Source organism: Microcebus murinus, chromosome X (assembly GCF_040939455.1).
Source record: "Microcebus murinus isolate Inina chromosome X, M.murinus_Inina_mat1.0, whole genome shotgun sequence".
NCBI classification, from domain to species: domain Eukaryota; kingdom Metazoa; phylum Chordata; class Mammalia; order Primates; family Cheirogaleidae; genus Microcebus; species Microcebus murinus.
In genome coordinates, this window is record NC_134136.1 from 62,560,663 (window position 1) to 62,621,540 (window position 60,878).

At 43.2% G+C, this 60,878-nt stretch overlaps 6 long non-coding RNA genes and 1 pseudogene across 6 annotated transcripts; 3 read left to right on the forward strand and 4 right to left on the reverse strand.

Moving 5' to 3' along the window:
• Window positions 1-10,739: 10,739 nt before the first annotated feature.
• On the reverse strand, window positions 10,740-12,050 carry LOC142865918 (uncharacterized). Its single transcript, XR_012916010.1, has 2 exons — window positions 11,869-12,050; window positions 10,740-11,109 (listed from the first exon to the last, which is right to left on the reverse strand). It is a non-coding gene; the product is annotated as an uncharacterized LOC142865918 (long non-coding RNA).
• A 34-nt stretch (window positions 12,051-12,084) lies between these two features.
• On the forward strand, window positions 12,085-14,078 carry LOC142865878 (uncharacterized). The gene is made up of 3 exons (XR_012915967.1): window positions 12,085-12,225; window positions 12,972-13,024; window positions 13,722-14,078. It is a non-coding gene; the product is annotated as an uncharacterized LOC142865878 (long non-coding RNA).
• A 21,296-nt stretch (window positions 14,079-35,374) lies between these two features.
• LOC142865921 (uncharacterized) lies at window positions 35,375-36,694 on the reverse strand. Its single transcript, XR_012916012.1, has 2 exons — window positions 36,513-36,694; window positions 35,375-35,744 (listed from the first exon to the last, which is right to left on the reverse strand). It is a non-coding gene; the product is annotated as an uncharacterized LOC142865921 (long non-coding RNA).
• A 34-nt stretch (window positions 36,695-36,728) lies between these two features.
• On the forward strand, window positions 36,729-38,726 carry LOC142865884 (uncharacterized). The gene is made up of 3 exons (XR_012915983.1): window positions 36,729-36,869; window positions 37,616-37,668; window positions 38,370-38,726. It is a non-coding gene; the product is annotated as an uncharacterized LOC142865884 (long non-coding RNA).
• Window positions 38,727-40,464: 1,738 nt separating this feature from the next.
• On the reverse strand, window positions 40,465-41,770 carry LOC142865804 (zinc finger protein 449-like; annotated as a pseudogene).
• Window positions 41,771-55,456: 13,686 nt separating this feature from the next.
• LOC142865870 (uncharacterized) lies at window positions 55,457-56,776 on the reverse strand. Its single transcript, XR_012915957.1, has 2 exons — window positions 56,595-56,776; window positions 55,457-55,826 (listed from the first exon to the last, which is right to left on the reverse strand). It is a non-coding gene; the product is annotated as an uncharacterized LOC142865870 (long non-coding RNA).
• A 29-nt stretch (window positions 56,777-56,805) lies between these two features.
• Window positions 56,806-58,808, forward strand: LOC142865867 (uncharacterized). Its single transcript, XR_012915954.1, has 3 exons — window positions 56,806-56,951; window positions 57,697-57,749; window positions 58,452-58,808. It is a non-coding gene; the product is annotated as an uncharacterized LOC142865867 (long non-coding RNA).
• Window positions 58,809-60,878: the final 2,070 nt, after the last annotated feature.

A 60,878-nucleotide genomic window follows, 5' to 3' on the forward strand; every position in this document is an offset into this window, starting at 1 on the left:
ACCGGTTTAGGGTATGGCCTGATCCATTAATCATTTCTTTGCTCAAATAAACTTTGGTGAATTTAATTTGTCTAAAGTTTTTCTTTTAACAACAGAGAATGTAAGGTGCTTATGTAAGGACTACACTTTATAATTTTGTATATCTACTCCTCTCTCCTTGTTCAATAATATCTTGAATACTACTTTGCAGACACCTACTCAGTGCTTGGCGAATATGAAAATAAGCATGTTATGGATTTCAAGTCCAATGGTGACTAAATACACAACAGGACTAAGAACCCCATGAATTTGTTTATCTTAAACATATATTGTAGTATAGTCATCCAAAATACAGTATATAGCATAGCATTTTAAAAGGTTTTACTGGCCGGGCGCGGTGGCTCAAGCCTGTAATCCTAGCTCTCTGGGAGGCTGAGGCGGGCGGATTGCTCGAGGTCAGGAGTTCGAAACCAGCCTGAGCAAGAGCGAGACCTCGTCTCTACTATAAATAGAAAGAAATTAATTGGCCAACTAATATATACAAAAAAAAAAAATTAACTGGGCATGGTGGCGAATGCCTGTAGTCCCAGCTACTTGGGAGGCTGAGGCAGGAGGATTGCTTGAGCCCAGGAGTTTGAGGTTGCTGTGAGCTAGGCTGACGCCATGGCACTCATTCTAGCCTGGGCAACAAAGCGAGACTCTGTCTCAAAATAAATAAATAAATAAAAATAAAAGGTTTTACTTATAGAGGTATGGCTTTGAATGAACATTATTAGTTTTTGAAGGAGATAGAAAAAACTGAAATATGTTGGGCAAAATTGAGTAAATATAGAAAACCACTATCTTCAGTCAGGGGTTATAAGGGATTACAATTGTAAAGGGTTAGATCAGCAAGAAATAGTGTAGAAGAGGAGGAATAACACAATGAAGGAAGCTGGTTTATATAGTATGTTATTAAAATGCTAATTCTGTCATTTCTTATTATATCATTTATTTTTCAAGACAAGTATCCAGCAACTGGCATTAAAGGAAATGAATATCCTATCATAATCTATTTAATCCATTGTTCAGTGGCTAGCATGGAGTGAAAAATATCTTTTTGTCTCTATAGCTTTGTGTCTGTGCATAGCTTTAGGACTTTCATTACATTGAAACTCAGACAGAGTAAATTATACAATCATTGAGAGCTAGGGTACAGAGTGCTTCACTACTTTTATTTTTTTCTTTGTAATGGAATGGATAGCACAAACTATTCAGAGATTATATATATATAATATATATAATATATATATATTATAACATCACTTTCCTAACTCTTGAAGATAAATGAAATATTTTATTCTATAATAATGTCATATTCATGTTTACTTAATTAATGAAGACTATGAACACTTCCTTTTACCAAATGCAGGCAGCAGGCTGGTGTTACCCCTCAGGCTGTAATTTGAAGACCTCTGTTTAAGTCACACCTGCAGGTTTAGTCAGTTGCCCTCAAGAGCATTTGACATTCCAGGACTGGTAATGCCCATTCCATTCAGATGCCCCTTCCTCCAGAGGGGCTACTGGAAGTGTTTCAGCTATATTTATATCTGATTAACAACATATTTTTAGTAATTTGCATTAGAATGAGTTATCATGAGTGAAATTATTAGCTTTTTATCATAAGAAACATTAGAAATCAACAGTGACTTAAAATTAGTGGTATTCAGAGTCAAATGTTATCCCCTTTTTAGCTTCTGTATATCCTAAGGGAGGTCAGAGACACTTTGAGGAAACTATACAGTGCATGTATACCAACTAGTATGAAAATAAATCAATATTTTAACAAACCTTGCAGTCGTGCTAGTGCTTAATAGCTAAGGATCAGCCCTGTCTAAAAGGATTTCATCTGATCTCACAAAATAGTTGAATTGTTTTGTGTCCACTTGATAATAAATGTTTGCCTTACACATTTGGCAAATGTTTGCCTTGCACATTTGTCTTTATGTGTGACAAGATTTGGTCTGAGAATTGCTTTCACTTTGACCGGCTATATAGAGGTTGTTGGGAAGTAGATACACTCCACCTAATTTTAACCATTAGCAGCTACTATTCTATTGTTCTGCCTCAGCAATCTGGTATAGCTTAATTCACAACACAGTTTGATCTCAACTAACAAGTCTTCAATAAAATATTTGCTGAGTTTCTACTATGTGCCAGGCATTGCTAGGGACACGATGGCTGAAAAAAAGCAGATATTGTCCATGCCCTTACATTTTTATTGGGAGAGAGATGGAATAAAAAGTAGGCAATTAAAATGTATAAAAAATTCTTGTAAGATAACCATAATAATAATAACCATAATAATAATAATAGCTAATGTAAAGCTTTCTATGTGTTGGACATTGTCCTAAGCACATGACATATATCAACAGAGAGATTCTTGAAACTCTTTAAGTACTACAACCCTAAAGTGGTGGATTAACATTTGAACCTTGGCAGTTTAAGGCCAGAGTCAATGCTCTTAACTGCTGCACTTCATGGAGTGTGGTGGAGTAACTTTGGGATAGGGGGTGGGGGTTACTTAGGTAGGATGGTCAGGGAGGGTGGGTCTTAGCAGGGATCATTTAAGCTGAAGCCTGAAGAATGGGAAGGAATCAACCATTCAAAAAGCCAGGCGTTAAAAGGAGAGCACTTTAACACCCTAAAAAGGGAATGACTTTCTCTGTTCCTGGAACTGAAAGAAGGCTGGTATGGCTGAAATACAGGAGGAGGACAGGGTTAGGAGTTTGGCTTTTGTTCAAAGGCAATGGAAAACCATAGCAGGGTTTTAAATTGGAAAGTTACATAACAGATTTAATGTTTAAAATATCATGCTGTTTGCTTTGTAGGAATGGATAATGGAGGAAAAGAGGACAAGAATGTAAAAAGAGAGACTAGCCAGTTGAAGATAAGAAAGAAAAAATGGTGGCTTAGGCCAGGGTAAATGCTGTTAGAAAAAGAAATTGCCATAGCCCACTTAAGAGAGAGTTCAGTAGCTCCCACACAATGTTCCCTAACTTAACATTTTATGAAATCTACTTGAAACTGAAGATAAATAATTTTATTTTTCATAATAATGCCATACATTATCCTGAACTAAATTGCACACTTTTTTACCTTGGGTTTACACCTCTGTGTGGAAACCTAGAGATTGAAAAGGGACTCAATTTTAATATGAAGAAATTTTTCTTTCTTATCCAACTGAAGTATATACACAATCTTATTTAAAATGTTACAAAAATAATAGAGCTAATATAATGACAAGTTTAAAAATGATTATCAAGGATAATACATTATGTAGATTGTCTTTGGAAAACTAAATTTTAGACAATTTATACATAGACTAGATAATTTATTCTAAAATATATTTTGCCTATTCAAATATAATCAGTATGAATAGACACATTTTCTTTACCTATCACCACAATATTATCAGTGCTATTATTAAAAAGTATTAAAAGTGTGTTATAATTTATGCCTTAGATAATTAAATTTATGTTTATATTTAATAAAATTATACTTTTCAAAATTATACTTTTCAAATGGGAGTGACTTTTTAAAAATTCTCCCAAATATGTCAATATCAAGCAAGCAAATAGCTGTAGATTAAAACCATCACACTCAATGGTAATATTAAGCACTGGAACAATATAATTGGGCTTATTTTTAAGAAACATAGCTCTGTCATGGTGTGGGCTGGGTTCAGCCAGAGTAGAGGCCACAAGACCATATGGAAAGAAAGTGGAGAGTAGGGAATTATATAAGTATGAACTAGTGGAAGTTGGAATAGAAGGGAGATGATGTTAAAGAGGGAAAAAAGGAGGAATTAGGGCTTGCTAATTAATATCTGATACTCTCTGTGTAAAACTTTATTCCAACAATCAGAGCAGATGCAAACTGGAGAAATGGATAGTGATTGCTAAGGATAGGGGTGTCTTTTCAGGGTAATGAAAATGCCCTGGAACTCGATAATGGTGATGGTTGCACAACTCTGTGAATACATTAAAAATCCCTTATTCGTACACTTTAAATGGGTGAACTTTATGGTATGTGAATTATATCTCAAACTGCTTTTTAAGAAATCACCTGAGGATGCATAGAATCATAACACTTAGAAGTAGAGAACACTTTGTAGATAATCTAATCCAACTATTTTTTATAAACATGGAAAAATGGATGAATCCATTATCTATCGTGTAAAAAAAACACTGGCTTAAAAGTACAACAATTGTTCATTTTATTCATGAATCTCCAAATATCAGTGGGTGCAGATTGTCTGTGCTTCACATGGCATCTTCTGGAGCTGTGTGGCTGGGGGCTTTACTGTAGATGGTTCATTTAAAAGGTGGCATATTGCTGGTATCACCTGGGAATTCAGATGGTGCTGCGCTCTGAGGGACTGAGTCCCCTTCCACTTAGGCCTCTTTACAGGCTGCCTGAGTGTCTTCATTGCATGGTGGCTGGCTTTTAAAACTGAGCAAAGAGAATCTGGTGGAAGATGTACTGCCTTTTATGATCTAGTCTTAAAAGTCACATCATGTCACTTCCGCCATAGTCACAAGCCCACGTGATTCAAGGAGAAGGAACATAGAGCCTGTCTTTCATTGGGAGTAGTTATCAGAGTCAAATTGTCAGAAAAATAAGAGGGGTAGAAAGTAATGTTGCTATCACCATTCTATATTCTGTCTCTATTATTTCGACAAGGTACTTCAAGTAAGTGGAATCGTGGGGTATTTGTCTTTTTGTGGCTGGACTATTTCATTTAGCACAATGTCTTCAAGGTCCATCCATATTGTAGCATGTGACAGGATTTCCTTCCTTTTTAATGCTGGATAATATTCCATTGTATGTATATACCATATTTTGTTTATCCATTCATTCACTTTTGGTGGACCTTGGGTTGCTTCCACCTCTTGGCTATTGTGGATAATGCTATTATGAATGTGGGTGTGCAAATATCTTTGAGAACTTGCTTTCAATTATTTTAGATATATACCCAGAAGTGGGATTGCTGGATCATATGGTAATTCCATGTTTAATTTTTTTAGAAATCTCCATACTCTTTTCCATAGTGGCTTCACCATTTTACATTCTTACCAACAGTGCACAAGGGTTCCAATTGCTCCATATGCTCACCAACACTTGTCATTTTCTTTGTTTTTTGTTTTGAAAGTAGCCATCCTAATGAGTATGAGATGATTATCTCATTGTGGTTTTGACTTGCATTTCTCTAATGATTAGTGATGTCAAGGATCTTTTCATATATTTCTTGGCCATTTGTATGTTGCCTTTGGAGAAATGCCTATTCAAGTCCTCTGCCCATTTTTAAACTGGATTCTTCTATCTTGTTTTTATCTGATAAAGCTGTTTAACTATTAAATATTGCAATGCAATAGACATCATATTTCCGAGCATCAGCAAGGAATTTGTCAAGTTTCCCACACCAGCTATTGTTGACCAGATAGAGATATGTAATTTGGTGAATTACTTACTGATCAAATTCTCATACATGAAAAATACCAATTAGCAAATCAATTTCAATGCAGAAAGAAATTTTTATTGACACATCAAAAGTGTCTATCCAAGGCCCTATCCTAATTACCACTTTTTGATGAAATAACTGATATTGAATAAATATTATCCATATGTACCAGGATCCACAGTCATTTCTAAACCCAATATAATGCATTGAATCCAGAAACATGCAAAAATAATAAATGCATATTTTTGTACTAAGGTCTATGAAACCAAATTCGTAGAGAGAGAAAAGCCTTGGTAGCAATACTTATGAAGAAGAAGAAAAACTTCTCAGGAGTTTCAGCAATAATAAATACAAGGTGGAATAACCAGTAATAAGTGGTTCCCCAAAACAATCACCCCAGGGCTCTTGATACTTAAAGTGTAGTCCCTGGAACAGCTATATCAATATCACCTGGGAACTTGTCAGAAATGCAAAATTTTGGGTCCCACTTCAAACCTACAGAATCAGATTCTGCATTTTTTTTTGAGACAGAGTCTCGCTTTCTTGCCTAGGCTAGAGTGAGTGCCGTGGCGTCAGCCTAGCTCACAGCAACCTCAAACTCCTGGGCTTAAGCAATCCTACTGCCTCAGCCTCCCGAGTTGCTGGGACTACAGGCACGAGCCACCATGCCCGGCTAATTTTTTTTATATATATATATATATATATATATTAGATGGCCAATTAATTTCTTTCTATTTTTTTATAGTAGAGACGGGGTCTCGCTCAGGCTGGTTTTGAACTCCTGACCTTGAGCAATCCGCCCGCCTCGGCCTCCCAGAGTGCTAGGATTACAAGCGTGAGCCACCGCGCCCGGCCCAGATTCTGCATTTTAAGAAGATGCTTAGGTGATTAGTGTATACATTAAAGTATGGAAAGCACAGCCTCAGACTGTTACCTGAGGCCAAGTGAAGCACTAGATCACACTTCAAATATAGGAGCACCACACATTAAAGAGAATTACACCAGAAGAGTGGACAAACTCAAACCTCTAGATGTATCAAGAATATTCAGTCCAAGCCAAGATGGGCAACTAGAGACATTGTTTGTAGGATCATCCCATCTAGAAGGTAGACTATTAGACTGAGGAAAGCGGAGAGCAGTTGCAGTTCAGGTGTGGATTGCAGGGAGAGACAACAGAGATGCCTGGGGATCCAACGGAGAAAAACTGTGAAGCTGAACAAGAAGTTAGAGAGGAGAAGACAGTGGCATGGTCCAAACCCAGAGAGGCTCAGATCCCAGTGAAAGGGTAAGGGGAAGGGGCTTCCTCTCCTCTACATAGGTACCTTCAGTGAAGATCAGGACATAAAACATACTAGAAGTGCTTCCACCCTCCAGGAGCCCAGGCACAATGGCTAAATAGGAATAATGGGGTAAACCAGCAATCCATAGGAGTTCATATGTTCAAAAGAGACACTCCACTCGAGAGTGCCATGAGATGCTGGAGTCCTGGCTTTCTTACACTTAGACACTTCCTCCTGTACACCTCCTCCAATCATGGCATCAGAGAGAATAATTTTAGCTCTGGGGATGGCTGGTAGCCATAGCCCCTCTCCCCCATTGCAACCGCAAGAATACTCCGAACTGAGAAGCATATGAATGGCTGCTTCTCCACAGTGGGTGTGCATTCCTGCCCAAGCCCACCACTGAGAGTGGGGAGGCCACAATTTGCAAGCTTCCTGCCCACAGGCATTTCGTGGGATTGTGTGTTGGTTGCTTAGACAGGCAGACTGGACCCGGTGCCCACTGGACATTAGAGTGCTACAGGGAAACACAGGGGAGAGATCTTGGTCCTGCACTTAGGTAGCAAGGAAGCCCTTGTGGACATATCCAATGGGAGAGTATGGAGGGGGCTCTGAGGAACAAGGATCTGTGAGCATGCCCATTACTTACCCCTGCTGGAGAAGCATCATATTGGATAGGGGTGCAGCTCTCAGAGTGAATTAGCCTAACCCCTTGTTCCCATGACAACCAAATGCGTAGGGTGGGCAGCTGAATGAGAGCAGTGGCCACTCCCCCACTCATTACAATAGGGAGTGCTGCCTAAGCCAAGAAACTCGTGAGTGGCCACTTCTCTCAGGTGGGAGCATGCCCCTGGCAGAGGCCAGTGCAGATAGAGAAGCCTACCTCTCTCCCCTCAGATCTTGTGGTGGAACAGGCATGAACAATTGGGGATAACCTCACTTGCCAGTGTCCAGCAGAGATGCATGCTAGTGGGTCAGACACATGGACTGAGGGGTAGTTCGAGAGCTGGCATTGGGTGGTGAGGGAACTCATGCAGATTGATCTGGTGGGAAAGTGCTGTGGAGGTCCCGGCAGCAAATAGGGAGGGTGCTCACCCAACAGAGAAACTGTGCTAGTGGACAAGAGAGGAAAGCCTGGCCTGGGGCCTTAGCTTTCAAGTGATTAGGCCCCTCCTTAGGGCACAGCCCACCTGGCTTGGAGAGACTGCCCTGAACTTCTACCAGTAGCTCCCTCTAGTGGCCGGATAAGCAAACTCTGAGCCCCAGTGAAGCTTTGCAAAGCCTCTCCAGCTCTCACAGTGTAACCATGATTTGTCTTTCTTCTCACCCTATGCCAGATCAAATCACATAATCTTTTATTTTCCCTATAAATGCCTGATTCTATTAAATAAAGCTAAACAACCAATCACCCCAAAACTTCTTTTGTTTCAGATTTCATTGATTTAAGTAGCGTCTAAGAGTCAATCTCTTAGGCCCAAAAATAATAATTTTGAACTTCTACTGATCACTCCTTAACCCAGTTTTGTAAAGAAAAGAAGATATATTTGGATCTGGAAGAGGAAAGTTGGCAAATACGGTTAGTGGTGGATTTTGTGTGCCCAGCCAAGTTCTGCAGAAGGTGTTCTGAACGGCCACCACCTGAGCACAATCCCAGAGACATTAATTCATCTCCAGCCAATATGACAGGACATGCATCTGAGAACCCAGAGGCAAATGGCAAGCAGATGCGTGTAGGGGAAGGAGTGAGAGCGAGAGTGATGACAGAACTAGTGCCAGGATGATGCAAAATTCCTTGCAGTGGAGATACACCATTGTAAATATTAATACACCAAAAAATAAACCAAGCTATGTCCTGGATGGACCTGGAGGACACTGTGGAAGTGAAAATGAAATAAGCCAGACACAGAAAAGCAAATACTACATGATCTCACTTACTTGTAGAAATTTAAAAAGTTGAATTTGTAAAAGCAGAGAATAGAATGGTGGTTACCAGGGGCTAGGGAGGAGTGAGTGTTGGGGAGATGTTGGTCAAAAGATACAAAATTTCAGTTAGACAGGAGGAAATCATTCAAGAGATCTGTTGTTCAACACGGTGACAATAGCTAATATCAATATATTGTGTTCTTGAAAACTGCTAGGACAGTAGATTTGAAGTGATCTAACCACAAGAAAATGGTAAGTATGTGAGGTAATGCATATGCTAATTAGTTTCATTTAGCCATTTCACAAATGGTATATGTATTTCAAAACATCATGTTGTACATGATAAGTATATGTAATTTTTGTCAATGAACGAATTAATTCATCTTAAAAATCATGTAGTGTACACCCACCTCTCACTCTCCCTGGCTCCCTTATTGCTGTCAGTTGCTGAGTGCACTCTTCAGATCTCAGCTTTCTTCACAGTTCTTGGCTTGCTCCTATTCTCAGGTCCTTCACTCTCCTCAGCCATTTCATCTACTGCTGGCCTGAAATTCCATGTGTGGCCTTGATGGCTCTGAGACTCACAGGGCCTCAGAGGCCTGGCCATGAACTCCCATGCTGTCACCAGACATGTGCCCTGCCCATGGGGAAAGTCTCCCCACCCAGCTAGTTCCCACAGGGCTGCAACAGCTGCACGATCCCTGGTCCTCAAGCAAAGAGGCTTCAGGCCTCTGCCTGCACCAACCCACCCAAGCACACCAGTCACATCCCAGCATGGGAACAAGGGAGCAGGAACTTCACCCTCTGGTCAGTAAAAAGCCTCCCTCCCACAGCCCTTGCTGCTTCCCTTTGCTCCTGAGCACAGCCCCCTGTGGCCTTGCATGTCCTGCCCTGCCCTCTTCCCCAGACCGCCACTCACTCCATGTGAGTAATGAGCTGCCGCCCATCCCATCTGCCCGCTGCTGGGTGATACGTGCTCAGCCCTCTTATGTCATTTGGGGTGGGGGATCCCTCCTTCACCAATGGGGTGAATGGCAGGTGATGAGAACATGCTGTGACTCCCACTTTGTCCTTTGTGCAGGGATGCTGAGGTCAATACTTCCAGCACTCTTCTGTCCAGGGTCACTGGCTTTGAGTGAGGTTAAGGGAAGTCGCTGGTGGTTCAGGAGACTAGGAAGGAAGGGCACTGGGTCCCTTCAACTCATTTACCTGGAGAAGCATTTCTGGAATTCTGCAAACCAGAGGCACTATTTTAATACCTCTTTAGCCCATCCATGCACTCATTATGTGTCAAGCATGAATTCATCACGGATGGCTTCTTAAATTTTTCAGAACAGTGGCCATATATTGAAGATCTGATTTATATTCCTCCTTATTACTTGTGCTACGAGAGCCACATTTCTTGGAATTATGAACAACTTCTCCAACACCATGCTTTTGTCAAAACATCAGTTTTGGCCAAGAACTCTTTATGGCAACCAAGGTTTGAATATGAGCTCGGGTCTGTGTAACCTCCAAGCCTTAACTTCACCCAGGAACATCTGCCCTCACACAGTGCTTGGGTGGCCTGTTGGAAACTCAGTTGTAGCACGATGTGGAGACTGAAGCATGCAAGGTTGGAGGGCTGTCCTACAGGATATAGCTCAAGTTCTGGACCCCCACACCATGAAGACAGAAAGTACCTAAAAAGGAAGGAGCCCCGTACCTGACATCTTCAATGTTAAAAGATATCCTAAACCTCAACCCAGCTCAGGGTCAGTTCTTAAACTAGGACTTTTCACTAGGATGAACGGTCAGCTTTTAGAGGAAACACAATGCATGACTCTCCATCATGGGAAGGGAGAAGAGCCTTTGGTTCTCGGAAGGCCAAGTACAACATAACTATCACTTTTAGGCGTTTTTCAGATTAATGGTGGAGGAGATGTGATGTGCTGCATGATCTCACCATCGCCCCAGTGTCTGAGAGCCCCTGCATGGAATGGTGGGATGAGCAGAGTACCTGCCAGAGTAACCCAAGAAGGCCATGTCACAAACACACAGCAGACAGAAAGGAGTGCAATTACAGATTCTATTTTAATGGCTGAAATATGGGAGGAGGGGTTTGTTCTAATTTAATTTATTATCAAAATCCTGGGCAGGAATAAGCATCAAAGTCTCAGGACCCCTTAGTAAATGCCAACTCCACCCTGGTGTCGCTTATGAGAGCATCCACACCCACTGTGCCAGGTCCACGTCATGTCTGGGCCTCCCCAGTTGTCGACTGATGAGAAAGTACAGCACGTTTTTGGAGACCTGGCTGCGTGTGGAGGATTTGCCTGACTTCTTGATGCTCAGAGCAGGTTCCTTGGGAGTGACTTTAGAAGGTTCTTGCTCCATGACTGGTCGACTCCACACAACCTCAGGAAGACAGCACAACCAAAAATCCTGAAAAACATGATGATGAAATCCAGATAAGTGGACACAGGGGTGTAATCCTCACTGCCTATGCCACCCTTTGACTCACACACACATACACACACAGAGACACAGACACACACAAACACACTTGCTACCAGCAGTAAGTCATACACATGGGTCTGGGTCTATAATCTTGATTCTGCTTCACTGGCACAATACCTGTTTCAATTGCTGAATGTGTAGATACTCGCTAAATTTATTGACCGATTGACTAACTAACAAACTGAGTGATGGACCCCTCACACTGTTCGGTAACTGCCTGTTCCCTGGGCCGTATTCCCCTCCATTAGAAGTTTGGTACAGGCAGGACCTCGTGTGCCTTGCTCCCTGCATCTGCCTAGAACTGAGTTAGGGGAGACCATGACAAGCATTTCAAGAAGGAAGGGATCTGACATCAGGAACAAGGGGTCTGACTAATCTGTTTAAGGTCTGAAGGTGCAATGGTCAAAGCCATGGGCGCCATGGAGACATCAGGACAGTGCAGGAAGCTGTGCCAAGGCCAGATCTGTCCTGAGTCCCCAGAACTGCAGGCTGACACAGGAAGAAGGAATCAGAATCAGGTCAAGACTCCCTGCCCCTGCAGGCCTATGCTGTTACACACCTCTCTGAAGAGCATCTCTGTATTAGTTGGAACAATTGACAGTCACATATCCCCCGATTATCTAAAAGGGCGGGAGTTTATCAGGTAGATTAGATAGGTAATGGCAGAAAAACATGCTATATTACCTTGGTATGTCAGGATATTGTACCTCTCAGAGCGCTCAGGTCTCTACCAGAGAGAAATCTGGACCAGAGGGTGAGCAGTGAGAAGAATAACTCCTCTCCTCACCTTGCTCTCTTGCCCCGAGTCCCAGGGCCTGATTGGTTAGCAGCCAGAGGAGTCATGGTGACAACGGTGACTCACAATTGCCCTTGGAACCTTGGGATCACACAGTCACTTGCCAGTTGCAAATACTGGTCATATCACCTTGGTTACTTGCGGTTCAGGCCTGAAGACGGTGAGTGGGCGTTGCTGGGAGGAGCAACAGCTGTTACCCACCCATGGGCACCAACCCCACAGCCACTTCTGGGAAGAACACTCAGGTATCTTGGCCTCAGAGCTTCTCCCTGACTTGTGCCAAACCCCTTCATTAACATTTCCCCTGTGTGAGGAGCTCACAGTACCCATCCCATCCCAACAGGTGCCTTGGCCAATGCTCAGCAATTTTGGCCTCAAGTTCCAATCAGGAGCTTAGTCCCAGCTGGAATTTTCTACTGACTTCTTAATCTCTGCATGGAGCCTTGGTCATGACTCTGCAATTAATACTTTTATAATCTGCAATTCATGTAAATGGGGTGTTCATTTGCAGAGATTTGGGGTGTGAGTAGTCATCCTACGATCCCAGTCTCTGAGCTAAACAACTAAGTTGTTAACATTCAAGGTGGCCCACGTCGGCATTGTGTAGGGGTAGGACATGAAGTTTTCCAGGCTGTCAGATGTATAGTGGTGGGGACACGGCTCTGTATTCTTTATAGTGCTGTTCTCCTGAGGAACTGACAGGGCCATTATATGAGGAGATGTGGCTTCCCCACACTGGCTGCCTCACTCAGTCTCGCGTGACACCAGTCAGAATTGAGGCACGGCTGCCCGTAACGGGGGCCGAGGTCTCACTCTGCCTTTCTGCAGTGACAGGGGAGGGTCAGTCATCTAGGTTTCCTCCTACCCCACATGGAGCCGGGTTAAGACACTGAGGCCATGTCCAGTGTCCTAAACAAATTGGGGTTGGGGGCAGGAACATATCGGTGTATTTTATTGACAAAAGAGTGTGGAAAATTGTCTTTCTTTTCAGGGATTGCCTTCCTGGAAACCCAAGCTGATCACATAGGAAATAGGTCAGGAAAGGTTGGTTGAAATAAGTTAAATGTATAAAAATTGTATATCCTTCTACTGACCAGGTTACATAATACAAATAAATGTCCCATTCACATTGGTCACCAATATTCTGAAACACCTACAAATATATAAATCAAATGTAAGGAAATACACAATCACTTTTATATTAGCTTCTAGTTTGAAAACTGAAATCATACTAAAAGTACTAATTCTTTGTGGAACAGATCAGTTTTTGAAATGGTATCCATTTTCCTCTAAATCAATCTGTAATTTCAGTGCCATTTCAGTATAAATCAGAACACAATTTTGAGTGTGTGTGGAACTGGAAGGCCAGAGAGAATTATATTGAGGATCCCCTGTGACAGCTTACCTGAGAGGGGGAGCTTGCCACAGAGGACACCAAAACTCACCGCACAGGACCAGCCACTGACACAGGAATGGATCACCATGTCAGGGGACCAGGAGACACTCTAGGAATATACTCCCTTATGTGTGGGAACCAAAGATATGGTGACGCTGACATTCGAATCAGATATTGCTCACAGCAGACTCTTATGACTGAGTGTGAGTGTGTACGTGTGTGACTGTGAGTGTTTGGTCGGTACAAGTGTGGAGGGGCTTCTTGGGCTGCTTGGTGTTGCTCGGTCAGGTGATGCTGACTCCATCGAGTCTCACAGGCTGTCTCTGCTGTTCTGTCTTTCTGAAGCCACCCGGGAGTCACGCAGTCATGCCGAGAGGACACTCTAAGTCCGGTCCCCGCACATCCACGGCGAGCATCAGGAGGAAGGCAGATGAGTACTTCAAGCCCCACCTGGCCAATCAAACGGTGCTGGGCATGCTGCTCGGTAGGCAGCTGGGGAGGCACAGCCACGAAGCTGACCTGATGGACTGGCTGTGGACGCTGACGCAGGCAGCACCACGGTGGAGCTGGCCTTTGCCCAAACACCATGCAGTTTGCCCACATCTGTCCCCTGTGGATTATGAGAAATCCAGGAAAATGGTGTGGATCAACAAATCCTTCCCCTGACGGCACCATTAAAATGCACGCTCTGTTTCACTTCTTTCTGTTAGCTGTGGTGTTTTTCTTGTGGCTTCTTTAGCTCTGTCCCATCTCCATGCTACCCAAAGGCCAGAAGCGCATGAACTCTGGCTGCCCACCCTTGAGAGGGTGTTCCCTAACCCTGCAGAGCCTGGGGGTGTTGGGGTCACGGGGCCTGTTTACAGAAGTTGGAAGGTCTGCTGAGCGTGCAAGTGGAAGTGCCCGACACCCCCAAAGCACAGGGGGATGAGGCTTCAAGGAGGCCACTGGCAGGTCTTGCTTGGTGCCTCCTGAAGTCTGGGGTTGGCACAAGAAAGGAGTGGGAATCACAAACAAATTTAAAATGGGAGTGGCAGGGAGCTGGAGGCGTTCTCTCAGGAGATCTGCATGGAGGCCAAATGTCAGGGAATGCAGGGGCTCGAGGCCCAGTGATGAGTTCCACAAACAGTGGTGGCAGCCCCAGGCGAGGAAGTAAAAGTCAGGACTAAACAGCTGCTAACCTCCATCCAGGTAGGGAGCCATTTCCTCACCCTGACCCTGTGTCCCTCCCCATGTTCAGCAGACATGGGGGACAAGAGGTTTCACAAGGGGAGGGGCCAGGTGCTATCTGAGTGCTCATGAAAGGGTCTTACCTCACCTCACTGCCCATTCCTGTCTCCCTTTCCAATCCTGAGCTGAAGGATGTGAGATGCTTGGACATTGTAGATTACACTGGGGATTACTATTTTGGACAGGACAGAGAAATTACTGAACACTGACCAGGTGGAATACCATGGTCACCAAAGGTATTTTATTATCTGATCATAATCAAAAATTGTAGTGCTGACCCTGGGTTGATAATGGGGAGAAGAGAAGAAAGAACCCACCAGAATGGACGTGGCTTGGGCATTGAGAGGGATTACGGGACAAAATTATTTGGTGTTGACCTCTGCTTGTTCTACACAACAGTCATTGAGACGTGGAATGATCAATCCCAAATTCAGAATATTGCTTACTTGTCTTTCTTGTCTCTCGCTTGGGGGACGGGGTTGTCAATAAAGGGACGGGGTACCTTCCTGTGTCACCCGTGGGTATCAGGATCCCTCTAGCTGACACAGTAAAAAGGTCAAAACTGGATGCCCTTCTTCCAACCTTTGCCTAGAGCTGTGCTGTTCAATATGGTGGACACTGGTCACATGTGGCCATTTAAATGTATGGATAACTTAATTGAAAAACAATTACTTAACATCATGCTGGATTAAAATTTAGTTTCTCTGTCTCATCTTCTACATTGCAAGTGTCCAGTGGCTACATAAAGTTACTGGCTATCATACTGAAGAATATTACAATGATCACTTGACCAGTCTGAATTTCTGGCTGCCCCACTCCCAGTGAGTGATTCTATGCATAGATGCAAGCATCTGAGGACTTCATGATGTCTTCTGGTGCGATCAAGTCCAAACATGTATATGTTGAAATTCATATCAGGTTATAATAAATTGCTCTTAATTTCTTTTCTTTCATATCTATCCTAGACTCCACGTGACTCAAGGCTGACAAACTTTTTCTATAAAGAGCCAGATAGTAAATATTTTAGATTTTGTGGACCACATTCCATCTGCTTCCTGTTCTTATTCTTCTGTTTTTTTAAATGATACTTGGACAAAGCAGAAATCATGAGGTATAATAAAATAGGCCACGGCCATATTAGGGCGGCAGGCAATAGAACACTATATTGTTCCTTTTGTTTGTTGCGCAAAGATAGATTATGTTATCTTTGAATTTCATTTAAGAATGGTACTAGGGACATTATACACTATTTGTTGTAGAAGGTCAATTGCATCTGATAGGGGTAGAGGCAACTGGCCCATGCACTGTTTCCAGCAGAGTAGAAAAATGAAAGGGACTGTAAGGAAATCCTAGGGCTGGGGAACCACACAGAAACAAAATCTCTAGTCTAGCCCTAGCTTCCTTGGATACTTCCTTTGGGTCAGTTACAAAGATCCCGAACTCTTTTCTCAGCTGTTGCTCTGGTATCTCAAGTTTTCTTTGTTTGTCTTCCATTGGTGACACAAGTCCTACTTTATTGTCTGTCAATGTTCCCTCACCCAGGTCTCTATCTCCATGCGCAGGATGGTTAGGAATGGCTCCAATACCAGCAGCTCCAGGATTTGTTCCCTAAAGCGCACCTTTGGCTTCAGCCATTGACAGTAAAGCTCCCAGAGTTTGTTGAAAATCTCACGTGGTCTGGTGCTTCTCTATACTTGAACTGCCTAAGGCGCTGATGGAAGACTTCACAACCAGTATCATATCTTGAAACACAGAGGACTGATTTATTCAAGGAGTCCTGGATTGCACAACCTAGATCCTCAGTGATCAACCCCTTCTGGCAGTTTACAGTTTATCTGGGGCCTGAAGTCTCAGGTTCTAATTTGTTTCACTGTAATCATCGGGCAAGAGGGAGTCACCTATAACCGAGGACAGGAAAACATGAGAAAGGAGATCATCAGTGGTGGCAAGAGTAAATGCTTACCACCCTTAACTGACTTACTTATACCAAAGTCTCGAAGAAGCAGTTCATAATCTGTTTTACTGTTAGAGAATCTAATGAAAAGTATGTTGTTACCTACCATGAGTTCTTAGCCTCTGGATGCAATGGAAATTGACAAGAGGCCAAGCAACTTTTCCCAGACAAGGCTTTATTGGGGCTTATGCTGGAGCACAAGGCAGTCAGCATAGGAGAAAAAATTCCTGCCTGGTTCCCTGAAGGGAGTCAAGGGAGAGTTTTAAATAGGCTTGGGTGGCAAAATGGTGATGTGTATGTGTGTAGAGGTGGAGATTTTCTTGCTCTATGTAGTTCTGCTGCATGCTTTTTCATGCCTATGCCTCATTAGCAAGTTGAATCTCTACCACTGAGCATGATTTTTAGCATTAAAAATGAGATTACAATCAGGAAAAAGTCAAGGTAATGTCCACATGGGGATCTATTCTGGCTTGAGGCAGTTAGATCTGGATAGGTCTGGTTTCTTTGCAGCCAGGTGTCTCACCAGCTTCTGTGGGTTTCTTGTTTTAGTGGTCTTGAAAAACATTACTCACAGATAGTTTATTTGGCCCTTCCTTACATAGGTATGGGCTGAATTCCAGAAGTTAGGAAAATATTTGTTTTAGCTCTTTTGCAGTTAATCAGGCGGTGCTATGTTGACTTCCATGTTGAGGGATGAGGGGTCCGAGTCCTGTCCCTGTGCTGTCTCATTCCCCCCTGAGAGATTTTAGGCTCCTTATTCTTAAGGAGAAGGGCCAAAGGTCTCATCTTCCAGAGCTGCTTCCTACTGAATAGGCTTGTCATCCGTATCCTTTGGGAGGTGGAAAAAATCTCTCTCTGATTGAGCTAATGATTTATAGCGACTCAGGATTTTAACACATGGTATAGGTTGGATTCCCTGTGTCACCATCAGTTTGACATAGAACTGTTGGAGCCTGGAAGTCACAAACTATAGTAAGAGATTAAAAATCAGGGATCAAAAACTAATAATAATAGGATGACTACTACTGCCCTCAGTAATGGTAGGAAATAAGTAACTGAAGGCAGGTAACTTTTTTTTTTTTCCGGCATATTATGGGGGTACAGATTTTAAGGTTTCAATAAATGCCCTTTCCCCCTCCCCCCACAAGTCTGAGTCTCCAGCATGACCATCCCTCAGATGGTGCGCATATCACTCGTTATATATGTATATACCCGCCCCCCCTCCCCAATACCCTATTACTGTAGTACCTATGTGTCCACTTAGGTGCTACTCAGTTAATACCAGTTTGCTGGAGAATATATCTGGTGCTTGTTTTTCCATTCTTGGGATACTTCACTTAGGAGTATGGGTTCCAGCTCTAACCAGGAAAATATAAGATGTGCTATATCACCATTGTTTCTTAGAGCTGAATAGTACTCCATGGTATACATATACCACATTTTATTAATCCATTCTTGGATTGATGGGCACTTGGGCTGTTTCCACAGCCTTGCGATTATGAATTGTGCTGCTATAAACATTCGAGTGCAGGTGTCTTTTTTGTAGAGTGTCATTGGATCTTTTGGGTAGATGCCCAGCAATGGGATTGCTGGATCAAATGGTAGATTCACTTGTATCGCTTTAAGGTATCTCCATATTGCTTTCCACAGAGGTTGAACTAGTTTGCAGTCCCACCAGCAGTGTAGGAGTGTTCCTCTCTCTCCACATCCACGCCAGCATTTGTTATTTGGAGACTTTTTGATAAAGGCCATTCTCACTGGAGTTAAGTGATATCCCATTGTAGTTTTGATTTGCATTTCCCTGATGATTAGAGATGTTGAGCATTTTGTCATATGTTTGTTGGCCATTCTTCTGTGTTCTTTAGAAAAGTTTCTGTTCAAGTCCTTTGCCCACTTTTTAATAGGGTTATTTGTTTTTTTCTTGCTGATTTTCGTGAGTTCTAAGTATATTCTAGTTATCAGCCCTTTATCGGATACATAGGATGCAAAAATTTTCTCCCATTCTGTAGGTTGTCTGTTTACTTTTATGACTGTTTCTTTGGCTGTGCAGAAGCTTTGTAGTTTCATCATGTCCCATTTATTTATTTTTGTTGCTGCTTTGATTCGAAGGCAGGTAACTTTTAAAAAATCTGTCCATTGGTGTTTACATATATGTAGCAGAAAGCATTTTTCAAAGCACAAACCCTCCCGTTTGGTCAATAAATAATCTAGGCTATTTGGTTATTTAGTGTAAATTTGGCTAAGGAATCTAAGGATTTTTGGAGAAGTTGGAAATCATGTCCAGTTCACCTGGCTAGTATTGTAAGGAAGCAGTAAGGTTGTGGACAGTTGTGGTATTATAGATAATTCCCCTGCCAGCCTGAGGAGCAAGCCAAGGAGAGCAACCACCCCTGCTACTATTAATCCCATTCCTCTTTTTGTATGGTGATGGCTTAAAGGCTGGATTTCATTCAAAAAGACTTGAACAGTGTTCTTTTCAGGTTTTACATATCTTAGTGTCCAGACCCCCTTAACTTTGGTACAGTCAAGACATTGTAAGTCTGTCCGATCCTTTTTTGTTTGTTTGTTTGAAGGTTTCTGGGAACCATCATTTTGAGGGGTAAGCAACTTAGTCTATCATCAGGTTAGGGATTAGAGTAAGTGGCCCCTGTGTGGACAAAACAGTTAACAGGCTTCCCTCCTATGTCTTATATTAGCCAGGGCTTTTGGGGGGAAACCTGAATCGGGTACTGGGGCTGCATCCTGAGTGGTGTAATACCATTATCTGTAGTTTTAGAGTTGCACCTTAATCTTTGCTTGGCATGGCCTTAGATTCTGTTTATAATTTGGTATCTTATTATCACAAAGAGTCTGTTCTATCAGTCATATGATCTCTGTAACATTAATGTTAAACTCCAAAAGCAAGGGGGTTATAATGAGGCATGTCTGACCTCTCTTCTCTTTATGGGCTAGGGACTCTGTTTTAAGTTTTTCTGGGGATTCCTTGGTCAAGATGAGGTCTCTTCAGTCATCAGTGGGTAGATGTGTAAACCTTAGGATTTTATTTTAGTGCACAATTCCACCGTTTTCACCAAGATTTGCCAGAGCTAGCACTGATGGCCAAACATTTATTTTGTCCCATCATTGCTGGAGTGAAGTAGCAACCTGCCCTGGATCCACCCAGGCGCTCAGTGGGACTCCTGTGGCCAAGAGCCTGAGAGCCAAAAAGCTTATAGCCAATTTAACATTCTAGGCCAGATGGGAATGGAGGTGAATAGATATTCATCAACTCTTTAACATATTTTAGACAACAGAAGAGCAAAACCAAAATGTCAAAGGCAAGGTTACAAAATTAACTTAGCTATAAGCCTAGACAAATTTTAATTCTGGTTGCAGACTTATAGCAATGTTATTATACAAATCATAAGCATTTTGATAAAACTTTTTGAGTCTAAGCATTTAGAGATAAATCATGCCTACTTCTGATAATGACAGGAAAAGGACGCTTACAGGTAGCTAAACGTTCAAATTATCTGTAACAAGCTTTTATTTATTTAAATAAAAGAGAAATTATTCAGTGAGTCTTAATGTCTCTGTCCCTTGCCCCACAAAAGCACTTTATTTTGATTGTTGTCTCTTCCTGAGTGTGAAAACAAAGTTTTGGTTACCTTGAGTTTGGTGGTAGACTCCTTGGAGTCAAGGCCCTGTAAGTTAAAAGCCCTGGGTTTAGTTAATAATATTTGATATCGCTTTGATTTCATGTTGAGGATGTCTGTCAAAAATCTCAAAAGGCTCAAAACACCTGATCAAACAGAATTACAGGGCATTGTAAGATAATAGCAATTCACTTAGCCAAGTGTGATAATCAGAAGACTTGAAAGGCAATACAGAAAGTTACACAGATGCAAAAGCCTTAAATTTTTAACTCTCAGGGATTTTTACACAGTAATCAAAAACCTGATAAGGACAACAGAGGAATTATCTTGATAAAACATAAAATCTTTGTTTCTTAGCCAGTTACCAAAAGGTAAAGAAAAATCTTCTGTACTGTGATTGATTTTTTTTCTTATGGGAAACCCATTTAGACGACATCTTGGAAATCAAACTTGATGAAAAGGGCTCTTGACTTAATTAGACACAGAAAGAGTGTTCAGGACTGTGAGTATACACTATGTTAAAGAGGGATGTGAATATGAAAAATTAGTAAGTAGAGGAGCCAATGACTCTTAGTATCAGCATGAAAAGTGTTCTGACCATGTTGAACCATTCAGACATACCAAGAAAAGTCGAGTATAGAAGTAAGATATACTGGAGGAAAACATTGCTTTTCTAAGCCTTTAAGATAAAACATTTTAGTGTCAGGCCATAACAACAGACTTAGAACCAGAGAGGAGAATGTTACAGGAGCTAATGAAAAAGGTTGAATGATAGAGTTATTATCTCAGGCCTTCTCAAGGGGAGAAAAAGCTGAAAGCAACAAGACACAGCAAAAGTTGAACATCTACGATATAAAACCAGGAAGTTTCAAAGAAGCAGATTATAGAGTTACAATGAAAATGTTTGCAATTTGATTAAGAGCAAATCAATACTTTAAGAACATTTTGTTGTTTTAAGCAAAAAGTGTTTTCATTGTAGCCAACTTTATCACATACAAAATTCCTTCATAAATTTCTTTTCACAAACCTGATCACAACTTATTCAAATCATCTATGTAAAAAATTTGGAGTTTCTGCTTTGTCTTAAATTTTCCCTTTCCTAAATAATCAGTCATTTTATTTTAGGACAAAACTGTGCTGTACAAGATTCCTTTTCATACAAAATTATTCTCTTTTCTTTCTAACCGTCCTTATTAAAAATACATCTTCATATTTATAACTTACTTTACATCTTTCTCCTGTTTACTATTAATAGTTACTGTGCCCATCAATTCATGAGTGGATTAATAAAATGTGGTATATGTATACCATGGAGTACTACTCAGCTTTAGGAAACAATGGTGATATAGCACATTCCTGGATAGAGCTGGAACGGATTCTACTAAGTGAAGTATCTCAAGAATGGAAAAACGAGCACCACATGTACTCACCAGCAAATTGGTATTAACAGATCAACACCTAAGTGGATATATAGGAATAACATTTATTGGCTGTTGGGCAGGTGGGAGGGGGGAGGAGGGGATGGGTATTCGAGGAGGGAGGAGGGGCATGTGCACTATACATAACCTTAACAGTTGTACCCCCATAATTCGCTAAAATAAAAAAAATCCAAAAAAATATAGTTACTTTTTATCTTTTTTATGAATAACATTTAAATAACCTTTCAATTAGACAAAATTATCCTGTTTCTCAATAAGAACCCATTTTATGTGTCTCTTATAATTTTTTCGATTAAAAAAACATTCTTTGATGCATTTTATGTATAGAATGACATCTATTGACCAGAATTCTTATTCCTTATAGCCCAAATTTGAGTGAAAACCTACGAAGCAGGGACTCTTTAATTGTCTGTCACATATAAGTATTTTATAGACAAGAATAATTTCTATAATTTTTAAAAACATTTCTTTATAACCTAATTTTTTGTTAATTGGAAATAACCCAGACATTTAATGAGTGTTATTTAATTTTATTTTTATTATTTTTATTTATTTTTATTTCGGCATATTATGGGGGTACAGATTTTAAGGTTTCAATAAATGCCCATTTCCCCCCCTCCCCCCACAAGTCTGAGTCTCCAGCATGAACATCTCCCAGATGGTGCACATCTCACTCATTATATATGTATATACCCGCCCCCCTCCCCCCTGCCCAATACCCTATTACTGCAGTACCTATGTGACCACTTAGGTTCTGTTCAGTTAATACCAATTTGCTGGTGAGTATATGTGGTGCTTGTTTTTCCATTCTTGGGAAACTTCACTTAATAGTATGAGTTCCAGCTCTAACCAGGAAAATATAAGATGTGCTATATCACCATTGTTTCTTAGAGCTGAATAGTACTCCATGGTATACATATACAACATTTTACTAATCCATTCTTGGATTGATGGGCACTTGGGCTGTTTCCACAGCCATGTAATTATGAATTGTGCTGCTATAAACATTTGAGTGCAAGTGTCCTTTTTGTAGAGTGTCATTGGATCTTTTGGGTAGATGCCCAGCAATGGGATTGCTGGATCAAATGGTAGATTCACTTGTATTGCTTTCAGGTATCTCCATATTGCTTTCCACAGAGGTTGAACTAATTTGCAGTCCCACCAGCAGTGTAGGAGTGTTCCCCTCTCTCCGCAACCACGCCAACATTTATTGTTTGGAGATTTTTTGATAAAGGCCATTCTCACTGGGGTTAAGTGATATCTCATTGTGGTTTTGATTTGCATTTCCCTGATGATTAGAGATGTTGAGCATTTTTTCTTATGTTTGTTGGCCATTCTTCTGTGTTCTTTAGAAAAGTTTCTGTTCAAGTCCTTTGCCCACATTTTAATGGGGTTATTTGATTTTTTCTTCCTGATTTTCGTGAGTTCTAAGTATATTCTAGTTATCAGTCCCTTATCGGATGCATAGGATGCAAAAATTTTCTCCCATTCTGTAGGTTGTCTGTTTACTTTCATGACTATTTCTTTGGCTGTGGAGAAGCTTTTTAGTTTGATCATGTCCCATTTATTTATTTTTGTTGCTGCTGTGATTGCCTTTGGGGACTTCTTCATAAACTCGTTGCCTAGGCCGATGTATAGGAGAGTGTTTCCAAATTTTTCCTCTAGAAGTCTAATAGTTTCATACCTTAGGTTTAAGTCTGTTATCCAGCGTGAGTTGATTTTTGTGAGAGGTGAAAGGTGTGGGTCCTGTTTTAGCCTTCTACAGGTGGCTATCCAGTTTTCCCAGCACAATTTGTTGAAAAGGGATTCTTTTCCCCAGCGTATATTTTTTCTGCTTTGTCAAAGATTATATGGCTATCTGAGGATGGTTTTATATCAGGATTCTCACATCTGTTCCACTGGTCAATATTCCTATTTTTGTGCCAATACCATATTGATTTAATTACTACAGCTTTGTAGTATAGTTTGATATCTGGCATATTAATGCCTCCCATTTTGTTTTTGTTGCCTAGAATTGCTCTTGATATTCGGGGTCTTCTTTGGTTCCATACGAAGCGTAAAATTATTTTTTCTATATCTGTGAAGAATGCTGATGGGATTTTAATGGGTATTGCATTGAATCTGTAGATCAGTTTGGGTACTATAGACCTTTTGATGATATTGAGTCTGCCGATCCACGAGCATGGTATGGATTTCCATCTGTTTACATCCTCTGCTATTTCCTTCCTCAGTGTTTCATAGTTCTCCCTGTAGAGGTCTTTTACATACTTGGTTAAGTATATTCCTAGGTACTTTAATTTCTTTGTTGCTATTGTGAAGGGAATTGAGTCTTTGATTTGGTTCTCAATTAGATTGTTGTTGGCATATATGAATGCCTCTGATTTCTGTGTATTGATTTTATATCCTGAGACTTTACTAAATTCATTGATCAGTTCCAGGAGTTTCTTGGTTGAATCTTTGGGGTTTTCTAGATACAATATCATATCATCAGCAAACAGTGAAAGTTTGATCTCTTCTGCCCCTATTTGGATACCTTTGATTCCATTTTCCTGTCTGATTGCTGTAGCCAAGACTTCCAGCACTATGTTGAACAGAAGTGGAGATAGTGGGCAGCCTTGTCTGGTTCCAGTTCTAAGTGGGAATGATTTCAATCTTTCCCCATTCAGTATGATGTTGGCTATGGGTCTGTCATATATGGCTTGTATCATTTTTAGGTATGTCCCTTCTATGCCTATTTTCTCAAGTGTTTGTATCATGAAAGAGTGTTGAATTTTGTCAAAAGCTTTTTCTGCATCTATTGAAAGAATCATGTGGTCTTTGTTTTCGCTTCTGTTTATGTGGTGAATTGCATTTATAGATTTACATATGTTGAACCATCCCTGCATCCCTGGGATGAAGCCCACTTGGTCGTGGTGGATTATTTTTTTGATAAGTGTCTGGATTCGGTTAGCTACGATTTTGTTCAAAATTTTTCCATATATATTCATTAGGGGTATTGGTCTGTAGTTTTCTTTTTTTGTTGTATCCTTTCCTGGTTTTGGTATCAGAGTAATATTTGCTTCATAAAAGGTGTCGGGGAGGTTTCTATTCTTCTCGATGTTGTGGAATAATTTCTGCAAGATAGGTACTAGTTCTTCTTTGTAAGTGTGGTAAAATTCGAGTGTGAGGCCATCTGGACCGGGACTTTTATTTTTAGGGAGATTTTTAATTGCTGTTTCTATTTCAGCTGTTGAGATTGGTCTGTCCAGGGAATCTATTTCTTCCTGGTTGAGCCTAGGGAGGCTGCGTGTTTCTAGACATTTGTCCATTTCCTCCACATTTTCCAGTTTTTGTGCATAAAGATTTTTGTAGTATTCATGAATTGTATCTTGTATCTCTTTGGGATCAGTTGTGATATCTCCTTTTTTGTTCCTGATGGAGCTTATTAGAGATTTCTCTTTTCTGCTTTTCGTTAGCTTAGCCAATGGCGTGTCAATTTTGTTTATTTTTTCAAAGAACCAACTTTTTGTTTTAATAATCTCCTGAATAGCTTCCCTGTTTTCAATTTCGTTTAGTTCTGATTTGATCTTGTTGATTTCACTTCTTCTGCTGGGTTTGGGGTTGGTCTGTTGTTCTTTTTCCAGCTCTTTGAGTCGTTTCATTAGATTGTCTATTTGTGATGTTTTTGTCTTTTGGTTATAGGCATTTATGGAGATAAAATTTCCTCTAAGAACTGCTTTAGCTGTGTCCCAGAGGAGTTGATAACTTGTCTCTCCATTGTCGTTTTCTTCATAGAATTTTTTTATTTCAGCCTTGATTTCTTCATTTACGAAGTAATCATTTAGTAAGAGGTTGTTTAATTTCCACGTTTTTGTGTAGAAATGTGAGTTTCTGTCAGGGTTGATTTCTACTTTTATTCCACTGTGATATGAGAAGGTACATGGTATGATTTCTATTTTTTTAAATTTCTTGAGATTTTCTTTGTGTCCTAGGATATGGTCAATCTTAGGGGATGTCCCGTGAGCTGATGAGAAGAACGTATATTCAGTGGATTTTGGGTAGAATGTTCTGTAGATGTCAGTCAGACCCAATTGTTCTAGAGTTTTGTTTAAGTCCATTATTTCTTTATTAATTTTCTGTTTGGAGAATCTGTCTCGTGCCGTCAGTGGGGTGTTGAAATCTCCAGTGATTATGGAGCTGCTATTAATCCATTTGCTTAGCTCCAGTAAGGTTTGCTTTATGAATCTGGGTGCACCTAAGTTGGGTGCATATATATTTAAAATTGTTATCTCTTCGTGATGAACTGTGCCTTTCACCATTATCTAATGACCCTCTTTGTCTTTCACTACTTTTGTTAGTTTAAAAACTAAATCGTCTGAAATTAGAGCTGCCACACCAGCCTTCTTTTTGCTTCTATTTGCTTGGAATATTTATCTCCACCCTTTTATTTTTAGTCTATATGCATCCTTGCAGGTTAGATGTGTTTCCTGAAGACAGCATATACTTGGCCTGTATTTTCTTATCCATTCAGCCAGCCTATGTCTCTTGAGTGGAGACTTTAAGCCATTCACATTTATTGAGAGAACTGATAGGTAAGGTAGATTACTGTTCATTCTGTTGGGTTGGATGTTGTTGCTATGAGTTCTGTCTTGAGCCACTGTAATATCTGGCCTCTAATATCTTGGGTTTTGGTTGTTTTTATATTCGTGGGTTATTATTATGATGTTCCGTACGTAACGCTGTTTTAAGTACTTCTTGTAGGGCTGGTCTTGTCTTGGTGAATTCTCTGAGCCTTTGCTTGTCTGAGAATGTTTTTATTTCTCCTTCATATACGAAGCTCAGTTTTGCAGGGAATAATATTCTAGGATGGGCATTGTTTTGTTTCAAAAGAGTGAGAATGGGGCGCCAGTCTCTCCTTGCTTGTAAGGTCTCATTAAAGAAGTCTGATGTTATTCGAATTGGCTTTCCCTTGTATGTTACTTGCTTCTTTTGTCTTACAGCTCTTAGAAGGGCCTCTTTGGTTGATACTTGGTCAATCTGATGACTGCATGTCGTGACATCTTCCTGTTTGCATTGAATCTCCCAGGTGTCCTCTGAGCTTCTTGAACTTGTATATCAAGATTTTGAGCAAGGCCTGGGAAATTTTCCTCTATTATATCTTCAAACAGCTTGTCCAACCTTTGAGTGTTGTCTTCTTCCCCTTCTTGTAAGCCTATAACCCTCACATTAGGTTTCTTCACATAATCACACAGCTCTTGTATGCTTTGCTCTTTTCTCTTGTTTCTCTGCTCTATCTCTGTGACTGATTTATTTAATTGGAGGGTGTTATCTTCAAGCTCTGAGGTTCGTTCTTCTGTTTCATCTACCCTGTTCTTGAGACTTTCCACTGTATTTTGTAGTTCCTTGAATTGATTCTTCATTTCCAGGAGTTCGATTACACTTCTCTTCATTGTGTCTATTTCTTTTCCCATATCCTGGAGGCTTTTTGTGGTTTCTTTATGTTGGTTATTGAGTTGTTGTTTCAGCTCGGTGAGTGTTCTTATGATCCACATACGAAATTCTCTTCTGTCATATTGGTTTCCTGATTTTGGTTGGTGTCCGTTTCTAGGGGGCTGGTGCTCCTCTTTGGGGGTGTGTTTTCCGTTTGGTTCTCATATTTCCAGAGTTCTCTCGCTGATTTCTTCCCATGTCGATCAGTTGTTGTTTCTTTCCTTAAGTTACTGTTTGGGTATTCACACACCTTGTTTAGTTTCTGAGGCGTTGGGTGGTGTCTGTGGGTGAAATTGGACCACTCCCTGTATATTGAGACAGTGGGTGCTGTGAAAAGGCTGTGCAGGATGCCGTCCCTGTCAGTAGGTGGCGTTTGCTTGGAGGAACAGGCTATGCTGTGGATTTTGTGTAAGCCTGCCCTCAGGCCGTTAGCAGGGGTCAAAGTTCTGTTCTCAGCTTCCAGGGCAAGCTGTCAGGGCGGGGCTGGAATGGTCCCGCTCAGCCAGAAAGTCTGGGTGTGGGGGCGGGGCTGTCTGAGACCGGCAGTCTAGAGCGGGCCTCGCTTCTTTCCACCCTCCCCAAGTCTGCAGCTACTCCTGGGTCTCTGCTAGCAGGCCAGACCACAAGCCACTAGGCCTCCCGGGACTGTGATGTCGGCGGGGAGGTTCCCTGCACAGGAACGCCACCTGGGTTGGGCGCACATCCTCCTACTGGTAGGAGGGTTGCCCTCTAGGACGCCGATCCGCCCCTGGAGGCAAACACACCTCCATAGGCTGTTCACGTATAACCTTTCTGTGCCCTGGGCAATGCTAGCCCTCGGTGCAAGGGATCTGGTCTGCAGGTCCGACCTCTGGGTCCCAGAGTTCAAACTGTGTCCCCACTAGGGAGAGGATTTCCGGTCCCAATTCACCCACAGGGAGCCCAAGCTGGGTCTATGTCTCTCAGCCTCTGAGTCGGCACCTTTCTCCTGGGAACTCAGTGCCAGCAGCACCTGGGAGGGCGGGCGGGTAGGGAGCTCACAGTCTGAGTTCCCCTGAGTCAGCTGTACGGTCCCAAGAGGGAAGGTCCCATTCCCTGGAGGTGCCTCCTGCTGGTGGCTGTATTGTCTCTCTGGGCAGCCGCGGGTAGGGTCGGCGGAGGGGAGGAGGAGGCAATATGGCGCCTGCCGCACGGCTCGGGTCTGTGCACACGGAGGTGCCCGGAGGAAGTTGGGAACCTGGTGCTACGTCTGCTACAGGCTCACCGCTGGCTGGCGGCGGCGGTCTCTGGGCTGGTGTCCGCAGGTCTCTCCACCGGCTGGGGAGCCCACCAGCAGTCCCAAAGGCAGGGGAGGGGAAACAGCCAATACACCTACCCTTCCCGCTGGTCTCCGGGCTGCTCCGGTGGTCTCAGCCTCCAGTTCTCCTCCGCAGCCTCCTCCCGTGGAGTCTCCCGGGGTCTCAGGTACCCCTCCTTCCGGCTCTTGTCCGCTGTATGCTCGTCTTCTTGCTTCTTTCCTCTAATTTCTGCTAGAATCTGTCTTTTCTGCAGAGAGACTCTGTTTGGCGGTGTTATTCGTCCGCCATCTTGCCAGGAAGGAAGCTAATTTTTTTTTATTTTTTGAGACAGAGTCTCACTTTGTTGCCCAGGCTAGAGTGAGTGCCGTGGCATCAGCCTAGCTCACAGCAACCTCAAACTCCTGGACTCAATCAATCCTTCTGCCTCAGCCTCCCGAGTAGCTGAGACTACAGGCCTGTGCCACCATGCCCGGCTAATTTTTTCTATATATATTTAGTTAGCCAATTAATTTCTTTTTATTTATAGTAGAGATGGGGTCTCGCTCTTGCTCAGGTTGGTTTTGAACTCGTGACCTCGAGCAATCCACCCGCCTCAGCCTCCCAGAGTGCTAGGATTACAAGCATGAGCCACTGCGCCGGCCCAAGAATTTTTTTTTTTTGAAACAGAGTCTCGCTTTGTTGCCCAGGCTAGAGTGAGTGCCGTGGCATCAGCCTAGCTCACAGCAACCTCAAACTCCTGGGCTCAAGCAATCCTTCTGCCTCAGCCTCCCGAGTAGCTGGGACTACAGGCATGCACCACCATGCCCAGCTCACTCATTATATATATATATATATATATATATATATATATATATATATATTTATATATATATATTAGTTGGCCAATTAATTTCTTTCCATTTATAGTATAGACAGGGTCTCGCTCGTGCTCAGGCTGGTTTCGAACTACTGACCTCCAGCAATCCGCCCTCCTCTGCCTTCCAGAGTGCTAGGATTACAGGTGTGAGCCACCACGACTGACCCGACCAATAATTTTTTTAAACTCAGTTTATTTATTAAAGATATACTACATTCATGAGAATCTGAAATGTATTTAGACTTGTTTACTTAATTTGTGAGCATCCCTTTGTAAGTCCATTTGGTACCATGTAGATACAGCACATAATACATATAGGTACATACACCTAATCATATTTAAACAAATATATATACAATACGCACAAAGATCTAATAGCTTTTACCTCTGAATTCTAGTCATGAGATAACAATGTAAACTTACCAGTTTGCAAAAAATGGTTGAATCCAAGTTGTTTCTCACAAAATTGGAACTTGTTCACATAGTTAAACTTTGGTTTTCCCAATAGGCAATATAATGAAAGCTATGGATCAAAGTTTTGGATAAAGCAGGTTCCATGGTATTTTGAGTTTTAAAAAAAGGCTTTTTATCATTTTTTCTTTCTTTTTAAATGAATTTTCAATGTTACATTGTAGCTAGATATGGCCACTCTCAGCATTAATAACTTTGAATTAGTGATACTATAGATAGGTGAATTTTACCTCAACATGAGTAACTTAGCAATTGTAGATTCAAAGTAGACAGAAAATAAAATGGAGAGCCTAACAGACTCTACAATTAAACTCTATAGTGGCAGATTGACCATTTGAACTCTAAATTTTTCTTTATGTACAAAACGAGAAAATGGATGAGGCCAAGATTGGACTCACCTCTGTTGATCCTTTCTTCACAAAAACAACATAGAGAATCAACAGGACTATAAGCTTGGACAGACAAGCAATAAAATTGGTCACAGGCCTCTCTTCCTTACAAAGTGTGACAAAGGAAAGTAAAGTAATAAGGGGTTTTTAAAAAGTCACAGAATCAAGAGCCAGGGTGCCAGAAAGAGTTCCTCTACCAGAGGCCAGGAGAGAGGTGTAACCCTTCCCACCGCCTGCCAGGTTGATCAATCTCAGGGGGTCAGTCATTTCAATCTGTCCCACACGGATGGCTATTAAAGTGATTGAAACCAGAAAAACCAGGAGTTGGCTGTGTCAATGCATCCCTCATGGATGTCTTTTAAGGCAACTCAAATAAGAAAAATGAGGAGTGGGCCATTTTAATCCATCCTCACTGATGTTTATTAAGGCAACTCAAAGAGGAAAAACTAAGAGAAAGTGAGGAAAAGAAAAGGGGCACCAGAAGGAAGGGAAGGGAAGGGGAGGGAAGGGGAGGGGAGGGGAGGGGAGGGGAGGGGAGGGGAGGGGAGGGGAGGGGAAGGGAGGCGAGGGAGGGGAGGGAAACACTCTCTGGGAGGAGGTGAGGAGCCCCAGGAGATCAGAGGAAGACTTACCAGTCATGGTGATGCTGAATTAAAGGTTCAGGTGGCTGATTATCAGGCACCAGCGGACCCTATCTGGAGGTCCAGCTGACCCTCCAGCCCTAAGGGGAAGGGAAATGTTCCCCTAATCCCGTGGTCCCTTCTGGGATGCCACAAAATATGTTACCAATCATGGGTTCTTAGGCTATCTATGCAATGGAAATTGACAAGAGGCCAAGCAAGTTTTCCCAGACAAGGCTTTATTGGGACTTATGCTCCAGCACAAGGCAATCAGCATAGGAGGAAGAATTTCTGGATGGCTTTGTGATTGGGGTTCAGGGACAGTTTAAAGGGGGTTAGGTGGGAAAGGGGTGATGTATGCGCACGTAGAGGTGGACTTTTTTTGTGCTGTTTAGTTATATTACATGCTTCTTCATGCATTGTATGTCTCATTATCATGTTAAACCTCTAATATGAGCATGATTTTGGCATTAAAATGAAATTACAAAGTTAAGATAATGTCAGTATGGGTGTCTATTCTGACTTGAGGCAGCTAGGTCTGGATAGGTCTGGTTTCTTTATAGAGGGGTAACTTATCAGCTTGTGTCAGTGTCTTGCTTTACTGGTCTTGAAAATCATGACCCACGGGACAGAGAGTTTAACGCTTCCCTTACATGATTATGGTTTAAATTCCACAGTTTAGGAAACGATTTGTTTTAGCTCTTTGTAGTTAATTAGACCTAGTTAAGTTCACTTTCATGGTTAGGCTCAGGGGCCTGAGTCTTGTCCCTATGTTGTCTCAGACTCACCACCTAGAAAAATACAGATACACATCCAATATGGAATGTAATTTCCAGAAGGTTTACAAAATGTCCACACCCATCTGCAGGCCCTCTAGAACTGTGCTGTCCAATATGACAGCCAATAGTACCATGTGACCATGTAAGTCAAAATTAACTAGACTTAGAAATTCATCTCCTAACCACATCGTATCTGATCTTAACCTCAGAACTGCAATACATTAGATTTTTTTAAGTTGTCCAAATTTTCTTACTGGTTGTCAGAAATAATATTTTTCAGCATTATGTAAAAACACTCCGTAACCCAGCTTTTATGGTTTAGTACAGAAAAAAAGAGATATTTAGAACTGGAAGACGAAAGTTGGCTAATACGGTTAATGGTGGATTTTGAGTGTGAAAACAATTCTGCAGAAGTTGTAAACTGCCTCCACCTGTGGGCAATCCCACAGATATTAGCTCATCCCCAGCCAATGCGACAGGCCATGCATCTGAGAACGAAGAGGCAAATGGCAAGCAGATGTCTGTAGGGGAAATAGTGAGAGCAAGAGTGATGACAGAACTAGTATCAAGATGATATAAAATTCCTTGCATTGTAGATACACCAAACAACCAAAAAAAAAAGAAAAAATTGAACCATGTACTAGATGGACTTGGAAGTCACTGAAAGGCAAATACCATACGATCTCACTTACATGTGAAATCTAAAGAGATTGACCTCCTGAAAGCAGAGAATAGAATATTGGTTGCCAGGGGCTGGCGAGAGGAGAGTGTTAGGAAGATGGAGATCAAGGGATACAAAAATTCAGTTAGGAGGAAAAAGTTCAAGAGATCGATTGTTCAGCATGTTGACTACAGTTAATAACAACCTACTGTACTCTTGAAAATTGCTAGGGGAGTAGATTTGAAGTATTTTCACCACAAAAAACACAAGTATGTGAGGTAATACAATGTTAATTAGCTTGAATGAGCCATTTCACACCGTCTGTGTGTTTCAAAATATCATGTTGTACATGATAAAAATATACATATTTATTGGTCAATTAACAAATTGATTCATCAAAACATCAAGCTATTTCTCACTGTGTCTTATAGTCTATACCCACCTCTCCCTCTTCCTGACTCTGTGAACAAACCCACAAGGGGGGCGGGGTTCAATGTTGCCTGCTGCACACAAAGCCAGTTCCTGAGACAGGGAGAATTGTTAAGGAGGAAAGGATTCATTTCAGTGGATGTGTCAACTGGGAGGGGCAGGTGATGAATGGCCTCAAATCTACCTTTCTGACCCCAACAGGGTCAGGGGGGGTTTCTGCAGTTGAAATGAATAATGCATGAGGGGTACAAACATCATTGTATGTTTGGGGTGGAGTGCAGGGCATGCAAGCACAAGAGAAATCATGCTAGTACATACATCCCATGATCAGAAAATGGTGGATAAGTCCCTGCTAGGGAGAGGATTTTAGTATTACAATAAGCTAGGGGTTAACATGGGTCTTTCTTTCAGCCTTTCGCACAGGCTCAGTGGGTCTCTGGGCTTGGTATGTGGTGGAGTATTCTTAGGTTGTCTTCTCCGACAAACAGGTGGTGTGAGGCTTCCTAGGACGTTTTGCTTCTCCTGGGAAAGAAAGGCAAAAACCAATGCATCAGTGTAACAGAAAGTTACAAGTCTGTGTGTTTTGAAACACACAGACGGTGTGAAATGGCTCATTCAAGCTAATTAACACTGTATTACCTCACATACTTGTGTTTTTTTGTGGTGAAAATACTTCAAGTCTACTCCCCTAGCAATTTTCAAGAGTACAGTAGGTTGTTATTAACTGTAGTCAACATGCTGAACAATCGATCTCTTGAACTTTTTCCTCCTGTCTAACTGAATTTTTGTATCCCTTGATCTCCATCTTCCTAACACTCTCCTCTCGCCAGCCCCTGGCAACCAATATTCTATTCTCTGCTTTCAGGAGGTCAGCAAATCTTACTGAGAGTTCTTTGTCTGTTTTCTGCCCATTTTGAGACTGTAGATGCTAAACTACCTGGGCTCAGATAAATCTCACTGTCAAGGTCACTTAGAGCTGCCAGGCCGTGCCATAATGTGGACATTGAAAACTCATTTCAAATATGAGGGAACTAAAAATATTATTGAAAAACATTTTGTTGCTTATGGATCCAGTTACAACTCCTTTATTTCGGTCAGTTGCTGAGTGCACCCTTCAAGTCTCAGCTTTCTTCACAATATGTGTGTGTGTGTGTGTGTGTGTGTGTGTGTGTGTGTGTGTGTGTGTGTATCTTAAAAACTTTTTATTTTCCAGGAGGCTATGGGGTATAATTCTTTGGTGGCTTGCTGCTCTATACTCTCCTCAGCCATTCCATCTGCTGCTGGCCTGAAATTCCAAGTGTGGCCTTGATGGCTCTGAGACTCACAGGGCCTCAGAGGCCTGGCCATGAACTCCCATGCTGTCACCAGACATGTGCCCTGCCCATGGGGAAAGTCTCCCCACCCAGCTAGTTCCCACAGGGCTGCAACAGCTGCACGATCCCTGGTCCTCAAGCAAAGAGGCTTCAGGCCTCTGCCTGCACCAACCCACCCAAGCACACCAGTCACATCCCAGCATGGGAACAAGGGAGCAGGAACTTCACCCTCTGGTCAGTAAAAAGCCTCCCTCCCACAGCCCTTGCTGCTTCCCTTTGCTCCTGAGCACAGCCCCCTGTGGCCTTGCATGTCCTGCCCTGCCCTCTTCCCCAGACCGCCACTCACTCCATGTGAGTAATGAGCTGCCGCCCATCCCATCTGCCCGCTGCTGGGTGATACCTGCTCAGCCCTCTTATGTCATTTGGGGTGGGGGATCCCTCCTTCACCAATGGGGTGAATGGCAGGTGATGAGAACATGCTGTGACTCCCACTTTGTCCTTTGTGCAGGGATGCTGAGATCAATACTTCCAGCACTCTTCTGTCCAGGGTCACTGGCTTTGAGTGAGGTTAACAGAAGTTGCTTGTGGTTCAGGAGACTAGGAAGGAAGGGCACTGGGTCCCTTCAGCTCATCTACCTGGAGAAGCATTTCTGGAATTCTGCAAACCAGAGGCACTATTTTAATACCTCTTTAGCCCATCCATGCACTCATTATCTGTCAAGCATGAATTCAACACGGATGGCTTCTTAAATTTTTCAGAACAGTGGCCATATATTGAAGATCTGATTTATATTCCTCCTTATTACTTGTGCTACGAGAGCCACATTTCTTGGAATTATGAACAACTTCTCCAACACCATGCTTTTCTCAAAACATCAGTTTTGGCCAAGAACTCTTTATGGCAACCAAGGTTTGAATATGAGCTCGGGTCTGTGTAACCTCCAAGCCTTAACTTCACCCAGGAACATCTGCCCTCACACAGTGCTTGGGTGGCCTGTTGGAAACTCAGTTGTAGCACGATGTGGAGACTGAAGCATGCAAGGTTGGAGGGCTGTCCTACAGGATATAGCTCAAGTTCTGGACCCCCACACCATGAGGACAGAAAGTACCTAAAAAGGAAGGAGCCCCGTACCTGACATCTTCAATGTTAAAAGATATCCTAAACCTCAACCCAGCTCAGGGTCGGTTCTTAAACTAGGACTTTTCACTAGGATGAACAGTCAGCTTTTAGAGGAAACACAATGCATGACTCTCCATCATGGGAAGGGAGAAGAGCCTTTGGTTCTCGGAAGGCCAAGTACAACATAACTATCACTTTTAGGCGTTTTTCAGATTAATGGTGGAGGAGATGTGATGTGCTGCATGATCTCACCATCGCCCCAGTCTGAGAGCCCCTGCATGGAATGGTGGGATGAGCAGAGTACCTGCCAGAGTAACCCAAGAAGGCCATGTCACAAACACACATCAGACAGAAAGGAGTGCAATTACACATTCTATTTTAATGGCTGAAATATGGGAGGAGGGGTTTGTTCTAATTTAATTTATTATCAAAATCCTGGGCAGGAATAAGCATCAAAGTCTCAGGACCCCTTAGTAAATGCCAACTCCACCCTGGTGTCGCTTATGAGAGCATCCACACCCACTGTGCCAGGTCCACGTCATGTCTGGGCCTCCCCAGTTGTCGACTGATGAGAAAGTACAGCACGTTTTTGGAGACCTGGCTGCGTGTGGAGGATTTGCCTGACTTCTTGATGCTCAGAGCAGGTTCCTTGGGAGTGACTTTAGAAGGTTCTTGCTCCATGACTGGTCGACTCCACACAACCTCAGGAAGACAGCACAACCCAAAATCCTGAAAAACATGATGATGAAATCCAGATGATAAGTGGACACAGGGGTGTAATCCTCACTCCCTATGCCACCATTTGACTCACACACACACACACACACACACACAGAGACACAGACACACACAAACACACTTGCTACCAGCAGTAAGTCATACACATGGGTCTGGGTCTATAATCTTGATTCTGCTTCACTGGCACAATACCTGTTTCAATTGCTGAATGTGTAGATACTCGCTAAATTTATTGACCGATTGACTAACTAACAAACTGAGTGATGGACCCCTCACACTGTTCGGTAACTGCCTGTTCCCTGGGCCGTATTCCCCTCCATTAGAAGTTTGGTACAGGCAGGACCTCGTGTGCCTTGCTCCCTGCATCTGCCTAGAACTGAGTTAGGGGAGACCATGACAAGCATTTCAAGAAGGAAGGGATCTGACATCAGGAACAAGGGGTCTGACTAATCTGTTTAAGGTCTGAAGGTGCAATGGTCAAAGCCATGGGCGCCATGGAGACATCAGGACAGTGCAGGAAGCTGTGCCAAGGCCAGATCTGTCCTGAGTCCCCAGAACTGCAGGCTGACACAGGAAGAAGGAATCAGAATCAGGTCAAGACTCCCTCCCCCTGCAGGCCTATGCTGTTACCCACCTCTCTGAAGAGCATCTCTGTATTAGTTAGAACAATTGACAGTCACATATCCCCCGATTATCTAAAAGGGCGGGAGTTTATCAGGTAGATTAGATAGGTAATGGCAGAAAAACATGCTATATTACCTTGGTATGTCAGGATATTGTACCTCTCAGAGCGCTCAGGTCTCTACCAGAGAGAAATCTGGACCAGAGGGTGAGCAGTGAGAAGAATAACTCCTCTCCTCACCTTGCTCTCTTGCCCCGAGTCCCAGGGCCTGATTGGTTAGCAGCCAGAGGAGTCATGGTGACAACGGTGACTCACAATTGCCCTTGGAACCTTGGGATCACACAGTCACTTGCCAGTTGCAAATACTGGTCATATCACCTTGGTTACTTGCGGTTCAGGCCTGAAGACGGTGAGTGGGCGTTGCTGGGAGGAGCAACAGCTGTTACCCACCCATGGGCACCAACCCCACAGCCACTTCTGGGAAGAACACTCAGGTATCTTGGCCTCAGAGCTTCTCCCTGACTTGTGCCAAACCCCTTCATTAACATTTCCCCTGTGTGAGGAGCTCACAGTACCCATCCCATCCCAACAGGTGCCTTGGCCAATGCTCAGCAATTTTGGCCTCAAGTTCCAATCAGGAGCTTAGTCCCAGCTAGAATTTTCTACTGACTTCTTAATCTCTGCATGGAGCCTTGGTCATGACTCTGCAATTAATACTTTTATAATCTGTGATTCATGTAAATGGGGTGTTCATTTGCAGAGATTTGGGGTGTGAGTAGTCATCCTACGATCCCAATCTCTGAGCTAAAGAACTAAGTTGTTAACATTCAAGGTGGCCCACGTCGGCATTGTGTAGGGGTAGGACATGAAGTTTTCCAGGCTGTCAGATGTATAGTGGTGGGGACACGGCTCTGTATTCTTTATAGTGCTGTTCTCCTGAGGAACTGACAGGGCCATTATATGAGGAGATGTGGCTTCCCCACACTGGCTGCCTCACTCAGTCTCGCGTGACACCAGTCAGAATTGAGGCACGGCTGCCCGTAACGGGGGCCGAGGTCTCACTCTGCCTTTCTGCAGTGACAGGGGAGGGTCAGTCATCTAGGTTTCCTCCTACCCCACATGGAGCCGGGTTAAGACACTGAGGCCGTGTCCAGTGTCCTAAACAAATTGGGGTTGGGGGCAGGAACATATCGGTGTATTTTATTGACAAAAGAGTGTGGAAAATTGTCTTTCTTTTCAGGGATTGCCTTCCTGGAAACCCAAGCTGATCACATAGGAAATAGGTCAGGAAAGGTTGGTTGAAATAAGTTAAATGTATAAAAATTGTACATCCTTCTACTGACCAGGTTACATAATACAAATAAATGTCCCATTCACATTGGTCACCAATATTTTGAAACACCTAAAAATATATGAATTCAAATATAAGGAAGTGCACAATCACCTTTATATTAGCTTCTAGTTTCGAAACTGAAATCATACTAAAAGTACTAATTCTTTGTGGAACAGATGATCAGTTTTTGAAATGGTATCCATTTTCCTCTAAATAAATCAATAAATTCAGTGCTATTTCAGTATAAATCAGAACACAATTTTGAGTGTGTGTGGAACTGGAAGGCCAGAGAGAATTATATTGAGGATCCCCTGTGACAGCTTACCTGAGAGGGGGAGCTTGCCACAGAGGACACCAAAACTCACCGCACAGGACCAGCCACTGACACAGGAATAGATCACCATGTCAGGGGACCAGGAGACACTCTAGGAATATACTCCCTTATGTGTGGGAACCAAAGATATGGTGACGCTGACATTCGAATCAGATATTGCTCACAGCAGACTCTCATGACTGCGTGTGAGTGTGTACGTGTGTGACTGTGAGTGTTTGGTCGGTACAAGTGTGGAGGGGCTTCTTGGGCTGCTTGGTGTTGCTCGGTCAGGTGATGCTGACTCCATCGAGTCTCACAGGCTGTCTCTGCTGTTCTGTCTTTCTGAAGCCACCCGGGAGTCACGCAGTCATGCCGAGAGGACACTCTAAGTCCGGTCCCCGCACATCCACGGCGAGCATCAGGAGGAAGGCAGATGAGTACTTCAAGCCCCACCTGGCCAATCAAACGGTGCTGGGCATGCTGCTCGGTAGGCAGCTGGGGAGGCACAGCCACGAAGCTGACCTGATGGACTGGCTGTGGACGCTGACGCAGGCAGCACCACGGTGGAGCTGGCCTTTGCCCAAACACCATGCAGTTTGCCCACATCTGTCCCCTGTGGATTATGAGAAATCCAGGAAAATGGTGTGGATCAACAAATCCTTCCCCTGACGGCACCATTAAAATGCACGCTCTGTTTCACTTCTTTCTGTTAGCTGTGGTGTTTTTCTTGTGGCTTCTTTAGCTCTGTCCCATCTCCATGCTACCCAAAGGCCAGAAGCGCATGAACTCTGGCTGCCCACCCTTGAGAGGGTGTTCCCTAACCCTGCAGAGCCTGGGGGTGTTGGGGTCACGGGGCCTGTTTACAGAAGTTGGAAGGTCTGCTGAGTGTGCAAGTGGAAGTGCCCGACACCCCCAAAGCACAGGGGGATGAGGCTTCAAGGAGGCCACTGGCAGGTCTTGGTTGGTGCCTCCTGAAGTCTGGGGTTGGCACAAGAAAGGAGTGGGAATCACAAACAAATTTAAAATGGGAGTGGCAGGGAGCTCGAGGCGTTCTCTCAGGAGATCTGCATGGAGGCCAAATGTCAGGGAATGCAGGGGCTCAAGGCCCAGTGATGAGTTCCACAAACAGTGGTGGCAGCCCCAGGCGAGGAAGTAAAAGTCAGGACTAAACAGCTGCTAACCTCCATCCAGGTAGGGAGCCATTTCCTCACCCTGACCCTGTGTCCCTCCCCATGTTCAGCAGACGTGGGGGACAAGAGGTTTCACAAGGGGAGGGGCCAGGTGCTATCTGAGTGCTCATGAAAGGGTCTTACCTCACCTCACTGCCCTTTCCTACTGCCCTTGCCAAGCCTGATCTGTGAGAAGTGAGATGCTTGGACATTGTAGATTACACTGGGGATTACTATTTTGGACAGGACAGAGAAATTACTGAACACTGACCAGGTGGAATACCATGGTCACCAAAGGTATTTTATTATCTGATCATAATCAAAAATAGTAGTGCTGACCCTGGGTTGATAATGGGGAGAAGAGAAGAAAGAACCCAGCAGAATGGACGTGGCTTGGGCATTGAGAGGGATTACGGGACAAAATTATTTGGTGTTGACCTCTGCTTGTTCTACACAACAGTCATTGAGACGTGGAATGATCAATCCCAAATTCAGAATATTGCTTACTTGTCTTTCTTGTCTCTCGCTTGGGGGACGGGGTTGTCAATAAAGGGACGGGGTACCTTCCTGTGTCACCCGTGGGTATCAGGATCCCTCTAGCTGACACAGTAAAAAGGTCAAAACTGGATGCCCTTCTTCCAACCTTTGCCTAGAGCTGTGCTGTTCAATATGGTGGACACTGGTCACATGTGGCCATTTAAATGTATGGATAACTTAATTGAAAAACAATTACTAACATCATGCTGGATTAAAATTTAGTTTCTCTGTCTCATCATCTACATTGCAAGTGTCCAGTGGCTACATAAAGTTACTGGCTATCATACTGAAGAATATTACAATGATCACTTGACCAGTCTGAATTTCTGGCTGTCCCACTCCCAGTGAGTGATTCTATGCATAGATGCAAGCATCTGAGGACTTCATGATGTCTTCTGGTGCAATCAAGCCCAAACATGTATATGTTGAAATTCATATCAGGTTATAATAAATTGCTCTTAATTTCTTTTCTTTCACATCTATCCTAGACTCCACGTGACTCAAGGCTGACAAACTTTTTCTATAAAGAGCCAGATAGTAAATATTTTAGATTTTGTGGACCACATTCCATCTGCTTTCTGTTCTTATTCTTCTGTTTTTTTAAATGATACTTGGAGAAAGCAAAAATCATGAGGAATAATAAAATAGACCATGGCCATATTAGGGTGGCAGGCAATAGAACAATATATTGTTCCTATTGTTTGTTGCGCAAAGGTAGATTATGTTATCTTTGAATTTCATTTAAGAATGGTACTAGGGACATTATACACTATTTGTTGTAGAAGGTCAATTGCATCTGATAGGGCTAGAGGCAACTGGCCCATGCACTGTTTCCAGCAGAGTAGAAAAATGAAAGGGACTGTAAGGAAATCCTAGGGCTGGGGAACCACACAGCAACAAAATCTCTAGTCTAGTCCTAGCTTCCTTGGATACATCCTTTGGGTCAGTTACAAAGATCCCGAACTCTTTTCTCAGCTGTTGCTCTGGTATCTCAAGTTTTCTTTGTTTGTCTTCTATTGGTGACACAAGTCCTACTTTATTGTCTGTCAATGTTCCCTCACCCAGGTCTCTATCTCCATGCGCAGGATGGTTAGGAATGGCTCCAATACCAGCAGCTCCAGGATTTGTTCCCTAAAGCGCACCTTTGGCTTCAGCCATTGACAGTAAAGCTCCCAGAGTTTGTTGAAAATCTCACGTGGTCTGGTGCTTCTCTATACTCGAACTGCCTAAGGCGCTGATGGAAGACTTCACAACCAGTATCATACTCTTGAAACACAGAGGACTGATTTATTCAAGGAGTCCTGGATTGGACAACCTAGATCCTCAGCAATAAACCCCTTCTAGCAGTTTATAGTTTACCTGGGGCCTGAAGTCTCAGGTTCTAATTTGTTTCACTGTAATCATCGGGCAAGAGGGAGTCACCTATAACCGAGGACAGGAAAACATGAGAAAGGAGATCATCAGTGGTGGCAAGAGTAAATGCTTACCACCCTTAACTGACTTACTTATACCAAAGTCTCAAAGAAGCAGTTCATAATCTGTTTTACTGTTAGAGAATCTAATGAAAAGTATGTTGTTACCTACCATGAGTTCTTAGCCTCTGGATGCAATGGAAATTGACAAGAGGCCAAGCAACTTTTCCCAGACAAGGCTTTATTGGGGCTTATGCTGGAGCACAAGGCAGTCAGCATAGGGGAAAAAATTCCTGCCTGGTTCCCTGAAGGGAGTCAAGGGACGGTTTTAAATAGGCTTGGGTGGCAAAATGGTGATGTGTATGTGTGTAGAGGTGGAGATTTTCTTGCTCTATGTAGTTCTGCTGCATGCTTTTTCATGCCTATGCCTCATTAGCAAGTTGAATCTCTACCACTGAGCATGATTTTTAGCATTAAAAATGAGATTACAATCAGGAAAAAGTCAAGGTAATGTCCACATGGGGATCTATTCTGGCTTGAGGCAGTTAGATCTGGATAGGTCTGGTTTCTTTGCAGCCAGGTGCCTCACCAGCTTCTGTGGGTTTCTTGTTTTAGTGGTCTTGAAAAACATTACTCACAGATAGTTTATTTGGCCCTTCCTTACATAGGTATGGGCTGAATTCCAGAAGTTAGGAAAATATTTGTTTTAGCTCTTTTGCAGTTAATCAGGCGGTGCTATGTTGACTTCCATGTTGAGGGATGAGGGGTCCGAGTCCTGTCCCTGTGCTGTCTCATTCCCCCCTGAGAGATTTTAGGCTCCTTATTCTTAAGGAGAAGGGCCAAAGGTCTCATCTTCCAGAGCTGCTTCCTACTGAATAGGCTTGTCATCCGTATCCTTTGGGAGGTGGAAAAAATCTCTCTCTGATTGAGCTAATGATTTATAGCGACTCAGGATTTTAACACATGGTATAGGTTGGATTCCCTGTGTCACCATCAGTTTGACATAGAACTGTTGGAGCCTGGAAGTCACAAACTATAGTAAGAGATTAAAAATCAGGGATCAAAAACTAATAATAATAGGATGACTACTACTGCCCTCAGTAATGGTAGGAAATAAGTAACTGAAGGCAGGTAACTTTTTTGTTTTTCGGCATATTATGGGGTACAGATTTTAAGGTTTCAATAAATGCCCATTTCCCCCCCTGCCCCCACAAGTCTGAGTCTCCAGCATGACCATCACTCAGATAGTGCGCATATCACTCGTTATATATGTATATACCCTCCCCCCCCTCCCCAATACCCTATTACTGTAGTACCTATGTGTCCACTTAGGTGCTACTCAGTTAATACCAGTTTGCTGGATAATATATCTGGTGCTTGTTTTTCCATTCTTGGGATACTTCACTTAGGAGTATGGGTTCCAGCTCTAACCAGGAAAATATAAGATGTGCTATATCACCATTGTTTCTTAGAGCTGAATAGTACTCCATGGTATACATATACCACATTTTATTAATTCATTCTTGGATTGATGGGCACTTGGGCTGTTTCCACAGCCTTGCAATTATGAATTGTGCTGCTAGAAACATTCGAGTGCAGGTGTCCCTTTTGTAGAGTGTCATTGGATCTTTTGGGTAGATGCCCAGCAATGGTATTGCTGGATCAAATGGTAGATTCACTTGTATCGCTTTAAGGTATCTCCATATTGCTTTCCACAGAGGTTGAACTAATTTGCAGTCCCACCAGCAGTGTAGGAGTGTTTCGCTCTCTCCGCAACCACGCCAACATTTATTGTTTGGAGATTTTTTGATAAAGGCCATTCTCACTGGGGTTAACTGATATCTCATTGTGGTTTTGATTTGCATTTCCCTGATGATTAGAGATGTTGAGCATTTTTTCTTATGTTTGTTGGCCATTCTTCTGTGTTCTTTAGAAAAGTTTCTGTTCAAGTCCTTTGCCCACATTTTAATGGGGTTATTTGATTTTTTCTTCCTGATTTTCGTGAGTTCTAAGTATATTCTAGTTATCAGTCCCTTATCGGATGCATAGGATGCAAAAATTTTCTCCCATTCTGTAGGTTGTCTGTTTACTTTCATGACTATTTCTTTGGCTGTGGAGAAGCTTTTTAGTTTGATCATGTTCCATTTATTTATTTTTGTTGCTGCTGTGATTGCCTTTGGGGACTTCTTCATAAACTCGTTGCCTAGGCCAATGTATAGGAGAGTGTTTCCAACTTTTTCCTCTAGAAGTCTAATAGTTTCATACCTTAGGTTTAAGTCTGTTATCCAGTGTGAGTTGATTTTTGTGAGAGGTGAAAGGTGTGGGTCCTGTTTTAGCCTTCTACAGGTGGCTATCCAGTTTTCCCAGCACCATTTATTGAAAAGGGATTCTTTTCCCCAGCGTATATTTTTGTCTGCTTTGTCAAAGATTATATGGCTATCTGAGGATGGTTTTATATCAGGATTCTCACATCTGTTCCACTGGTCAATATTCCTATTTTTGTGCCAATACCATATTGATTTAATTACTACAGCTTTGTAGTATAGTTTGATATCTGGCATATTAATGCCTCCCATTTTGTTTTTGTTGCCTAGAATTGCTCTTGATATTCGGGGTCTTCTTTGGTTCCATACGAAGCGTAAAATTATTTTTTCTATATCTGTGAAGAATGCTGATGGGATTTTAATGGGTATTGCATTGAATCTGTAGATCAGTTTGGGTACTATAGACCTTTTGATGATATTGAGTCTGCCGATCCACGAGCATGGTATGGATTTCCATCTGTTTACATCCTCTGCTATTTCCTTCCTCAGTGTTTCATAGTTCTCCCTGTAGAGGTCTTTTACATACTTGGTTAAGTATATTCCTAGGTACTTTAATTTCTTTGTTGCTATTGTGAAGGGAATTGAGTCTTTGATTTGGTTCTCAATTAGATTGTTGTTGGCATATATGAATGCCTCTGATTTCTGTGTATTGATTTTATATCCTGAGACTTTACTAAATTCATTGATCAGTTCCAGGAGTTTCTTGGTTGAATCTTTGGGGTTTTCTAGATACAATATCATATCATCAGCAAACAGTGAAAGTTTGATCTCTTCTGCCCCTATTTGGATACCTTTGATTCCATTTTCCTGTCTGATTGCTGTAGCCAAGACTTCCAGCACTATGTTGAACAGAAGTGGAGATAGTGGGCAGCCTTGTCTGGTTCCAGTTCTAAGTGGGAATGATTTCAATCTTTCCCCATTCAGTATGATGTTGGCTATGGGTCTGTCATATATGGCTTGTATCATTTTTAGGTATGTCCCTTCTATGCCTATTTTCTCAAGTGTTTGTATCATGAAAGAGTGTTGAATTTTGTCAAAAGCTTTTTCTGCATCTATTGAAAGAATCATGTGGTCTTTGTTTTCGCTTCTGTTTATGTGGTGAATTGCATTTATAGATTTACATATGTTGAACCATCCCTGCATCCCTGGGATGAAGCCCACTTGGTCGTGGTGGATTATTTTTTTGATAAGTGTCTGGATTCGGTTAGCTACGATTTTGTTCAAAATTTTTCCATATATATTCATTAGGGGTATTGGTCTGTAGTTTTCTTTTTTTGTTGTATCCTTTCCTGGTTTTGGTATCAGAGTAATATTTGCTTCATAAAAGGTGTCGGGGAGGTTTCTATTCTTCTCGATGTTGTGGAATAATTTCTGCAAGATAGGTACTAGTTCTTCTTTGTAAGTGTGGTAAAATTCGAGTGTGAGGCCATCTGGACCGGGACTTTTATTTTTAGGGAGATTTTTAATTGCTGTTTCTATTTCAGCTGTTGAGATTGGTCTGTCCAGGGAATCTATTTCTTCCTGGTTGAGCCTAGGGAGGCTGCGTGTTTCTAGACATTTGTCCATTTCCTCCACATTTTCCAGTTTTTGTGCATAAAGATTTTTGTAGTATTCATGAATTGTATCTTGTATCTCTTTGGGATCAGTTGTGATATCTCCTTTTTTGTTCCTGATGGAGCTTATTAGAGATTTCTCTTTTCTGCTTTTCGTTAGCTTAGCCAATGGCGTGTCAATTTTGTTTATTTTTTCAAAGAACCAACTTTTTGTTTTAATAATCTCCTGAATAGCTTCCCTGTTTTCAATTTCGTTTAGTTCTGATTTGATCTTGTTGATTTCACTTCTTCTGCTGGGTTTGGGGTTGGTCTGTTGTTCTTTTTCCAGCTCTTTGAGTCGTTTCATTAGATTGTCTATTTGTGATGTTTTTGTCTTTTGGTTATAGGCATTTATGGAGATAAAATTTCCTCTAAGAACTGCTTTAGCTGTGTCCCAGAGGAGTTGATAACTTGTCTCTCCATTGTCGTTTTCTTCATAGAATTTTTTTATTTCAGCCTTGATTTCTTCATTTACGAAGTAATCATTTAGTAAGAGGTTGTTTAATTTCCACGTTTTTGTGTAGAAATGTGAGTTTCTGTCAGGGTTGATTTCTACTTTTATTCCACTGTGATATGAGAAGGTACATGGTATGATTTCTATTTTTTTAAATTTCTTGAGATTTTCTTTGTGTCCTAGGATATGGTCAATCTTAGGGGATGTCCCGTGAGCTGATGAGAAGAACGTATATTCAGTGGATTTTGGGTAGAATGTTCTGTAGATGTCAGTCAGACCCAATTGTTCTAGAGTTTTGTTTAAGTCCATTATTTCTTTATTAATTTTCTGTTTGGAGAATCTGTCTCGTGCCGTCAGTGGGGTGTTGAAATCTCCAGTGATTATGGAGCTGCTATTAATCCATTTGCTTAGCTCCAGTAAGGTTTGCTTTATGAATCTGGGTGCACCTAAGTTGGGTGCATATATATTTAAAATTGTTATCTCTTCGTGATGAACTGTGCCTTTCACCATTATCTAATGACCCTCTTTGTCTTTCACTACTTTTGTTAGTTTAAAAACTAAATCGTCTGAAATTAGAGCTGCCACACCAGCCTTCTTTTTGCTTCTATTTGCTTGGAATATTTATCTCCACCCTTTTATTTTTAGTCTATATGCATCCTTGCAGGTTAGATGTGTTTCCTGAAGACAGCATATACTTGGCCTGTATTTTCTTATCCATTCAGCCAGCCTATGTCTCTTGAGTGGAGACTTTAAGCCATTCACATTTATTGAGAGAACTGATAGGTAAGGTAGATTACTGTTCATTCTGTTGGGTTGGATGTTGTTGCTATGAGTTCTGTCTTGAGCCACTGTAATATCTGGCCTCTAATATCTTGGGTTTTGGTTGTTTTTATATTCGTGGGTTATTATTATGATGTTCCGTACGTAACGCTGTTTTAAGTACTTCTTGTAGGGCTGGTCTTGTCTTGGTGAATTCTCTGAGCCTTTGCTTGTCTGAGAATGTTTTTATTTCTCCTTCATATACGAAGCTCAGTTTTGCAGGGAATAATATTCTAGGATGGGCATTGTTTTGTTTCAAAAGAGTGAGAATGGGGCCCCAGTCTCTCCTTGCTTGTAAGGTCTCATTAAAGAAGTCTGATGTTATTCGAATTGGCTTTCCCTTGTATGTTACTTGCTTCTTTTGTCTTACAGCTCTTAGAAGGGCCTCTTTGGTTGATACTTGGTCAATCTGATGACTGCATGTCGTGACATCTTCCTGTTTGCATTGAATCTCCCAGGTGTCCTCTGAGCTTCTTGAACTTGTATATCAAGATTTTGAGCAAGGCCTGGGAAATTTTCCTCTATTATATCTTCAAACAGCTTGTCCAACCTTTGAGTGTTGTCTTCTTCCCCTTCTTGTAAGCCTATAACCCTCACATTAGGTTTCTTCACATAATCACACAGCTCTTGTATGCTTTGCTCTTTTCTCTTGTTTCTCTGCTCTATCTCTGTGACTGATTTATTTAATTGGAGGGTGTTATCTTCAAGCTCTGAGGTTCGTTCTTCTGTTTCATCTACCCTGTTCTTGAAACTTTCCACTGTATTTTGTAGTTCCTTGAATTGATTCTTCATTTCCAGGAGTTCGATTACACTTCTCTTCATTGTGTCTATTTCTGTTCCCATATCCTGGAGGCTTTTTGTGGTTTCTTTATGTTGGTTATTGAGTTGTTGTTTCAGCCTGGTGAGTGTTCTTATGATCCACATACGAAATTCTCTTCTGTCATATTGGTTGCCTGATTTTGGTTGGTGTCCGTTTCTAGGGGGCTGGTGCTCCTCTTTGGGGGTGTGTTTTCCGTTTGGTTCTCATATTTCCAGAGTTCTCTCGCTGATTTCTTCCCATGTCGATCAGTTGTTGTTTCTTTCCTTAAGTTACTGTTTGGGTATTCACACACCTTGTTTAGTTTCTGAGGCGTTGAGTGGTGTCTGTGGGTGAAATTGGACCACTCCCTGTATATTGAGTCAGTGGGTGCCGTGAAAAGGCTGTGCAGGATGCCGTCCCTGTCAGTAGGTGGCGTTTGCTTGGAGGAACAGGCTATGCTGTGGATTTTGTGTAAGCCTGCCCTCAGGCCGTTAGCAGGGGTCAAAGTTCTGTTCTCAGCTTCCAGGGCAAGCTGTCAGGGCGGGGCTGGAATGGTCCCGCTCAGCCAGAAAGTCTGGGTGTGGGGGCGGGGCTGTCTGAGACCGGCAGTCTAGAGCGGCCTCGCTTCCTTCCACCCTCCCCAAGTCTGCAGCTACTCCTGGGTCTCTGCTAGCAGGCCAGACCACAAGCCACTAGGCCTCCCGGGACTGTGATGTCGGCGGGGAGGTTCCCTGCACAGGAACGCCACCTGGGTTGGGCGCACATCCTCCTACTGGTAGGAGGGTTGCCCTCTAGGACGCCGATCCGCCCCTGGAGGCAAACACACCTCCATAGGCTGTTCACGTATAACCTTTCTGTGCCCTGGGCAATGCTAGCCCTCGGTGCAAGGGATCTGGTCTGCAGGTCCGACCTCTGGGTCCCAGAGTTCAAACTGTGTCCCCACTAGGGAGAGGATTTCCGGTCCCAATTCACCCACAGGGAGCCCAAGCTGGGTCTATGTCTCTCAGCCTCTGAGTCGGCACCTTTCTCCTGGGAACTCAGTGCCAGCAGCACCTGGGAGGGCGGGCGGGTAGGGAGCTCACAGTCTGAGTTCCCCTGAGTCAGCTGTACGGTCCCAAGAGGGATGGCCCCGTTCCCTGGAGGTGCCTCCGGCTGGTGGCTGTATTGTCTCTCTGGACAGCCGCGGGTAGGGTCGGCGGAGGGGAGGAGGAGGCAATATGGCGCCTGCCGCACGGCTCGGGTCTGTGCACACGGAGGTGCCCGGAGGAAGTTGGGAACCTGGTGCCACGTCTGCTACAGGCTCACCGCTGGCTGGCGGCGGCGGTCTCTGGGCTGGTGTCCGCAGGTCTCTCCACCGGCTGGGGAGCCCACCAGCAGTCCCAAAGGCAGGGGAGGGGAAACAGCCAATACACCTACCCTTCCCGCTGGTCTCCGGGCTGCTCCGGTGGTCTCAGCCTCCAGTTCTCCTCCGCAGCCTCCTCCCGTGGAGTCTCCCGGGGTCTCAGGTACCCCTCCTTCCGGCTCTTGTCCGCTGTATGCTCGTCTTCTTGCTTCTTTCCTCTAATTTTGGCTAGAATCTGTCTTTTCTGCAGAGAGACTCTGTTTGGCGGTGTTATTCGTCCGCCATCTTGCCAGGAAGGAAGCTAATTTTTTTTTATTTTTTGAGACAGAGTCTCACTTTGTTGCCCAGGCTAGAGTGAGTGCCATGGCATCAGCCTAGCTCACAGCAACCTCAAACTCCTGGACTCAATCAATCCTTCTGCCTCAGCCTCCCGAGTAGCTGAGACTACAGGCCTGTGCCACCATGCCCGGCTAATTTTTTCTATATATATTTAGTTAGCCAATTAATTTCTTTTTATTTATAGTAGAGATGGGGTCTCGCTCTTGCTCAGGCTGGCTTTGAACTCGTGACCTCGAGCAATCCGCAAGCCTCAGCCTCCCAGAGTGCTAGGATTACAAGCATGAGCCACTGCGCCAGCCCAATAATTTTTTTTTTGAAACAGAGTCTCGCTTTGTTGCCCAGGCTAGAGTGAGTGCCGTGGCATCAGCCTAGCTCACAGCAACCTCAAACTCCTGGGCTCAAGCAATCCTTCTGCCTCAGCCTCCCGAGTAGCTGGGACTACAAGCATGCACCACCATGCCCAGCTCACTCATTATATATATATATATATATATATATATATATATATATATATATTAGTTGGCCAATTAATTTCTTTCCATTTATAGTATAGACAGGGTCTCGCTCGTGCTCAGGCTGGTTTCGAACTACTGACCTCCAGCAATCCGCCCTCCTCTGCCTTCCAGAGTGCCAGGATTACAGGTGTGAGCCACCACGACTGACCCGACCAATAATTTTTTTAAACTCAGTTTATTTATTAAAGATATACTACATTCATGAGAATCTGAAATGTATTTAGACTTGTTTACTTAATTTGTGGGCATCTCTTTGTAAGTCCATTTGGTACCATGTAGATACAGCACATAATACATATAGGTACATACACCTAATCATATTTAAACAAATATATATACAATACGCACAAAGATCTAATAGCTTTTACCTCTGAATTCTAGTCATGAGATAACAATGTAAACTTACCAGTTTGCAAAAAATGGTTGAATCCAAGTTGTTTCTCACAAAATTGGAACTTGTTCACATAGTTAAACTTTGGTTTTCCCAATAGGCAATATAATGAAAGCTATGGATCAAAGTTTTGGATAAAGCAGGTTCCATGGTATTTTGAGTTTTAAAAAAAGGCTTTTTATCATTTTTTCTTTCTTTTTAAATGAATTTTCAATGTTACATTGTAGCTAGATATGGCCACTCTCAGCATTAATAACTTTGAATTAGTGATACCATACATAGGTGAATTTTACCTCAACATGAGTAACTTAGCAATTGTAGATTCAAAGTAGACAGAAAATAAAATGGAGAGCCTAACAGACTCTACACTTAAACTCTATAGTGGCAGATTGACCATTTGAACTCTAAATTTTTCTTTATGTACAAAAAGAGAAAATGGATGAGGCCAAGATTGGACTCACCTCTGTTGATCCTTTCTTCACAAAAACAACATAGAGAATCAACAGGACTATAAGCTTGGACAGACAAGCAATAAAATTGGTCACAGGCCTCTCTTCCTTACAAAGTGTGACAAAGGAAAGTAAAGTAATAAGGGGTTTTTAAAAAGTCACAGAATCAAGAGCCAGGGTGCCAGAAAGAGTTCCTCTACCAGAGGCCAGGAGAGAGGTGTAACCCTTCCCACCGCCTGCCAGGTTGATCAATCTCAGGGGGTCAGTCATTTCAATCTGTCCCACACGGATGGCTATTAAAGTGATTGAAACCAGAAAAACCAGGAGTTGGCTGTGTCAATGCATCCCTCATGGATGTCTTTTAAGGCAACTCAAATAAGAAAAATGAGGAGTGGGCCATTTTAATCCATCCCTCACTGATGTTTATTAAGGCAACTCAAAGAGGAAAAACTAAGAGAAAGTGAGGAAAATAAAAGGGGCAATAAAAGGGGCACCAGAAGGAAGGGAAGGGAAGGGGAGGGAAGGGGAGGGGAGGGGAGGGGAGAGGAGGGCAGGGGAGGGGAAGGGAGGCGAGGGAGGGGAGGGAAACACTCTCTGGGAGGAGGTGAGGAGCCCCAGGAGATCAGAGGAAGACTTACCAGTCATGGTGATGCTGAATTAAAGGTTCAGGTGGCTGATTATCAGGCACCAGCGGACCCTATCTGGAGGTCCAGCTGACCCTCCAGCCCTAAGGGGAAGGGAAATGTTCCCCTAATCCCGTGGTCCCTTCTGGGATGCCACAAAATATGTTACCAATCATGGGTTCTTAGGCTATCTATGCAATGGAAATTGACAAGAGGCCAAGCAAGTTTTCCCAGACAAGGCTTTATTGGGACTTATGCTCCAGCACAAGGCAATCAGCATAGGAGGAAGAATTTCTGGATGGCTTTGTGATTGGGGTTCAGGGACAGTTTAAAGGGGGTTAGGTGGGAAAGGGGTGATGTATGCGCACGTAGAGGTGGACTTTTTTTGTGCTGTTTAGTTATATTACATGCTTCTTCATGCATTGTATGTCTCATTATCATGTTAAACCTCTAATATGAGCATGATTTTGGCATTAAAATGAAATTACAAAGTTAAGATAATGTCAGTATGGGTGTCTATTCTGACTTGAGGCAGCTAGGTCTGGATAGGTCTGGTTTCTTTATAGAGGGGTAACTTATCAGCTTGTGTCAGTGTCTTGCTTTACTGGTCTTGAAAATCATGACCCACGGGACAGAGAGTTTAACGCTTCCCTTACATGATTATGGTTTAAATTCCACAGTTTAGGAAACGATTTGTTTTAGCTCTTTGTAGTTAATTAGACCTAGTTAAGTTCACTTTCATGGTTAGGCTCAGGGGCCTGAGTCTTGTCCCTATGTTGTCTCAGACTCACTACCTAGAAAAATACAGATACACATCCAATATGGAATGCAATTTCCAGAAGGTTTACAAAATGTCCACACCCATCTGCAGGCCCTCTAGAACTGTGCTGTCCAATATGACAGCCAATAGTACCATGTGACCATGTAAGTCAAAATTAACTAGACTTAGAAATTCATCTCCTAACCACATCGTATCTGATCTTAACCTCAGAACTGCAATACATTAGATTTTTTTAAGTTGTCCAAATTTTCTTACTGGTTGTCAGAAATAATATTTTTCAGCATTATGTAAAAACACTCCGTAACCCAGCTTTTATGGTTTAGTACAGAAAAAAAGAGATATTTAGAACTGGAAGACGAAAGTTGGCTAATACGGTTAATGGTGGATTTTGAGTGTGAAAACAATTCTGCAGAAGTTGTAAACTGCCTCCACCTGTGGGCAATCCCACAGATATTAGCTCATCCCCAGCCAATGCGACAGGCCATGCATCTGAGAACGAAGAGGCAAATGGCAAGCAGATGTCTGTAGGGGAAATAGTGAGAGCAAGAGTGATGACAGAACTAGTATCAAGATGATATAAAATTCCTTGCATTGTAGATACACCAAACAACCAAAAAAAAAAAGAAAAAATTGAACCATGTACTAGATGGACTTGGAAGTCACTGAAAGGCAAATACCATACGATCTCACTTACATGTGAAATCTAAAGAGATTGACCTCCTGAAAGCAGAGAATAGAATATTGGTTGCCAGGGGCTGGCGAGAGGAGAGTGTTAGGAAGATGGAGATCAAGGGATACAAAAATTCAGTTAGGAGGAAAAAGTTCAAGAGATCGATTGTTCAGCATGTTGACTACAGTTAATAACAACCTACTGTACTCTTGAAAATTGCTAGGGGAGTAGATTTGAAGTATTTTCACCACAAAAAACACAAGTATGTGAGGTAATACAATGTTAATTAGCTTGAATGAGCCATTTCACACCGTCTGTGTGTTTCAAAATATCATGTTGTACATGATAAAAATATACATATTTATTGGTCAATTAACAAATTGATTCATCAAAACATCAAGCTATTTCTCACTGTGTCTTATAGTCTATACCCACCTCTCCCTCTTCCTGACTCTGTGAACAAACCCACAAGGGGGGCGGGGTTCAATGTTGCCTGCTGCACACAAAGCCAGTTCCTGAGACAGGGAGAATTGTTAAGGAGGAAAGGATTCATTTCAGTGGATGTGTCAACTGGGAGGGGCAGGTGATGAATGGCCTCAAATCTACCTTTCTGACCCCAACAGGGTCAGGGGGGGTTTCTGCAGTTGAAATGAATAATGCATGAGGGGTACAAACATCATTGTATGTTTGGGGTGGAGTGCAGGGCATGCAAGCACAAGAGAAATCATGCTAGTACATACATCCCATGATCAGAAAATGGTGGATAAGTCCCTGCTAGGGAGAGGATTTTAGTATTACAATAAGCTAGGGGTTAACATGGGTCTTTCTTTCAGCCTTTCGCACAGGCTCAGTGGGTCTCTGGGCTTGGTATGTGGTGGAGTATTCTTAGGTTGTCTTCTCCGACAAACAGGTGGTGTGAGGCTTCCTAGGACGTTTTGCTTCTCCTGGGAAAGAAAGGCAAAAACCAATGCATCAGTGTAACAGAAAGTTACAAGTCTGTGTGTTTTGAAACACACAGACGGTGTGAAATGGCTCATTCAAGCTAATTAACACTGTATTACCTCACATACTTGTGTTTTTTTGTGGTGAAAATACTTCAAGTCTACTCCCCTAGCAATTTTCAAGAGTACAGTAGGTTGTTATTAACTGTAGTCAACATGCTGAACAATCGATCTCTTGAACTTTTTCCTCCTGTCTAACTGAATTTTTGTATCCCTTGATCTCCATCTTCCTAACACTCTCCTCTCGCCAGCCCCTGGCAACCAATATTCTATTCTCTGCTTTCAGGAGGTCAGCAAATCTTACTGAGAGTTCTTTGTCTGTTTTCTGCCCATTTTGAGACTGTAGATGCTAACCTACCTGGGCTCAGATAAATCTCACTGTCAAGGTCACTTAGAGCTGCCAGGCCGAGCCATAATGTGGACATTGAAAACTCATTTCAAATATGAGGGAACTAAAAATATTATTGAAAAACATTTTGTTGCTTATGGATCCAGTTACAACTCCTTTATTTCGGTCAGTTGCTGAGTGCACCCTTCAAGTCTCAGCTTTCTTCACAATATGTGTGTGTGTGTGTGTGTGTGTGTGTGTGTGTGTGTGTGTGTGTGTGTGTATCTTAAAAACTTTTTATTTTCCAGGAGGCTATGGCGGTATAATTCTTTGGTGGCTTGCTGCTCTATACTCTCCTCAGCCATTCCATCTACTGCTGGCCTGAAATTCCATGTGTGGCCTTGATGGCTCTGAGACTCACAGGGCCTCAGAGGCCTGGCCATGAACTCCCATGCTGTCACCAGACATGTGCCCTGCCCATGGGGAAAGTCTCCCCACCCAGCTAGTTCCCACAGGGCTGCAACAGCTGCACGATCCCTGGTCCTCAAGCAAAGAGGCTTCAGGCCTCTGCCTGCACCAACCCACCCAAGCACACCAGTCACATCCCAGCATGGGAACAAGGGAGCAGGAACTTCACCCTCTGGTCAGTAAAAAGCCTCCCTCCCACAGCCCTTGCTGCTTCCCTTTGCTCCTGAGCACAGCCCCCTGTGGCCTTGCATGTCCTGCCCTGCCCTCTTCCCCAGACCGCCACTCACTCCATGTGAGTAATGAGCTGCCGCCCATCCCATCTGCCCGCTGCTGGGTGATACGTGCTCAGCCCTCTTATGTCATTTGGGGTGGGGGATCCCTCCTTCACCAATGGGGTGAATGGCAGGTGATGAGAACATGCTGTGACTCCCACTTTGTCCTTTGTGCAGGGATGCTGAGATCAATACTTCCAGCACTCTTCTGTCCAGGGTCACTGGCTTTGAGTGAGGTTAACAGAAGTCGCTTGTGGTTCAGGAGACTAGGAAGGAAGGGCACTGGGTCCCTTCAGCTCATTTACCTGGAGAAGCATTTCTGGAATTCTGCAAACCAGAGGCACTATTTTAATACCTCTTTAGCCCATCCATGCACTCATTATGTGTCAAGCATGAATTCATCACGGATGGCTTCTTAAATTTTTCAGAACAGTGGCCATATATTGAAGATCTGATTTATATTCCTCCTTATTACTTGTGCTAGGAGAGCCACATTTCTTGGAATTATGAACAACTTCTCCAACACCATGCTTTTGTCAAAACATCAGTTTTGGCCAAGAACTCTTTATGGCAACCAAGGTTTGAATATGAGCTCGGGTCTGTGTAACCTCCAAGCCTTAACTTCACCCAGGAACATCTGCCCTCACACAGTGCTTGGGTGGCCTGTTGGAAACTCAGTTGTAGCACGATGTGGAGACTGAAGCATGCAAGGTTGGAGGGCTGTCCTACAGGATATAGCTCAAGTTCTGGACCCCCACACCATGAGGACAGAAAGTACCTAAAAAGGAAGGAGCCCCGTACCTGACATCTTCAATGTTAAAAGATATCCTAAACCTCAACCCAGCTCAGGGTCAGTTCTTAAACTAGGACTTTTCACTAGGATGAACAGTCAGCTTTTAGAGGAAACACAATGCATGACTCTCCATCATGGGAAGGGAGAAGAGCCTTTGGTTCTCGGAAGGCCAAGTACAACATAACTATCACTTTTAGGCGTTTTTCAGATTAATGGTGGAGGAGATGTGATGTGCTGCATGATCTCACCATCGCCCCAGTGTCTGAGAGCCCCTGCATGGAATGGTGGGATGAGCAGAGTACCTGCCAGAGTAACCCAAGAAGGCCATGTCACAAACACACAGCAGACAGAAAGGAGTGCAATTACAGATTCTATTTTAATGGCTGAAATATGGGAGGAGGGGTTTGTTCTAATTTAATTTATTATCAAAATCCTGGGCAGGAATAAGCATCAAAGTCTCAGGACCCCTTAGTAAATGCCAACTCCACCCTGGTGTCGCTTATGAGAGCATCCACACCCACTGTGCCAGGTCCACGTCATGTCTGGGCCTCCCCAGTTGTCGACTGATGAGAAAGTACAGCACGTTTTTGGAGACCTGGCTGCGTGTGGAGGATTTGCCTGACTTCTTGATGCTCAGAGCAGGTTCCTTGGGAGTGACTTTAGAAGGTTCTTGCTCCATGACTGGTCGACTCCACACAACCTCAGGAAGACAGCACAACCCAAAATCCTGAAAAACATGATGATGAAATCCAGATGATAAGTGGACACAGGGGTGTAATCCTCACTCCCTATGCCACCATTTGACTCACACACACACACACACACACACACAGAGACACAGACACACACAAACACACTTGCTACCAGCAGTAAGTCATACACATGGGTCTGGGTCTATAATCTTGATTCTGCTTCACTAGCACAATACCTGTTTCAATTGCTGAATGTGTAGATACTCGCTAAATTTATTGACCGATTGACTAACTAACAAACTGAGTGATGGACCCCTCACACTGTTCGGTAACTGCCTGTTCCCTGGGCCGTATTCCCATTTATTAGAAGTTTGGTACAGGCAGGACCTCGTGTGCCTTGCTCCCTGCGTGTGCCTACAACTGAGTTAGGGGAGACCATGACAAGCATTTCAAGAAGGAAGGGATCTGACATCAGGAACAAGGGGTCTGACTAATCTGTTTAAGGTCTGAAGGTGCAATGGTCAAAGCCATGGGCGCCATGGAGACATCAGGACAGTGCAGGAAGCTGTGCCAAGGCCAGATCTGTCCTGAGTCCCCAGAACTGCAGGCTGACACAGGAAGAGGGAATCAGAATCAGGTCAAGACTCCCTCCCCCTGCAGGCCTATGCTGTTACCCACCTCTCTGAAGAGCATCTCTGTATTAGTTGGAACAATTGACAGTCACATATCCCCCAATTATCTAAAAGGGCGGGAGTTTATCAGGTAGATTAGATAGGTAATGGCAGAAAAACATCCTATATTACCTTGGTATGTCAGGATATTGTACCACTCAGAGCGCTCAGGTCTCTACCAGAGAGAAATCTGGACCAGAGGGTGAGCAGTGAGAAGAATAACTCCTCTCCTCACCTTGCTCTCTTGCCCCGAGTCCCAGGGCCTGATTGGTTAGCAGCCAGAGGAGTCATGGTGACAACGGTGACTCACAATTGCCCTTGGAACCTTGGGATCACACAGTCACTTGCCAGTTGCAAATACTGGTCATATCACCTTGGTTACTTGCGGTTCAGGCCTGAAGACGGTGAGTGGGCGTTGCTGGGAGGAGCAACAGCTGTTACCCACCCATGGGCACCAACCCCACAGCCACTTCTGGGAAGAACACTCAGGTATCTTGGCCTCAGAGCTTCTCCCTGACTTATGCCAAACCCCTTCATTAACATTTCCCCTGTGTGAGGAGCTCACAGTACCCATCCCATCCCAACAGGTGCCTTGGCCAATGCTCAGCAATTTTGGCCTCAAGTTCCAATCAGGAGCTTAGTCCCAGCTAGAATTTTCTACTGACTTCTTAATCTCTGCATGGAGCCTTGGTCATGACTCTGCAATTAATACTTTTATAATCTGCAATTCATGTAAATGGGGTGTTCATTTGCAGAGATTTGGGGTGTGAGTAGTCATCCTACGATCCCAGTCTCTGAGCTAAACAACTAAGTTGTTAACATTCAAGGTGGCCCACGTCGGCATTGTGTAGGGGTAGGACATGAAGTTTTCCAGGCTGTCAGATGTATAGTGGTGGGGACACGGCTCTGTATTCTTTATAGTGCTGTTCTCCTGAGGAACTGACAGGGCCATTATATGAGGAGATGTGGCTTCCCCACACTGGCTGCCTCACTCAGTCTCGCGTGACACCAGTCAGAATTGAGGCACGGCTGCCCGTAACGGGGGCCGAGGTCTCACTCTGCCTTTCTGCAGTGACAGGGGAGGTCGGTCATCCAGGTTTCCTCCTACCCCACATGGAGTCGGGTTAAGACACTGAGGCCGTGTTCAGTGTCCTAAACAAATTGAGGTTGGGGGCAGGAACATATTGGTGTATTTTATTGACAAAAGAGTGTGGAAAATTGTCTTTCTTTTCAGGGATTGCCTTCCTGGAAACCCAAGCTGATCACATAGGAAATAGGTCAGGAAAGGTTGGTTGAAATAAGTTAAATGTATAAAAATTGTATATCCTTCTACTGACCAGGTTACATAATACAAATAAATGTCCCATTCACATTGGTCACCAATATTCTGAAACAGCTACAAATATAATGAATTCAAATATAAGGAAATACACAATCACCTTTATATTAGCCTCTAGTTTGAAAACTGAAATCATACTAAAAGTACTAATTCTTTGTGGAACAGAAGATCATTTTTTGAAATGGTATCCATTTTCCTCTAAATCAATCTGTAAATTCAGTACCATTTCAGTATAAATCAGAACACAATTTTGAGTGTGTGTGGAACTGGACGGCCAGAGAGAATTATATTGAGGATCCCCTGTGACAGCTTACCTGAGAGGGGGAGCTTGCCACAGAGGACACCAAAACTCACCGCACAGGACCAGCCACTGACACAGGAATAGATCACCATGTCAGGGGACCAGGAGACACTCTAGGAATATACTCCCTTATGTGTGGGAACCAAAGATATGGTGACGCTGACATTCGAATCAGATATTGCTCACAGCAGACTCTCATGACTGCGTGTGAGTGTGTACGTGTGTGACTGTGAGTGTTTGGTCGGTACAAGTGTGGAGGGGCTTCTTGGGCTGCTTGGTGTTGCTCGGTCAGGTGATGCTGACTCCATCGAGTCTCACAGGCTGTCTCTGCTGTTCTGTCTTTCTGAAGGCACCCGGGAGTCACGCAGTCATGCCGAGAGGACACTCTAAGTCCGGTCCCCGCACATCCACGGCGAGCATCAGGAGGAAGGCAGATGAGTACTTCAAGCCCCACCTGGCCAATCAAACGGTGCTGGGCATGCTGCTCGGTAGGCAGCTGGGGAGGCACAGCCACGAAGCTGACCTGATGGACTGGCTGTGGACGCTGACGCAGGCAGCACCACGGTGGAGCTGGCCTTTGCCCAAACACCATGCAGTTTGCCCACATCTGTCCCCTGTGGATTATGAGAAATCCAGGAAAATGGTGTGGATCAACAAATCCTTCCCCTGACGGCACCATTAAAATGCACGCTCTGTTTCACTTCTTTCTGTTAGCTGTGGTGTTTTTCTTGTGGCTTCTTTAGCTCTGTCCCATCTCCATGCTACCCAAAGGCCAGAAGCGCATGAACTCTGGCTGCCCACCCTTGAGAGGGTGTTCCCTAACCCTGCAGAGCCTGGGGGTGTTGGGGTCACGGGGCCTGTTTACAGAAGTTGGAAGGTCTGCTGAGTGTGCAAGTGGAAGTGCCCAACACCCCCAAAGCACAGGGGTATGAGGCTTCAAGGAGGCCACTGGCAGGTCTTGGTTGGTGCCTCCTGAAGTCTGGGGTTGGCACAAGAAAGGAGTGGGAATCACAAACAAATTTAAAATGGGAGTGGCAGGGAGCTCGAGGCGTTCTCTCAGGAGATCTGCATGGAGGCCAAATGTCAGGGAATGCAGGGGCTCGAGGCCCAGTGATGAGTTCCACAAACAGTGGTGGCAGCCCCAGGCGAGGAAGTAAAAGTCAGGACTAAACAGCTGCTAACCTCCATCCAGGTAGGGAGCCATTTCCTCACCCTGACCCTGTGTCCCTCCCCATGTTCAGCAGATGTTGGGGTTAAGGGGGGGGTGCAGGTACTGTCTTAGTGCTTGTGGAAGAATCTTACCTCACCTCACTGCCCTTTCCTACTGCCCTTGCCAAGCCTGATCTGTGAGAAGTGAGATGCTTTGACATTAAAACACTAGACTGGAGATTATCATATTGGACAGGACAGAAAAATTTCTGAACACTGATTGGGAGGAGTACCATGGTCGCTAAAGATATTTTATTATCTGACAGTGATCACAAAAGTTGTAGGACTGGGGAACCAGAGAAGAAGGAACCCAGCAGAATGGATGTGGCTTGGACATTGGATGTTTACAGAACAAACTGATTTGATTTTGTCCTCTGGTTGTTCTACACCACAATTACCCAGGCATGCCAATGACAGATCTCAAATTTAGAGAAGTGCTTGAGGGACAAAGGGAGTAGTCAAGTTTAATGTTTTGTTTCTGTAGGCAGGAGCTGAGTAGACAGGCAGTCCTTTTCCTGTTCCCCATACATTTCTGTATTCCTGATGCACATCACCAATGAAGAGCAAGAGAATGAGAGCTAATGAGACAAGCAGAAATGCCAAGGACAAAAGTGTGGTGAACAGCATGTTTTTCAAGTGTTGCTGCAAAGTAACTTTGCACACAGAATTCCCCTTCCAGCCAGGACTTTGGCTGTGAAGGCGAATGAATACACTAGCCATCCAAGTGTGTGTTCCTGGGAAGCAGACCCTGAGATTAACCTGTGAGTCCAAGTAGCTTAGTTGAGAGGCAATCCCAGGTAGTACTGACAGGGGTGAGGGGAAGTGAGCCTTAGGAAGAACACAGCCCACTAATTGGAGAGGTGAGCTGCAAGGTAGCACTGTGGGCAATTGGAGCGAATTCGCAGGAGGCCCTGTGGGAGCGTGTATAACACACGCCTCAGGTCCATCCCACGTGTGGAATGAGGAATCTGGGCATATTTACCCACCAAATTCCCAACCATTATTGTTGCAGGACTTCTTTCAGAGATGATACAAATCTTTGTCACTTTCAGACGGCCTTGCCTTATGCCCAGCATGCTCAGGGGTGACAAAGTGAAACCCCCTGCCACAGAGAGTCAAGGGCAATTGGCAGCAGCCTTGGAGATGTGAAGTGAGACCTTACTCCGAAGGATCAGAAGCAAAATACCTAAGTCACTGTCAGAATCTTTCTATTGTTGCCTGTTCCTTAAGTACCTCAATAGCAAAAGTTTCAAAGAACTGGAGCTACATTTTCTTCCTACAGCTGAGAATGTTGTAAACATTGGTAAACACTATATCAATTAGCATTTTTAACTGGAAAGTGGTCCCAGGAACCCCGTTCCAGAGAATTTTCATATAAATTTTCAGCTGCTCAAGGAACATGTGCTTTTTTTTTTTTAAGTGTAATTATATTTTTATTCTGATTTAAGACTACTATTGACAAATACTCGAGTAGAAGCCCACTATTCTTAGTGACAATATATGCCACTGTACATTTTTTACTTTATTATCTTGAAGCAGTACATTTTTATGCTAATAGTTCCACTCT